Source organism: Pseudophryne corroboree, chromosome 10, assembly GCF_028390025.1.
Source record: "Pseudophryne corroboree isolate aPseCor3 chromosome 10, aPseCor3.hap2, whole genome shotgun sequence".
Taxonomy (NCBI): Eukaryota; Metazoa; Chordata; class Amphibia; order Anura; family Myobatrachidae; genus Pseudophryne; species Pseudophryne corroboree.
This window is the reverse complement of record NC_086453.1, coordinates 157,553,600-157,625,688: the sequence shown is the minus strand read 5'-3', so window position 1 is coordinate 157,625,688 and position 72,089 is coordinate 157,553,600. Positions and strand designations below refer to the sequence as shown.

Genomic DNA, 72,089 nt, shown 5'->3' with positions numbered 1-72,089 from the left:
GGGGAATGGAAAGGGAATAGCCCCTGGCGCCCTAACTCCGTTGTCTCGCCCGTGTGGTCAGAAATCCCCTGCGAGACTATGGTTGCTTGAGCCCATGGCAGCCGCGTTTGAAGGGCGGATTATGTCTGCCCAACTTCGATGCCCCCTCAGGTCTTAATGGGAGACAAAGGGAAATCCGAGACAGGGTGATAACAAGGGGCCCTCTGACTAAACAACCAGGCCAGGGGCTACAAGCTAACTGACTAAACCTGAGGTATGTGCGGTAACCCGCCAGGGAAAAGGACAACCAAAATCCACTAGTCCGTACTCCTACCCAGCACCGCTGGATACCAGAGTGGATCTGTGGGAGCGGAATCCTCCGCAAAAGCTCCGGAACACAAATAATAAAAGATAAATAATTAAGCGGCCCAAGCCGCAACACACGGCTACGCCGTGACTCACGAACACCACTGGATGTTCAAAGGTGCTCAGTCAGGACTCCAGGAACAGATGACGACTTCAGAGTACAGGACAACTGAGAACAGGAACGACCGGATACAGCAGGACTGGAAACACTTTCAGCAAACAGATTCAGCATTCAGGAAGCTCAGGAACTAGCAGGAACCAAGCTCAGAACTCAAGCAGACTGAAAACCCAGAAATATCACCAGCATCTGCGAACTGCAATCAGCCAGCATATAACAGAGAGGCCTAATTAATAATCCAGTGCAGCTGGCCTATTGCAGGACTCCAAGCTGACAAGATGCAATTAGCAGCCAGATGAGGCTGAACACATGGGAACAAGCTGCAATTGCACAGACTCACCAGCGGCAGCAGACAAGAGTAATCTAAAACAGAGCAATGGGAAATCCTGGCATGCAAGACAACTAAATAAACATAAAATAGAAATGAACCACTACCTGTGGTTCATAACAGCAAGTGATGGTGCACTTATCTCACGGCCGCAACGATAGTGCACCATCACTTGCCCCCAAACGTTAGAGGTACGGGATAATTGATATAGTGCAGACTTGCACCTTTCAAGTTTTGTTTTTCAAAGATTTCTTCTATTTTCCCTACATCAATGATCTTTATTTCCTTTATTTTGCCCACAGTAGCATCAAAATACTTGCTTAGGGTTATTACCATTCAATAAATATTCTCTTTTTTATTCATCAATATTCGTGTTGCACAATATTTTCATAAGCAGACACCACTGTAGGGGTTGAGCGCTGTTAGGCTCAGCAGCCACTTTGTTTGTTTAGTAGTAAGAGGGTAAGGACACCCGTTAACAAGCAGCACATCCCTAACAGTACAGATTCATCACCACAGTGTGCAGATTACCCCTGGTATTATGTTCATGGCTAATGGTACAGCTTCACATGAGGATGGAAGCACTCATCCGCCTGCTAGAAAACTGAAAAGAGTTAAGATGGCAAAAGTACAGCAAAGAATTGTGCGTTCCTCTAAATCACAAATCCCCAAGGAGAGTCCAATTGTGTCGGTTGCGATGCCTGACCTTCCCAACACTGGACGGGAAGAGGTGGCACCTTCCACCATTTGCACGCCCCCTGCAAGTGCTGGAAGGAGCACCCACAGTCCAGTTCCTGATAGTCAAATTGAAGATGTCACTGTTGAAGTATACCAAGATGATATGGGTGTTGCTGGCGTTGAGGAGGAAATTGACAAGGTGGATTCTGGTGAGGTGGTTTGTTTAAGTCAGGCACCCGGGGAGACACCTGTTGTCCGTGGGATGAATATGGCCATTGACATGCCTGGTCAAATGACAAAAAAAATCACCTCTTCGGTGTGGAATTATTTTAACAGAAATGCGGACAACAGGTGTCAAGCCGCGTGTTGACTTTGTCAAGCTGTAATAAGTAGGGGTAAGGATGTTAACAACCTAGGAACTTCCTCCCTTATACATCACCTGGAGCGCATTCATCAGAAGTCATTGACAAGTTCAAAAACTTTGGGTGACAGCGGAAGCAGTCCACTGACAACTAAATCCCTTCCTCTTGTACCCAAGCTCCTGCAAACCACACCACCAACTCCCTCAGTGTCAATTTCCACCTTACACAGGAACGCCAGTAGTACTGCAGGCCATGTCACTGGAAGTCTGAAGAGTCCTCTCCTAAATGGGATTCCTCCGATGGATCCTTGAGTGTAATGCCTACTGCTGCTGGCGCTGCTGTTGTTGCTGCTGGGAGTCGATCGTCATCCCAGAGGGGAAGTCGGAAGACCACTTGTACTACTTCCAGTAAGCAATTGACTGTCCAACAGTCCTTTGCGAGGAAGATGAAATATCACAGCAGTCATCCTGCTGCAAAGCGGATTACTCAGGTCTTGGCAGCTGTGTTGGTGTTAAACGTGTGTCCGGTATCCACCGTTAATTCACAAGGAATTAGAGAATTGCTTGTGGTACTGTGTCCCCGGTACCAAATACCATCTAGGTTATACTTCTCTAGGCAGGTGATACCGAGAATGTACACAGACGTCAGAAAAAGAGTCACCAGTGTCCTAAAAAATGCAGTTGTACCCAATGTCCACTTAACCACGGACATGTGGACAAGTGGAGCAGGGCAGACTCAGGACTATATGACTGTGTAAGCCCACTGGGTAGGTGTATTGCCTCCCACAGCAAGAACAGCAGCGGCGGCACCAGTAGCAGCATCTCGCAAACGCCAACTCGTTCCTAGGCAGGCTACGCTTTGTATCACCGCTTTCCATAAGAGGCCCACAGCTGACAACCTTATACGGAAACTGAGGAACATCATCGCAGAATGGCTTACCCCAATTGGACTCTCCTGGGGATTTGTGACATCGGACAACACCACCAATATTGTGCGTGCATTACATGTGGGCAAATTCCAGCATGTCCCATGTTTTGCACATACATTGAATTTGGTGGTGCAGAATTTTTTTTTAAATGACAGGGGCGTGCAAGATATGCTGTCGGTGGCCCGAAGAATTGCGGGCCACTTTCGGCATTCAGCCACCGCGTGCTGAAGACTGGAGCACCAGCAAACACTCCTGAACCTGCCCCGCCATCATCTGAAGCAAGAGGTGATAACGAGGTGGAATTCAACCCTCTATATGCTTCAGCGGATGGAGGAGCAGCAAAAGGCCATTCAAGCCTATACATCTGCCTATGATATAGGCAAAGGAGGGGGAATGCACCTGACTCAAGTGCAGTGGAGAATGATTTCAATGTTGTGCAAGGTTCTGCAACCCTTTGAACTTGTCACACGTGAAGTCAGTTCAGACACTGCCAGCCTCAGTCAGGTCATTCCCCTCATCAGGCTTTTGCAGAAGCAGCTGGAGAAATTGAAGGAGGAGCTAAAACAAAGCGATTCCGCTAGGCATGTGGGACTTGTGGATGGAGCCCTTAATTCGCTTAACCAGGATTCATGGGTGGTCAATCTGTTGAAATCAGAGCACTACATTTTGGCCACCATGCTCGATCCTAGGTTTAAAACCTACGTTGTAACTCTCTTTCCGGCAGACACAAGTCTGCACATGTTCAAAGACCTGCTGGTGAGACACTTGTCAAGTCAAGCGGAACGTGACCCGTCAACAGCTCCTCCTTCACATTCTCCCGCAACTGGGGCTGCGAGGAAAAGGCTAAGAATTCCGAGCCCACCCGCTGGCGGTGATGCAGGGCAGTGTGGAGCGAGTATTTATCTCTGCATCATGTGATGTTTGGGGCTAATTTTTTTAAGTGCCATTCTGTCTGACACTGCAGTGCCACTCCTAGATGGACCAGGTGTTTGTGCCACACACTTGGGTCGCTTAGCTTAGTCATCCAGTGACCTCGGTGCAAATTTTAGGACTAAAAATAATATTGTGAGATGTGAGGTGTTCAGAATAGACTGGAAATGAGTGTAAATTATGGTTATTGAGGTTAATAATACTATGGGATCAAAATGACCCCCAAATTCTATGATTTAAGCTGTTTTTGAGGGTTTTTTTTTTTTTAAACACCCGAATCCAAAACACACCCGAATCCAACAAAAAATTTCAGGTAGGTTTTGCCAAAACGCGTCCGAATCCAAAACACGGCCGAAACCGAATCCAAAACCAAAACACAAAACCTGAAACATTTCCAGTACACATCTCTAATTTATAGCCTTACACAATTTGGTATCATCTGCAAAAATTGACACCATGCTCTCTAGACCTTCTGTTAGGTCGTTAATGAAAATGTTGAACAATAGCGGTCCTAATACCGAGCCTTGTGGCACACCACTTAACACTTCAGTCCAATTTGAATTTTGAAAGAGATCCATTAACCACATCGCGCTGCTCTCTATTAACTAACCAATTCTTGACCCAAGTGCATATAGAGCTTCCTAGCTGTCACTGACCTAGGTTGGGGGTGTTGTGAACTCTGGGGTTCTCCCGATGGTAGGGGAGAGGAACCACAGTTGGGTCGGAACAGGGATGGCTTGATATAGGTCTTCCTCATAGAGGACTCTGACAGAAAAGCTTGGTGAAAATATTAAAGCACTTTATTGCAGGAAGAGAGCAACACAATGTCACACAACAGAGAAGAAGTGCATGAAGAAATGTCCAGGAAGTACTTGTGAGTGACGGCAAAAGACACTGGTGACTGAAGAACTTGAGTGCGGTGGTTAAAAGACACTGATGAGTTGAAGAACTTGAGAGCGGTGGTTAAGACTCTGATAATTTTAAGAACTTGAGAGCGGTGGTTAAAGACACTGATGATTTGAAGAACTTGAGAGCGGTGGTTAAAGACACTGATGATTTGAAGAACTTGAGAGCGGTGGTGAAAGACACTGATGATTTGAAGAACTTGAGAGCGGTGGTGAAAGACACTGATGCTTTGAAGAACTTGAGAGCGAGGGTTAAAGACACTGAAGACTTGTATACCTTGAGAGCGAGGGTTAAAGACATTGAGGACTTTTATAACTTGAGAGCGAGGGTTAAAGACACTGAGGACTTGTATAACTTGAGAGCGAGGGTTAAAGACACTGAGGACTTGTATAACTTGAGAGCGAGGGTTAAAGACACTGAGGACTTGTATCACTTGAGAGCGACGTTTAACCTGCAGCCAACGCTGACTCCAAGAAGCACTGGTGACTAGAACGCAGTGGAACCCAGCAGCGGCTGGGAACGCTGGAAGCTGTGCAACAACTGACACCTGGAAATGCCGGAGACACTGGGGTATGCTGCAGAGAGATCCGCCGAGGACAGAAGCACTGGCATCCACTTCAGGGGAAAAGATGATACTCAGGCGCCGAGGCACTGCCTGGCGTCTGCCTCTGAATCTCCCGCCTCCGCTGGACCGGCGGAACAGTCCGACGACGCCACCCGCTCCCTGCCCACGTGATGCCGGGTGTCATGGCAGCGCCCCTGCCACGGAGAACCACCGGGAGCCGCGCCAGCTAGGAGCCCCGTGGACCAACGAAGGCGGAGGCCGCAACACAGACCAGCAGGCACGCAGGGGTAAGCGCGGTTAACGCCGCCTATGGCGTGTGACACTAGCCCTATTTCTTGTAGCTTGTAGATAAGCCACATGTGTGGTACTGTGTCGAAAACTTTGGCAAAATCTAAAAAGATTACATTCACCTCTTTACCCTGATCGAGGTTTGCACTTACTGTTTCATAAAAACCAAGTAAGTTGGTTTGACAGGATCTGTCCTTCACGAATCCATATTGATTCCTTTTAATGATTTTATTGGCTTCAAGGAACTTCTGAATACTATCCCTTAGAATACCTTCCAGTACTTTCCCCACTATAGATGTAAGACTAACTGGTCTATTATTATTATTATTATTATACTTTATTTATATGGCGCCACAAGGGTTCCGCAGCACCCAATTACAGAATACATAAACAAATAATCAAACAGGAAAACAGCAACTTACAGTTGATGACAGTATAGGACAAGTACAGAGTAAATAAACATAGTTACATCAGCAGATGACACTGGAATAAGTATCAGGTGGCAGAAGACTGCTGGATGTGGTGCAGTTGAAGATTATTAAAGTAAGAAAGGATAAGCACATGAGGGAAGAGGGCCCTGCTCGTGAGAGCTTACTTTCTAAAGTTTTTTATAGTTTCCCGGTTCAGCTTTACTTCCCTTTTTGAATATAGGCACTACTTCCGCTATACGCCAGCCTTTGGGAACCATACTATCACAACTGAGGGCTGGTGCTGACCAGGGGGAAGCCTCAGTTGTAGGGGCTGAGGTATATGTGTACCTGGGAGGCAGTACAGGGTTCTTGGACATGCAGGGAACCTTTAGAACAAATGCCCGAAGGCGTGACCACGACAACAAGGGAAAGTTCAAAGGTTTTATTAAACACAGTTCAGAGGAATACTGATGACTTGGTACTGGTAATAGGAAACACAGTTTAGAGAAATACTTGGGATCGCTGACGGAACACCGATGGTGACTTGGAATCGATGACGGAACACCGATGGTGACTTTGGGGTCGATGGCGGAACACCGATGGTTACTGGGGATCGATGGCGGAACACAGATGGAGACTTGGGATCGATGGCGAAACACCGATGGAGACTTGGGATCGATGGCGGAACACCGATGGTTACTGGCAGGGCAGAGCACCGCTGGAAGCTAGAAGCTGGAAGCCGGTGTCGGGTAACTGCCAGTCACAGGGTGCAATGCTGAGACACTGCAGAGTCAGGCTGTACTGCAGAGAAAGTCCATGGGAGAACTGCACACTGGAATCACTGAAGACAATTGAAGCACTGACATCTTTCCACCCCAGGATATTTATACCTGCTGGGAAGCAGAGATTGGCTGGCTGATTAACCAGAGACCAGAGTGCAGCTGCTGTGTAATCAGGCTGAGAGCAGAGTGCAGCTGATAGGCTGAAAGGTAACATGTGATTAGGAAAACATGGCTTCGCCCATGTTAGCTTTTGGAGGGAAAGATTGTTTGTAACTTGAATGTGAGCTTTAACCATGAAGCTGCCAGAATCACAGTAAAGAGATTTGAGACAATGAGATGCAGCGTGCTGCACACAGACAGTGCAGATAGAATCCAGGCTTGGAACACTGGGACAGTCTCAGGAGGCATTTGGAAGGTAAATACTGATAAGGAATTACCTAGATCGTGACAGCACCCCCTCCTTTAGGAGTGGCCCCAGGACACTTCTTATAAGTTCTTTACCTGAACAAATGGAAGGATCTAGATTGAATCCTGATGAACTTGAGCTGGCTGGGACCAGAGGAGACTGTACCGGACCTATGGACGAGACCAAATTAAGTCCAGACAAACTTGAACCGGTTGAGACCGGCGGAGACTTTAGACCGAAGGATAGGACCGGATTAGATCCGAAGGTATTGGAATCGGCTGGAACCGAAGGAGGCTGATCCGGACAGACGGATGGGACCGGATTGGGTCCAGAAAAGCTTGAACCGGCTGGGACCGGAGGAGTCTTCGGATTGACGGTTGAATCATCTGGAACTGAAGGAGTCTTTGGACCTACGGATGGAACCGGATTGGGTCCAAAGATATCGGAATCGGCTGGAACCGAAGGAATCTTCAGACAGACGGATGGAACCGGATTGAGTCTAAAGACAGTTGAATCAGCTGGAACTGAAGGAGTCAGAATCCGGTTAGAACCGGAATGAGTGGTATCTGAGTGTTCAGTTAGACCATCCTGGACCTGGTCCATGCTGGATGCCAACAGGGTGGTGCTCTCTGAAGACGGCAAACAGGAGTTCATAACTGCATCTGTAGCACAAAAATTTCCATCTGGGAACTTGGCTCTGGATACTTCCCTTGGGGCTGAAACTTTGGTAACCCCTCCTGGGGTTGATGAATCAGACACCGCTCTCAGTGTTGTTTTCTCCAGCACCCCCCCTGGGGTTGAAAGATTAGAAACTCCTTTTTGAGAAGACTCACATGCCCCTACTAGAGCTTGAACATTGGATACCCCTTCTTGGGCTGTAGACACAGACGACCCTTCTTGGGCTGTAGACACAGATGCCCCTTCTTGGGCTGTAGACACAGACGCCCCTTCTTGGGCTGTAGACACAGACGCTCCTTCTTGGGCTGTAGACACAGACGCCCCTTCTTGGGCTGTAGACACAGACGCCCCTTCTTGGGCTGTAGACACAGACGCCCCTACTTGGGCTGTAGACACAGACGCCCCTTCTTGGGCTGTAGACACAGACGCCCCTTCTTGGGCTGAGTAAAGAGCGTCATCATTCCAGAAAAGTTCGGACGCTAGGATCTGGAACTGTATGAGATATTGACCGACTGTTCGTGTCCCCTGACGTAGCCGGAGGATATCAGAGGAGGCTGACGTCACATGACCTGCTTCGTCAAAGATGCGCCTGAAGGTTGCCACGAAATCTGCATATGAAGAGAGCAGGACATCTGACTGCTCCCATAGAGGTGATGCCCAATCGAGGGCGGAGCCACTGAGGAGGGAGATGATGTAAGCAACCTTGGTGCGGTCAGTTGGGAAACTGCCAGGCTGTAACTCGAAATATATCTCACACTGATTTAGGAAACCTCGACAGGCTTTTGGGGAACCATCAAACTTGGCAGGTGTCGGTAAATGGAGACAAGGAGCAGAAACAGGAATGGTGGGTGGGGATACCACCAAAGATACTGCAGTCGGCACACTGGACGCCCCTGAACCACGGAGGATTACTTGTATTCCATCCAGCCGAGAGGAGAGGTCCTGGAGACAGCGGATCACATGGCCCTGTGCAGTCTCCTGACGTTCAAGGCAGGCTGCAAGTTCTTGCATCGGCCTGGTCGCTTGGACCTGGTCTCCGGCCGGATCCATTGGGTCAGTGCTTACTGTCACAACTGAGGGCTGGTGCTGACCAGGGGGAAGCCTCAGTTGTAGGGGCTGAGGTATATGTGTACCTGGGAGGCAGTACAGGGTTCTTGGACATGCAGGGAACCTTTAGAACAAATGCCCGAAGGCGTGACCACGACAACAAGGGAAAGTTCAAAGGTTTTATTAAACACAGTTCAGAGGAATACTGATGACTTGGTACTGGTAATAGGAAACACAGTTCAGAGAAATACTTGGGATCGATGACGGAACACCGATGGTGACTTGGAATCGATGACGGAACACCGACGGTGACTTTGGGGTCGATGGCAGAACACCGATGGTTACTGGGGATCGATGGCGGAACACTGATGGAGACTTGGGATCGATGGCGGAACACCGATGGTTACTGGCAGGGCAGAGCACCGCTGGAAGCTAGAAGCTGGAAGCCGGTGTCGGGTAACTGCCAGTCACAGGGTGCAATGTTGAGACACTGCAGAGTCAGGCTGTACTGCAGAGAAAGTCCATGGGAGAACTGCACACTGGAATCACTGAAGACAATTGAAGGACTGACATCTTTCCACCCCAGGAACAGGATATTTATACCTGCTGGGAAGCAGGAATTGGCTGGCTGATTAACCAGAGACCAGAGTGCAGCTGCTGTGTAATCAGGCTGAGAGCAGAGTGCAGCTGATAGGCTGAAAGGTAACATGTGATTAGGAAAACATGGCTGCACCCATGTTAGCTTTTGGAGGGAAAGATTGTTTGTAACTTGAATGTGAGCTTTAACCATGAAGCTGCCAGAATCACAGTAAAGAGATTTGAGACAATGAGATGAAGCGTGCTGCACACAGACAATGCAGATAGAATCCAGGCTTGGAACACTGGGACAGTCTCAGGAGGCATTTGGAAGGTAAATACTGATAAGGAATTACCTAGATCGTGACACATACCTGATGTAACTGAATCCTTAAAGATCAAAAATAGCGGTTTGCAAGCTCAGATTGAAGCTCCATTAGAACCCTTGGGTGAATTCTAGAGATGAGCGCCGGAAATTTTTCGGGTTTTGTGTTTTGGTTTTGGGTTCGGTTCCGCGGCCGTGTTTTGGGTTCGACCGCGTTTTGGCAAAACCTCACCGAATTTTTTTTGTCGGATTCGGGTGTGTTTTGGATTCGGGTGTTTTTTTCAAAAAACCCTAAAAAACAGCTTAAATCATAGAATTTGGGGGTAATTTTGATCCCAAAGTATTATTAACCTCAAAAAACATAATTTACACTCATTTTCAGCCTATTCTGAACACATCACACCTCACAATATTATTTTTAGTCCTAAAATTTGCACCGAGGTCGCTGTGTGAGTAAGATAAGCGACCCTAGTGGCCGACACAAACACCGGGCCCATCTAGGAGTGGCACTGCAGTGTCACGCAGGATGGCCCTTCCAAAAAACCCTCCCCAAACAGCACATGACGCAAAGAAAAAAAGAGGCGCAATGAGGTAGCTGACTGTGTGAGTAAGATTAGCGACCCTAGTGGCCGACACAAACACCGGGCACATCTAGGAGTGGCACTGCAGTGTCACGCAGGATGTCCCTTCCAAAAAACCCTCCCCAAACAGCACATGACGCAAAGAAAAAAAGAGGCGCAATGAGGTAGCTGACTGTGTGAGTAAGATTAGCGACCCTAGTGGCCGACACAAACACCGGGCCCATCTAGGAGTGGCACTGCAGTGTCACGCAGGATGTCCCTTCCAAAAAACCCTCCCCAATCAGCACATGATGCAAAGAAAAAGAAAAGAAAAAAGAGGTGCAAGATGGAATTATCCTTGGGCCCTCCCACCCACCCTTATGTTGTATAAACAAAACAGGACATGCACACTTTAACCAACCCATCATTTCAGTGACAGGGTCTGCCACACGACTGTGACTGATATGACGGGTTGGTTTGGACCCCCCCCAAAAAAGAAGCAATTAATCTCTCCTTGCACAAACTGGCTCTACAGAGGCAAGATGTCCACCTCATCTTCACCCTCCGATATATCACCGTGTACATCCCCCTCCTCACAGATTATCAATTCGTCCCCACTGGAATCCACCATCTCAGCTCCCTGTGTACTTTGTGGAGGCAATTGCTGCTGGTCAATGTCTCCGCGGAGGAATTGATTATAATTCATTTTAATGAACATCATCTTCTCCACATTTTCTGGATGTAACCTCGTACGCCGATTGCTGACAAGGTGAGCGGCGGCACTAAACACTCTTTCGGAGTACACACTTGTGGGAGGGCAACTTAGGTAGAATAAAGCCAGTTTGTGCAAGGGCCTCCAAATTGCATCTTTTTCCTGCCAGTATAAGTACGGACTGTGTGACGTGCCTACTTGGATGCGGTCACTCATATAATCCTCCACCATTCTATCAATGTTGAGAGAATCATATGCAGTGACAGTAGACGACATGTCCGTAATCGTTGTCAGGTCCTTCAGTCCGGACCAGATGTCAGCATCAGCAGTCGCTCCAGACTGCCCTGCATCACCGCCAGCGGGTGGGCTCGGAATTCTGAGCCTTTTCCTCGCACCCCCAGTTGCGGGAGAATGTGAAGGAGGAGATGTTGACAGGTCGCGTTCCGCTTGACTTGACAATTTTGTCACCAGCAGGTCTTTCAACCCCAGCAGACCTGTGTCTGCCGGAAAGAGAGATCCAAGGTAGGCTTTAAATCTAGGATCGAGCACGGTGGCCAAAATGTAGTGCTCTGATTTCAACAGATTGACCACCCGTGAATCCTTGTTAAGCGAATTAAGGGCTGCATCCACAAGTCCCACATGCCTAGCGGAATCGCTCCGTGTTAGCTCCTTCTTCAATGCCTCCAGCTTCTTCTGCAAAAGCCTGATGAGGGGAATGACCTGACTCAGGCTGGCAGTGTCTGAACTGACTTCACGTGTGGCAAGTTCAAAGGGCATCAGAACCTTGCACAACGTTGAAATCATTCTCCACTGCACTTGAGACAGGTGCATTCCATCTCCTATATCGTGCTCAATTGTATAGGCTTGAATGGCCTTTTGCTGCTCCTCCAACCTCTGAAGCATATAGAGGGTTGAATTCCACCTCGTTACCACTTCTTGCTTCAGATGATGGCAGGGCAGGTTCAGTAGTTTTTGGTGGTGCTCCAGTCTTCTGTACGTGGTGCCTGTACGCCGAAAGTGTCCCGCAATTTTTCTGGCCACCGACAGCATCTCTTGCACGCCCCTGTCGTTTTTTAAAAAATTCTGCACCACCAAATTCAAGGTATGTGCAAAACATGGGACGTGCTGGAATTTGCCCATATTTAATGCACACACAATATTGCTGGCGTTGTCCGATGCCACAAATCCACAGGAGAGTCCAATTGGGGTAAGCCATTCCGCGATGATCTTCCTCAGTTGCCGTAAGAGGTTTTCAGCTGTGTGCGTATTCTGGAAAGCGGTGATACAAAGCGTAGCCTGCCTAGGAAAGAGTTGGCGTTTGCGAGATGCTGCTACTGGTGCCGCCGCTGCTGTTCTTGCGGCGGGAGTCCATACATCTACCCAGTGGGCTGTCACAGTCATATAGTCCTGACCCTGCCCTGCTCCACTTGTCCACATGTCCGTGGTTAAGTGGACATTGGGTACAACTGCATTTTTTAGGACACTGGTGAGTCTTTTTCTGACGTCCGTGTACATTCTCGGTATCGCCTGCCTAGAGAAGTGGAACCTAGATGGTATTTGGTAACGGGGGCACACTGCCTCAATAAATTGTCTAGTTCCCTGTGAACTAACGGCGGATACCGGACGCACGTCTAACACCAACATAGTTGTCAAGGACTCAGTTATCCGCTTTGCAGTAGGATGACTGCTGTGATATTTCATCTTCCTCGCAAAGGACTGTTGAACAGTCAATTGCTTACTGGAAGTAGTACAAGTGGGCTTACGACTTCCCCTCTGGGATGACCATCGACTCCCAGCGGCAACAACAGCAGCGCCAGCAGCAGTAGGCGTTACACGCAAGGATGCATCGGAGGAATCCCAGGCAGGAAAGGACTCGTCAGACTTGCCAGTGACATGGCCTGCAGGACTATTGGCATTCCTGGGGAAGGAGGAAATTGACACTGAGGGAGTTGGTGGGGTGGTTTGCGTGAGCTTGGTTACAAGAGGAAGGGATTTACTGGTCAGTGGACTGCTTCCGCTGTCACCCAAAGTTTTTGAACTTGTCACTGACTTATTATGAATGCGCTGCAGGTGACGTATAAGGGAGGATGTTCCGAGGTGGTTAACGTCCTTACCCCTACTTATTACAGCTTGACAAAGGGAACACACGGCTTGACACCTGTTGTCCGCATTTCTGGTGAAATACCTCCACACCGAAGAGCTGATTTTTTTGGTATTTTCACCTGGCATGTCAACGGCCATATTCCTCCCACGGACAACAGGTGTCTCCCCGGGTGCCTGACTTAAACAAACCACCTCACCATCAGAATCCTCCTGGTCAATTTCCTCCCCAGCGCCAGCAACACCCATATCCTCCTCATCCTGGTGTACTTCAACACTGACATCTTCAATCTGACTATCAGGAACTGGACTGCGGGTGCTCCTTCCAGCACTTGCAGGGGGCATGCAAATAGTGGAAGGCGCATGCTCTTCACGTCCAGTGTTGGGAAGGTCAGGCATCGCAAACGACACAATTGGACTCTCCTTGTGGATTTGGGATTTCAAAGAACGCACAGTTCTTTGCGGTGCTTTTGCCAGCTTGAGTCTTTTCAGTTTTCTAGCGAGAGGCTGAGTGCTTCCATCCTCATGTGAAGCTGAACCACTAGCCATGAACATAGGCCAGGGCCTCAGCCGTTCCTTGCCACTCCGTGTGGTAAATGGCATATTGGCAAGTTTACGCTTCTCCTCCGACAATTTTATTTTAGGTTTTGGAGTCCTTTTTTTTCTGATATTTGGTGTTTTGGATTTGACATGCTCTGTACTATGACATTGGGCATCGGCCTTGGCAGACGACGTTGCTGGCATTTCATCGTCTCGGCCATGACTAGTGGCAGCAGCTTCAGCACGAGGTGGAAGTGGATCTTGATCTTTCCCTAATTTTGGAACCTCAACTTTTTTGTTCTCCATATTTTATAGGCAGAACTAAAAGGCACCTCAGGTAAACAATGGAGATGGATGGATTGGATACTAGTATACAATTATGGACGGACTGCCACGGTTAGGTGGTATAAAAAAAACCACGGTTAGGTGGTATATATTATAATAATAATACAATTATGGATGGACGGACTGCCTGCCGACTGCCGACACAGAGGTAGCCACAGCCGTGAACTACCGCACTGTACACTGGTTGATAAAGAGATAGTAGTATACTCGTAACAATTAGGATGACACTATGACGGTATAAAGAATGAAAAAAAAACCACGGTTAGGTGGTAGGTATATAATAATAAATAATACAATTCTGGTCGGACGGACTGCCTGCCGTGTGCCGACACAGAGGTAGCCACAGCCGTGAACTACCGCACTGTACACTGGTTGATAAAGAGATAGTAGTATACTCGTAACAATTAGGATGACACTATGATGGTATAAAGAATGAAAAAAAAAACCACGGTTAGGTGGTAGGTATATAATAATAAATAATACAATTCTGGTCGGACGGACTGCCTGCCGTGTGCCGACACAGAGGTAGCCACAGCCGTGAACTACCGCACTGTACACTGGTTGATAAAGAGATAGTAGTATACTCGTAACAATTAGGATGACACTATGACGGTATAAAGAATGAAAAAAAAACCACGGTTAGGTGGTAGGTATATAATAATAAATAATACAATTCTGGTCGGACGGACTGCCTGCCGTGTGCCGACACAGAGGTAGCCACAGCCGTGAACTACCGCACTGTACACTGGTTGATAAAGAGATAGTAGTATACTCGTAACAATTAGGATGACACTATGACGGTATAAAGAATGAAAAAAAAAACCACGGTTAGGTGGTAGGTATATAATAATAAATAATACAATTCTGGTCGGACGGACTGCCTGCCGTGTGCCGACACAGAGGTAGCCACAGCCGTGAACTACCGCACTGTACACTGGTTGATAAAGAGATAGTAGTATACTCGTAACAATTAGGATGACACTATGACGGTATAAAGAATGAAAAAAAAACCACGGTTAGGTGGTAGGTATATAATAATAAATAATACAATTCTGGTCGGACGGACTGCCTGCCGTGTGCCGACACAGAGGTAGCCACAGCCGTGAACTACCGCACTGTACACTGGTTGATAAAGAGATAGTAGTATACTCGTAACAATTAGGATGACACTATGACGGTATAAAGAATGAAAAAAAAACCACGGTTAGGTGGTAGGTATATAATAATAAATAATACAATTCTGGTCGGACGGACTGCCTGCCGTGTGCCGACACAGAGGTAGCCACAGCCGTGAACTACCGCACTGTACACTGGTTGATAAAGAGATAGTAGTATACTCGTAACAATTAGGATGACACTATGACGGTATAAAGAATGAAAAAAAAACCACGGTTAGGTGGTAGGTATATAATAATAAATAATACAATTCTGGTCGGACGGACTGCCTGCCGTGTGCCGACACAGAGGTAGCCACAGCCGTGAACTACCGCACTGTACACTGGTTGATAAAGAGATAGTAGTATACTCGTAACAATTAGGATGACACTATGACGGTATAAAGAATGAAAAAAAAAACCACGGTTAGGTGGTAGGTATATAATAATAAATAATACAATTCTGGTCGGACGGACTGCCTGCCGTGTGCCGACACAGAGGTAGCCACAGCCGTGAACTACCGCACTGTACACTGGTTGATAAAGAGATAGTAGTATACTCGTAACAATTAGGATGACACTATGACGGTATAAAGAATGAAAAAAAAAACCACGGTTAGGTGGTAGGTATATAATAATAAATAATACAATTCTGGTCGGACGGACTGCCTGCCGTGTGCCGACACAGAGGTAGCCACAGCCGTGAACTACCGCACTGTACACTGGTTGATAAAGAGATAGTAGTATACTCGTAACAATTAGGATGACACTATGACGGTATAAAGAATGAAAAAAAAACCACGGTTAGGTGGTAGGTATATAATAATAAATAATACAATTCTGGTCGGACGGACTGCCTGCCGTGTGCCGACACAGAGGTAGCCACAGCCGTGAACTACCGCACTGTACACTGGTTGATAAAGAGATAGTAGTATACTCGTAACAATTAGGATGACACTATGACGGTATAAAGAATGAAAAAAAAACCACGGTTAGGTGGTAGGTATATAATAATAAATAATACAATTCTGGTCGGACGGACTGCCTGCCGTGTGCCGACACAGAGGTAGCCACAGCCGTGAACTACCGCACTGTACTGTGTCTGCTGCTAATATAGACTGGTTGATATTTAAAGAGATATTAGTAGTATACAACAATACTATACTGGTGGTCAGGCACTGGTCACCACTCCTGCAGCAAAAGTGTGCACTGTTAATTAATATAATTGTACTCCTGGCTCCTGCTAACAACCTGCAGTGCTCCCCAGTCTCCCCCACAATTAATTATAAGCTTTTAATTTATACATTGATGACTGTGCAGCACACTGGGCTGAGCTGAGTGCACACAGACTGAGTCACACTGTGTGACTGACTGTGCTGTGTATCGTTTTTTTTTTCAGGCAGAGAACGGATATAGCAGAGAGAAGTGAACGGATATATTATATTAAATAAAAGTTAACTAGCAACTGCACTGGTCACTGACTGTGGTAAACTAACTCTGTCTGCGACTCTGCACAATCTCTCTCTCTCTATCTAATCTATCTCTATTCTAATGGAGAGGACGCCAGACACGTCCTCTCCCTATCAATCTCAATGCACGAGTGAAAATGGCGGCGACGCGCGGCTCCTTATATAGAATCCGAGTCTCGCGATAGAATCCGAGCCTCGCGAGAATCCGACAGCGTCATGATGACGTTCGGGCGCGCTCGGGTTAACCGAGCAAGGCGGGAAGATCCGAGTCGCTCGGACCCGTGAAAAAAACCATGAAGTTCGGGCGGGTTCGGATTCCGAGGAACCGAACCCGCTCATCTCTAGTGAATTCCATCGGGCCCCGGTGACTTATTAATCTTTAAATGTTTTAATCGGTCACAGACTACCTCCTCACTTAAATAAGTACCTATCAGTGGGATATTCTCATTTTTGAGATTGTGTGTCAGTCCCATAATTGGGTCCTCTCTAGTAAATACTGTTGAAAAAAAATCATTAAGTATGTCCGCTGTCATTATCATTTTTGATTAAGAGTCCCAACTTGTCTTTTACAGGGCCTATACTCTCCTTCTTTATTCTCTTGCTATTAATGTATTTAAAGAATTTTTGGGATTCGCTTTGCTTTCCTTTGCTACTAGTTTTTCTGTTCTACTTTAGCCACTCATTTCTTTTTGCATATTTTGTTACAGTCCTTATAGTGCTGAAATGATTCCGCATTCCCATCAGATTTGTATTTTTTAAATGCTCGCCTTATCTTGCCCATAAGTTCCTTTATTTTTTTATTAAGCCACATCGGTTTATTATTTTTAATCCTTTTTTTGCTGCTCGTAGGAATAAATTTGAGAGTATCTTTAGCTAGTAGTGATTTTAATACATCCCATTTCTCTGTAGTATTTTTTCCTAGAAACAAACCTTCCCTATCAATATCCCTTAGAGTTTCCCTCATCATTTCAAAGTTGGCTTTACTAATGTTTAGAGTCCTAGTTGAGCCAGTATAGGACTCTTTATGAAAACTTACATTGAATGTGACCTTATTGTGGTCGCTGTTTCCTACGGGCTCCCCCACTTCAATATCTGATACCAATTCTCCATTGTTTCTTAATACCAGGTCTAAGATTGTATTGTACCTGGTGGGTTCCTCAATTAGTTAACTAAGTTAAAACTAAGTAGTTATCATTAAGTGTGTTTAAAAACTTATTACCCCTAGCAGTATCCCATGAATCGTTTTTCCAGTTTATCTCTGGATAGTTAAAATCTCCCATCATCACTATGTCTCCTACTCCTGCTGCTCTTTCAATTTGCTTCAGTAACAATTCCTCGTCAGATACATTAATACCAGGCGGCCTGTAGCATACCCCCAATACTAACTTTTTTATTCCCTTTTCGCCACATGCAATTTCTACCCATAGCGTCTCGACCGTATCTACAGTCCCCTCCTGCAAATCCTCCTTTATATGAGGTTTTAAAAATGGTTTTACATAAAGACACCCCCCTCCCTTTTTATTTAGTCTTTCTCTCCTAAACAGCGTATAGCCCTCTAGACTGAGTCATGAGATTCGTCCCACCAAGTTTCAGTAATGCCTATAATATCATACTGTTTACTTGCTGCAAGTATTTCTAGTTCACCCTATATACCAGTAAGGCTTCTAGCGTTCACATACATACAACTAAGATAAGTATTTCCCTTTGCGTTAGGGTCATCTTTCACCTTATGTAACAATGATGACCTGTAATCGTTATCGATTAGTGCTTTGGTAAAACCTCTTTTAGTACCCATGTTGATACCTTTACTGGCAGTATATGACTGTTAGGAAATTGTAGCCTGGAGATAAAATATGTAGATTCTGTGGTTGTATTTAGAACTGCCAATTGCAGAAGATACAGTTAAATATATACCTATATAGTTCTGTCCTATATATGACAGGATGGTGAAATTGTCGGACTTTATAGTAGAGGGCACATTTATCAAAGTACCGCGAATTAGGGATGGATTGGCCATTGAGTTTGTCAGGAAGATTCCCTGGAGGCCGATGCAGCAGTAGGTTCGCCTGTCTGTTGCTTAATGTTTTTTTGTCATGCAGTTCTTCCATGGCATGCAGCCGGTGGTGTCTAGTGGGGCCGGACTGCGTTAAATAACAGGTGGCCAGCGACACTATGAAGGGCCAGGCATATAATTACTCATGGGGCTGAAGGGCTGGGATAACTGAAGAGGGTGGCGGTGGATAGAGCTAAGCGGGCAGGACCATGTTTTTTAAATCAGCCGGCTGGTCTGAGGGGCCGGAGGGACCGAGGAGGGGGAGACAGGTGAAAGGGGTGTGGGGCTGCATTAATCCAAAGACAGGGAGAACAGGAGGAAGTAGTAAGCAGTGACGTGCGGTGCGGTGAGGCAGAGCCTTTCCTGTCATACTTACGTTTAAACCAGAGTTTTGACTGAATAAAATATATGAAAAATACTGATAATTTGTTTGAAATGTCTTCTTTGCATTATTCTAATAATTTTTATAGCCCAAACTCTGAAGTAAAAAGTCTAGGCAGTGCCTCACCTGTGTATCCTTTCCACACATCTCTAATCAAAACTCACCAGATTTCCAGGAGTTTATACTGCTGCACCTGTGTATAATGCCCAGATGTACCCATTGGCTCATATATTGCATGTAAATCTGGCTCTTGGGTTAGCCAGTGCCTCCTGAGCCATTTAGCTCACCGCACGTCCCTGAGTAACAGTATACTGGGCTGATCGGAGGGGTACAGCTAGAGCTGGTGGTCATGGCTGCAGCCTGCTTCTCAGTCACAGGCAGATGTCTGCCTGAGATTGTGAGTAAGAGAAAGCTCGGGGCTGGGATCATCGGCATCAGCTGTACCTTTCTCACATGCACTGATCATAAGATTCAGGTTTTAGATGGGGGCATGGGGGTTGTGTGCTCTACTCTAGGGATGGCCATCGACCACTGTTGATTCCTAATCATTGATGGATTATGGGGGTCATTCCGAGTTGATCGCTCACTGACGATTTTTGCAGTGCAGCGATCAGGGCAAAAAACGGCATTTCTGTGCATGCGTATGCCCCGCAATGCGCACGCACGATGTACGGGTACAATGGCCCTCATTCTGAGTTGATCGCTCGCTAGCTGCTGTTAGCAGCAGTGCAAACGCTAAGCCACCGTCCTCTGGGAGTGTATCTTAGCTTAGCAGAAGTGCGAGCGAAAGGTTAGCAGAATAGTGCTAAAAAAAATTCAAGCAGTTTCAGAGTAGCTTCAAACCTACTCCTTCCTTGCGTTAACTTCAGTTTGTTTAGTTCCTGCTTTGATGTTACAAACATGCCCTGTGTTCGGCCAGCCACTCCCCCGTTTCCTCCGGCACGCCTGCGTTTTTACCTGACATGCCTGCGTTTTTACCTGACATGCCTGCGTTTTTTAGCACACTCCTGGAAAACGCTCAGTTACCACCCAGAAACACCCACTTCCTGTCAATCACTCACCAATCAGCAGAGCGACTGAAAAGCGACGCTCGACCTTGTGTAAAACTGCATAGTTTTTTGTGAAAGTACGTTGCACGTGCGCACTGCGGCCCGTACGCATGCGCAGAAATGCCGATTTTTAGCTTGATCGCTAAACTGCAAACAACGGCAGCTAGCGATCAACTCGGAATGTCCCCCCATGAATGATGTGATTTTGCACAGGCTCTAGCAAAGGATTATGTCGCACTGACGGCCGCAGAGTGATTGACATGAAGTGGGTGTCAACTGACCGTTTTCAGGGAGTGTTTGGAAAAACGCAGGCATGCCAGGGAAAACACAGGCGTGGTTGTGCGAACGCTGTGCGGGTGTGTGGTGTCAAATCCGGATACAAATAGGCTGAAGTGATCTCAAGCACTGAGTAAGTTCTGAGCTACTCTGAAACTGCACAAACTGTTTTTGCAGAGCGCAGCTGCACAAGCGTTTGCACTTCTGATAAGCTAAAATACACTCCCCAGTGGGCAGCGACATAGCATTTGCACGGCTGCTAAAAACTGCTAGCGAGCGATCAACTCGGAATGACCCCCTATGTCCGATGTCGAATGCTTTTGCCGTTGATGGGAGAGAGCCAGATGGTTTCCCTCCATCAATGGCACAGCATAAACTAATATTTTTTTTTTTAAAGGTGACGGGACTCAGAGCATAGCTCCGCACTCGACACCCACAAAGCCCCGCCCCTGCACTGTGATTGGTTCGCGGGTCACTGACTTAACAGCTATGTTCATCAAAGGATGAAACCATTGATGGTCTTCCATAGCATAGTTGGTGACCATCGATGGCCACTCACAGTTTTGATGGCGAACACACCGATGGCCGTCCCTACCTCTCTCTGTACTAGCTCAGCTGCCTCTCCTTATGCTTCTGTACTGTGTACAACATGTTACCCCGCCCCCAGGTCTCCTACAGCTCCTCCCTTCTCCATCTCCTTCCACAGGCTGGGCTACACATAGCTGTGCTGTGCCTCTGCTCCTAGACTCCCCATGGTTCTAACCCCTCCCACCCACTACCATCATGTGTGCCTCTGCCACCTATATCAGCTGCTTGTGTCTCTACCATCCCTCCACGTGTGTCTCTGCCATTGCCCCCTCTCTGCCTCTGCCCACTTTCCTATTTATACTTTTGCCAAATTCTCTATCTATGCCTCTGATATTTTCCCCCGTGTGTACCTCTGCCCCCTTTGCCACCTGTACCCCTGCCACTATCTGCAGAGGGACACTCTGCTTCCCCTCCATGTGTGTCACTCATGGCTGGTTGCGCAGACTAGAAGAATTAACACTGCGTACAGTGCCACATAATTAATCTAAACGATGGCAGGTAAGCACAATTTTTCATTTTAAATCATTTAATATTTCTATTTTAAGTGTGAATATGTTTATGTACACATATTACAATTTACCATACACCTAACATGCACAACTCATGCTCCAGCTCCCACTGCGCTTTAGGTGTGAAGTGCAGGTGTGCACCCCAGCGACAGGAATGAAGTGGACCAGTAACAACAGGGGGGTGGAGTAAGTAAGGTGGGATGTGAGAAAATGGGGACAGAAGGAGTGGAGCACTGAGGTGACCCACAGATGCTGGGTCCATTTATTTACTAATTATATACATATATTAGAGATGTGCGGCGGGCACTTTTCGTGTTTTGGTTTTGGTTCTGGTTCCATGCTCGTATTTTGGATCTGGATTGGTTTTGCCTGTAACCATACCTGAACCTATCTGGTAATAGAACTTCAGAGAATTAGTCACACATGTTTCCAAACACATGTTTAGCTGCTGAGCTACTTCACGGCTTCTCCGATATCAGCAGTCCTAACACTACATAATAGCAGTGCCCACATAGGGCCATGGAATTTGTCACAGTAGGCCTCATGATAAAGGCTATTACTAAAACACATCCAGACAGAGAGCTAACTTACCTGGGACCCACCCCCAGGATCTCCCATTGGCAGTACAAGGAACAGCATGCCTTCCAAATTCTGCTCCCATTCAATGCCTCTCACACACAAGCAGACAAACAAAGGTAGTTGCTCTGTGATTCCTGGAGATAATTATGTATCAGGTGCTGGAAAGGGGGAGGGGTCACAGACAAACAACAGACAGGGGGGGGGCAAATCCCCACCCCTAAATTTCCCTTCAGCACACTAAAAATTACCTGTAACCATACCTGAACCTATCTGGTAATAGAAATTCAGAGAATTAGTCACACATGTTTGCAAACACATGTTCAGCTGCTGTACCACTTCACGGCTTCTCCGATATTAGCAGTACTAACACTACATAATAGCAGTGCCCACATAGGTCCATGTCATTTGTCACAGTAGGCCTCATGATAAAGGCTATTACTAAAACACATCCAGACAGAGAGCTAACTTACACGGGAGCCATCCCCAGGATCTCCCATTGGCACTACAAGAAACAGCATGCCTTCCAAATACTGCTCCCATTCAATGCCTCTCGCACACAAGCAGATAAACAATGGTAGTTGCTTAGTCATTCCTGGAGATAATTATGTATCAGGTGCTGGAAAGGGAGAAGGGTCACAGACAAACAACAGACAGAGAGGGGGTGTGCGCAAATCTCCACCCCTAAATTTCCCTTCAGCACTCTAAAAATTACCTGTAACCGTACCTGAACCTATCTGGTAATAGAAATTCAGAGAATTAGTCACACATGTTTGCAAACACATGTTTAGCTGCTGAGCCACTTCATGGCTTCTCCGATATCAGCAGTCCTAACACTACATAATAGCAGTGCCCACATAGGGCCATGTAATTTGTCACAGTAGGCCTCATGTTAAAGGGTATTACTAAAACACATCCAGACAGAGTGCTAACTTACCCAGGAGCCACCCCCAAGATCTGCCATTAGTACTACAAGGAACAGCATGCCTTCCAAATATTGCTCCCATTCAATGCCTCTCGCACACAAGCAGACAAACAATGGTAGTTGCTTAGTCATTCCTGGAGATAATTATGAATCAGGTGCTGGAAAGGGGGAGGGGTCACAGACAAACAACAGACAGAGGGGGGGTCTAAATCCCCACCCCTAAATTTCCCTTCAGAGGGCTGGATTTATCACTGGATTTATACAGCAGTAATGCTGGATTTATACGGCAGTACCGCTGGACATATACGGCAGTATCACTGGACATATACGGCAGTATCACTGGACTGGATTTATACACCAATACCACCGGATTTATACGGCAGTACCGCTGGACATATACAGCAGTATCACTGGACATATACAGCAGTTTCACCTGACTGGATTTATACGCCAGTACCACTGAACATATATGCCAGTACCATTGGACATATACGGCAGTATCACTGGACTGGATTTATACGCCAGTACCACTGGACTTATATGCCAATACCACTTTAATTAAATTGATAGTATCACTGGAATTATACGGCAGTAAGATTGGACATATACGGCAGTATCATTGGACTGGATTTATACTACAGTACCACTGAATTTATATGGCAGTACCACTGAACATATACTGCAGTACCACTGGATTTATACGGCAGTACCACTGGACATATACGGCAGTATCACTGGAGTGGATTTACACAGCAGTACCACTTGATTTTTATGGCATGACCACTGGACATATACGGCAGTATGACTGGAATTATATGGCAGTACCACTGGACATACCTTATATGGCAGTATGACTGGACTGGATTTGTATGCCAGTACCGCTGGAATTATATGGCAGTACCACTGGAATTATACGGCAGTATCACTGGACATATACAGCAGTATCACCTGACTGGATTTATACGCCAGTACCACTGAACATATATGCCAGTACCATTGGACATATACGGCAGTATCACTGGACTGGATTTATACGCCAGTACCACTGGACTTATATGCCAATACCACTTTAATTAAATTGATAGTATCACTGGAATTATACGGCAGTACCATTGGACATATACGGCAGTATCATTGGACTGGATTTATACTACAGTACCACTGAATTTATATGGCAGTACCACTGAACATATACTGCAGTATCACTGGATTTATACGGCAGTACCACTGGACATATACGGCAGTATCACTGGAGTGGATTTATACAGCAGTACCACTTGATTTTTATGGCATGACCACTGGACATATATGGCAGTATGACTGGAATTATATGGCAGTACCACTGGACATACCTTATATGGCAGTATGACTGGACAGGATTTGTATGCCAGTACCGCTGGAATTATACGGCAGTACCACTGGAATTATACAGCAATATCACTGGACATATACAGCAGTATCACCTGACTGGATTTATACGCCAGTACCACTGAACATATATGCCAGTACCATTGGACATATACGGCAGTATCACTGGACTGGATTTATACGCCAGTACCACTGGACTTATATGCCAATACCACTTTAATTAAATTGATAGTATCACTGGAATTATACGGCAGTACCATTGGACATATACGGCAGTATCATTGGACTGGATTTATACTACAGTACCACTGAATTTATATGGCAGTACCACTGAACATATACTGCAGTATCACTGGATTTATACGGCAGTACCACTGGACATATACGGCAGTATCACTGGAGTGGATTTATACAGCAGTACCACTTGATTTTTATGGCATGACCACTGGACATATACGGCAGTATGACTGGAATTATATGGCAGTACCACTGGACATACCTTATATGGCAGTATGACTGGACTGGATTTGTATGCCAGTACCGCTGGAATTATACGGCAGTACCACTGGAATTATACGGCAGTATCACTGGAATTATACGGCAGTGCCACTGGACATATAAGTTAGTATCACTGGACTAGATTTATACGCCAGTACCACTGGAATTATATGGCAGTACCACTGGACATACCTTATATGGCAGTATGACTGGACTGGATTTGTATGCCAGTACCGCTGGAATTATACGGCAGTACCACTGGAATTATACGGCAGTATCACTGTAATTATACGGCAGTACCACTGTACATATACGGCAGTATCACTGGACTAGATTTATACGCCAGTACCACTGGAATTATAAGGCAGTACCACTGGACATATACAGCAGCACAGTGACACCACCACTTTACTGATTCAGGACCACACAGCACCACTGCAATGGACTGGACTTACAGTATACAGCAGCACTGGACATATGGCAGCAGAGGACACCACCACTGTGACTGGACTGATGCAGCACAATACACCACCACTGAACTGATGCAGCTGAACTGATTCTAGCGGTGTTTGGATTCCATATACAGCAGCACTGGACATATGTCAGCAGAGGACACCACCACTGTGACTGGACTGATGCAGCACAAGACACCACCACTGGACTGATGCAGCACAACAAAGGACCACTGGACTGGACTTATACAGCAGCACTAGACATATGCAACAGAGGACACCAGTACTGTGACTGGACTGATGCAGCACAAGACACTACCACTGAAGTGATGCAGGACATTAAGGGCGGAGACACATCCTCACGCTACATTCTCCAATGCCGGAGTGAAAATGGTGGCGACGCGCGGCTCCTTTTATGGAATCCAAACCCCGCAAGAATCCGACAGCGGGATTATGACGTTTTGCCTCGTTTTGGTTTCCGAGTCAGGCAGGAAAACCCGAGCCTGACTCAGATCCATGCTCGGGTAGTGAAGTTCGGGGGAGTTCAGTTTTCAGGGAACCAAATACACTCATCTCTAACATATATATAAATTTATATATATATATATATATATATATATATCCTAGTAAACACAAAGAGAGAGGGGGTGCTCCATAGTGCATAAAAGTTTTATTACAAAGCAATATATAAAAATGCAATTCCGGTCTGAAAGAGCTCATACCAGAAAGAACACACTGTGGGCTGGTTACCAAATGACATAATATGTTACCTTCCAGGCAAAACTCGTCCCACTAACCAGCATCTCTCCAGGAGCAGACTGTATCACTCACAAGCCGCTGAATAGTTATCAGCACCACTCTGTCCAGCCGTATGTGGAAGCGGCTAACAAAGTAGAATTTAGATCAAGAATTGCTTCAAGAGACAATAGTCTTTAAATACATTTTTCCAGAATAGAATCCCATTATGAACCATCTGAAAGATATGTTCAGCCATTTAACCAATATTGCAATTTTGCACAGAAAAATGATGGTTGGCAAAAACAGAGAAAAAAATCGGTTTAGGCCCCAAAGGGAGAAACAGCAGAGAGGTTTTGTACATGATAAGCGTTTTGAAAGTCTCAGGTCTGTAGATGATGATTATAATGTTTTTTTTAGACCCAAGCAGGGCCGTGCCGCCCTTCAGAGAGCAGTGGGGACAAGTACGAACACTTGTAAGTCTAAAAAGAAGGTGGAACGAAGGAGAAGAAAAAGAGCTACCAAAAAGACAGTCAAAAATTAGGAACTTTTAGAGAATAAAGATCACATAGTTATATTCAACCTTTCCAAAAGAAGTTTAGACCCCATTGAAATCAAAGTATTAAAGAAAGGGTTGTCTCTTGCACCTTCTAGAACTATGAATAAATTTGATGCCTATATATATCTTAACCTTTTTGTTAGGAAATTAACGTTAAAACGTAATTTCCTTAGAAAATCGGATGCACCTCTTAGAAATTGGGAAGAGAATAATATTAATAAGTCAGTATCAGGACTTAAATTGAAATCTACTTTTTATCCTGTAAAGTCAAAGGGAACCTATATAGAGATGTTTGATAAATTAGTGAAACAAGATATAGATAAGCTTAAACTCACTAACAGTGGGAGGAGAAAAAATGTGTCTAAGAAAGAATATGATGTGTTAGAAAATGTATCAGCAGATAACAGCATAGTAATAAAAACGCAGATAAAGGCAGAGGAATAGTAGTGATGGATCATGACAATTATGTTAATGAAGCACATCGCCTTTTGTCAGATGCCAAATGTTATGCGAAAATTAAAACAGATCCAACTGTAAAATTCCTCAATGAGTTTAAGGATCTACTTGATAGAGGTTTAAGAACTAAAGCAATTATGACAGAGGAATATAAATATCTCTATAAAATACTTCACCTAATGTAGCGACATTTTATCAATTGCCTAAAATCCATAAGGATTTAGAACTGCCACCCGGCCGACCCATTGTAGTTGGCATTGGGTCTTTAACTTCTAGATTGTCAGAGTAAGTAGATGTGTTTATCAAGAAATATGTTCCTAATTTACCGTCTTATATAAAGGATTCTACCCATGCATGACTGATTCTGAGTGAGATTGTGTGGTGTGAAGAGTACAACTGGGGTACGATTGATGTACAATCATTGTACACCACAATCCCACACGAAAAAAGTGTTGAGTCAATTAGATTTACGTTGAATCAAGATCCTAATATTGATCTTAATTTAATAAATTTCATATGTGACTGTTTAAATTTTGTTTTACAGCATAATTATTTTGAATTTTTGGGGGAGTGGTTCCTCCAAATATGGGGGACCGCGATGGGCACAATTTGTGTTTCAGAAAATGTAGGTAATGGAAAGACCAATTTTCTGAAGGTTTGTGGTTGTTTTCCTTGTGGTAAATGCAAGATATGCCCTTTAGTGGAGAAAGGTTCGGTTATAAACATTTTGGGTACACATATCGATAAACCTTGTACCATTAATAGTTTTATAAACTATAATTCAACATTTGTTGTATATTTGATAACATGTCCCTGCAAAAAATATTATGTAGGAAAAACCAAACGTGCTTTGAAGATTAGAGCATTAGAACATTGCCATAATATTAAGAATAGTGTTCTTACACATAGCATTCCAAGGCATTTTAAAGCCTTTCATAATATGTCTCCAGTGGATTAAAGATCAAAGGGATAGAACTGGTAGCTCTGAATAAAAGAGGTGGAGATAGAGAAAAACAGCTACTTAAATGGGAAACATATTGGATTCTAATACTGAATACCTTGGTTCCAGCAGGGTTAAATGAAGGTTACGAAATAACACCCTTTATAACAGATTGACACTTTCTCAGTTGTTTTAACATCGTGTAATATGATTTAGTTAAACCCCTTTTATGATTTCTTATATATTGATATGTTTGTTTGTAATATCTTTGTTTTATTATCCTATGCTTTATTTAGTATGCTCCGAAAAACGATTTCCTATGTGCTTTTAATAACGGGTTGCAAAATATCTACTATGTAGTTAGTATCTATATTTATTATGTCTTGGAATATATTTATAGTATAGAGCCATTTCAGCAGGCTAATTATCACACATGTGAGATAGGTGTGGTTACCTGCCATTTGTCTTTTGTTTTGTGACAGGGGTCTGTTTTAAATATTTCACTGATATTGTGATAATATGTTTTATATGTTCTATTAATATTTTATGTAAAACAAGTATTTTTTTTAGATTGAAGAATTGTACAGGTTGAGTATCCCATATTCAAATATTCCGAAATACGGAATATTCCGAAATACAGACTTTTTTGAGTGAGAGTGAGATAGTGAAACCTTTGTTTTCTGATGGCTCAATGTACACAAACTTTGTTTAATACACATAGTTATTAAAAATATTGTATTAAATGACCCTCAGGCTGTGTGTATAAGGTGTATGTGAAACATAAATGAATTGTGTGAATGTACACACACTTTGTTTAATGCACAAAGTTATAAAAAATATTGGCTAAAATTACCTTTATGCTGTGTGTATAAGGTGTAAATGTAACATAAATGCATTCTGTGCTTAGACTTAGATCCCATCACCATGATATCTCATTATGGTATCTAATTATTCCAAAATACGGAAAAATCCGATATCCAAAATACCTCTGGTCCCAAGCGTTTTGGATAAGGGATACTCGACCTGTATTATGAAATGCACATATGTGAATGTTTTGCTATGCAACGTTTGATTATAAGTGCATTGTGATGTATGCCACTAATTGCCTCATGTAGCAGACTAATTATCACACCTGAGAAAGGGGTCTGTTTGGAATTAACATGCTCATTGGTGACAGTGGGATTTAAAAGTATGGTATGGTGCTGACTAAGCTACGCCCTCTGACAAAGTCCTTTGTGACGAAAAAAGGTAAGGGCTGAGCTCAGCGACGTGCCTCTGTTTCTGACTCTGGCTTTCTCTGACCACCCCAACGTGATCCAGGTATAGCCGCTTCCACATACGGCTGGACCAACTGGAACTGATAACTATTCAGCGGCTTGTGAGTGATACAGTCTGCTCCCGGAGAGACGCTGGATCGTGGGACAAGTTTTGCCTGGATGGTAACATATTATGTCTTGTGGTAACCAGCCCACAGTGTGTTTTTTCTGGTACGAGTTCTTTTGGATCGGAATTGCATTTTTATATATTGCTTTGTAATAAAACTTTTATCCCCTCTCTCTTTGTGTTTACTAGGATTTTACACCCAAGGACCCTGGGTTTTTGGAGCTGAGAAAAGGGGAGCAGCGTCCTTATATTTGTGGACATATATGCTAATTGACTTCAGGTTACCTGTTGTCTGCGCTGGACTTGAGACTCATACAAGTATACTGGCCACATCACTATTTCTTATCTTTATATATATATATATATATATATATATATTCCTTAGGTGCACCAATATACTCAGGATATGTTTTAAAATTATCCTCTATGGACCTAATGTCCCTTTTCTTACAACACCAATGTCGATATATTTTATATTTTTTAAAATTGATTCAGATATACATATAAAACATTTACATAAAACCCAAACAGCATAATACAATGAATAATATCAACAAGACCTGTCTATTAATACAGATGCTGGATGTTCATGCACTTTGCCCTTACGGGAGTGTGTTCACAAAAAAAGAGATCCACTGTATATTTTCAGGTCATTTAAATCAACCAACGCATTTCGTCCTTTAGGTTGGACTTCTTCAGGGCTATATAGCAATGTTAGGATGTATTTGAGAGTAAATCTACACAATGACATTCATAGTGGTCGTGGATTTTGATAGGAAACTCAATGATCCGTTTTGATGTCTTATCTCTAAACATAAATTATAGGTGAATTACTCCATAGTCAGAAATCGCTGTAGGCTTGATCTCCACTCAGACGTTTCTAGTACTAGGGAATAGTCAGTTTCCATCCACCGATATAGTAATGTTGTCTTGTAGACACTGTGTCAGAATCTGTCTTTCTAGCATTTGCTATATATATATTTGAAGTTATTTACAGGTGCGCCTACAGTGAAGGTAATTCCAATTCAAAGACAACTGTCCTTAGTATAACCAGTTTATTAATATAACTAGTACCATAAAAGTACCTCTTACTACAAGCCGATTCCTTAGTATAAACAATTTCTTAATACAACCAGAATAATCTTTCATTGAATTTATTTAGAACATGTCTTAAAATCAATAAAACGTTAAAATTATGAACGTTTCCCATCCATACAGTACATTAACACATTGCTTTCTTCAGTTTACAGTATGCCTTTTTAAGGCTAAAGGTTAACTTCAGATTTAGCAACTTGCATATCAACCAACACGTTTCGTCAATATTCACTTCATCAGGGGTGTCTTTAAAGAGAACAAAATATAAAAGTTAAAATCATCTCAGTTGTCATGAGGTTTTCACAACACCGTCTCAATTTAGCCATTTTTACTCCATTGACAATAAAAAACATTTTCAATGGTGACTTCTTTTTTCTTAATACATGTCTTAACATAGATTTATCTGGTTCATGTATTACTAAGGATTTAGCTGACATAAACGTCTCTCAAAATGTGGGTTTATATATATATATATATATGTGTGTATATATATATATATATATATCCAGTCATAGACTCGGCACTCCCAGAAAGCAGCAATTACTTGGTCCGGTGCCCTCACACCTGCACGGCAGCAGTATACATAGAGATTCCACAGTGCGGCACTCGAGACACAATCACAGCGACACGAGGATAGATATCAACATTTCAAACCTTTATCAGTTTGTCTTCAGGATACACAAAAGTACAAAAGAAGTGACTTACCTATATACCCGCCACCAGACTTGTGTAAAACCCGCTCACCGGAGCCGAATGCAGCTTCCAGGTATCGGCGCCCGCCAATGTTGTCATCACATCTCCGTGCAACTGTTGCCATGGCACCATAAACAGTATATGAAAATACAACTAGCAGTAAATATACAAAATAGCACCACTAGAACTAATGATTCAGATATTAATTCAAAAGTTAATTAAATTAACTCATTATAACCTGAGGTAGCATATCAATTCAGCTAGTTAAAGCAAGATAACGGCAACATTTCATTGAGACCCCTAGGGGCTATTACATTTAGTTTATTAATCCAAAAAGACTCTTTTCTGAGAAGCAGTTTTCCCCTATCACCCCCTCTGCGTAATGGTGGTACATGATCAATCATGCAGTATTTTAAACTGGCAAGACTATGTTTTGCATCCGCAAAATGTCTCGCCACAGGTTGTTCCCTGCTGCCACCTGCTAAAGCTGCCTTGATCACCGAACGGTGTAGGGTCATATGTTCCTTGAATTTTCTGATCGTTTTGCCCAGATATGAGAGCATACAAGGGCAGATCAGCTGGTATACCACATATGTGCTATCGCATGTTAGACGATTTCTTATTAAGAATTATTTTCTGGAATGTAGGTGAAAGAATGAATCCCCTGACAGCATAAAGCCACACGTAGTACATGGGCATTTAAAACAACCTTTTCTACCCTGAGGTAAAAAGCTTTTTGATGGCATAGAACTTGAGCTAGGTAGATCAGTTTTAACCAAGATATCTTTAAGATTAATACCACGGGATAACATGGCATCAAGGAACAATCCGAAACCCCTATATCACGATCACTCTTCACAATCGGCCATAGTTTTTTGGAGGTACTGTTAATGGTAGGAGATGTTACATTATATTTATTAACCCACACCACCTTTTTGGACTTAGTAGTATTATATTTCTTTTTCAAAAGATCATTTCTATTCAACGATAGTACTTTTCTTTTAGTCTCCATAAGTAATTTACGTTTATACCCCCGCACTATAAATTTTTCAGTTAGTTGGTCCATTTGTATTAGTGCCAACTCTGGATCAGAATTGATTTGGTAAATTCGAACCATTTGAGAATACGGTAACCCTATTTTCAGAGATTTGGGATGACAACTATCAAAATGGAGAATAGAATAGAAAATGGTTATGTGCTTGTACTATTGGCTGTAATACAGAGTCAACAAAACTAGCAGTAGGTTGCAGCAGGGATCCACAGGCAGAGATGTCTAGTTCCCTTGTAAAATTTACCTTTAACATGAGTCAGACTTCAGTTAACTTTCTTGATGTATGTATTGGAGTGATAGATAGGAAGATTACTACTACGGTTTTTGTCAAAGACACTGACCGGAATTCTATTCTCCATTTTGATAGTTGTCATCCCTAATCTCTGAAAATGGGGTTACCATATTCTCAAATGGTTCAAATTTACCGAATCAATTCTGATCCAGAGTTGGCACTAATACAAATAGACCAACTAATTGAAAAATGTATAGTGCGGGGATATAAACGTAAATTACTGATGGAGACTAAAAGAAAAGTACTATCGTTGAATAGAAATGATCTTTTGAAAAAGAAATATACTACTAAGTCCAATAAGGTGGTGTGGGTTAATAAATATAATGTAACATCTCCTACCATTAACAGTACCTCCAAAAACTATGGCCGATTGTGAAGAGTGATCGTGATATAGGGGTTTCGGATTGTTCCTTGATGCCATGTTATCCTGTGGTAATAATCTTAAAGATATCTTGGTTAAAACTGATCTACCTAGCTCAAGTTCTATGCCTTCAAAAAGTATTTTACCTCACGGTAGAAAAGGTTGTTTTAAATGCCTATGTACTACGTGTGGCTTTATGCTGTCAGGGGATTCATTCTTTCACCCACATTCCGGAAAAAAAATCTTAATTATGACAAGCTGTGGGCTTGTCTCTTCCAAGTGCTGCTTGGATTTCTAAGTGTGAGTTTTAAACAGCAAAAAGGTGAGTTAGAATACAGAAAAAGGTGAGTATTATAATACACAATCAGGAACACACATTTGCAGTACCATTAAACTTCTGGTTAGGCTGCAAGGGGCTGACCTTGTGAGTGAGTGAGAGGGTCTCTTACTTGGAGTAGCAGAGGGGCTGTGATTGTGCGTGTGTGAGGGGCATTTTTTTTTTCTTTTTTTTTCCTTTTTTTTTTTTTTATTAGCAGGAGCTGGAAGCCGAGTGAAAAGGAGGTGCAGTGAGCTGGAACAACTGCAACTGCTAAGTGGACTGCTTAGTGGAGTATAGGTGCCGCAGGAGAGAGTACTACGGCTGCATAAAAGTGAAGGACCAATAACCGCACAAAGATAGAAAAGTATAAGCCAGCTTATTTATTGTATAAGTGAGATTGCTTGTCTTCTACTTTTTATTTTTGCTGCTTTTTCTTTGAGAGTAACAGGGAGTTAGACCTTACAAACAATATGGGAGGGGCTGTGATTGGGGACCTCACTCAGTGCATGTCGTGCAAAATGTATGCACACCTGGAGCTACTGGCTCAGTGTGATTACATCTGCACGAGGTGTGTGCGAACTGTTGCCCTGGAAGCCCAGGTAACTGATCTAGAGCAAACCGTTACGCGACTGAGGGAGATTCACAATCTCGAGCGTAGTTTAGACAGAACGGTAGAGGAGTTGCCGGAGGGGTCACTGGTAGAAGAGGATGATGATCAGGTAGCCAGTTGGGTCACAGTTAGAAGGAAGAAAAAGAGGGGGAGGCACATCATCTCCGAACAATCAAACCCGAACAAATTTGCCCGATTGGACGAGGAATCGGAGGATGATAGTGAAGAAATGACGGAGCCGGAGGAGACTGCTCCCTCTAGCATCCAGAGGTGCGGTCCCACTGGCGCGGTTGGGGTACCTAGTCAGATGGTGGTGGTAGGGGATTCTATCATCAGGAAGGCAGATAGGGCAATCTGCTACCGGGACCGTGATCGCCGTACAGTCTGTTGTCTCCCGGGTGCTCGGGTACGGCACATCGCGGACCGGGTAGATAGATTGTTGGGAGGGGCTGGCAAAGACCCGGCGGTCTTGGTGCACGTTGGCACCAATGACAAAGTTAGCGGAAGGTGGGATGTCCTTAAGAAAGACTATAGGGACTTAGGAAAGAAACTGAAGGCAAGGACATCTAAGGTAATATTCTCGGAATTATTACCCGTGCCACGCGCTAGTCCAGGGAGGCAGAGGGAGATTAGGGAGGTAAATGTGTGGCTTAGGGATTGGTGCAATAAAGAGGGGTTTGTGTTCCTGGTACACTGGGCGGACTTCTCAGTCAGGCGCCATCTCTTTTGTCGTGACGGATTGCACCTGACTGAGGAGGGGGCAGCGGTGCTGGGGGGAAGGATGGTTAGAAGGTTGGAGGAGATTTTAAACTAGGAGCCTGTGGGGAGGGTTTAGCTAGAAACTACGGGTCATGCAGTGAGAATAGTGGGGATGGCGTTAGTAAACGAAATGGGGGAGAAGTTGGGGGGAGGGTAAGAGCAGGCGGTAAGGTTACTAACATGGGTACTAAAAGGGATTTTACCAAAGCACTAACCAATGACGATTACAGGTCATCCTTGCTACATAAGGTGAAAGATGTCCCTAACGCAAGGGAAAATACTTATCTTAGTTGTATGTATGTAAACGCCAGAAGCATTACTGGTAAAAAGGGTGAACTAGAAATATCTTGCAGAAAGCAAACAGTATGATATTATAGGCATTACTGAAACTTGGTGGGATGAATCTCATGATTGGACAGTTAATCTAGAGGGCTATACACTGTTTAGGAGAGACAGACTGAATAAAAAGGGTGGAGGGGTGTGTCTTTACGTAAAGCCGTTTTTAAAACCTAATATATGGGAAGATATTCAGGAGGGGACTGTAGACACTGTCGAGACATTATGGGTAGAAATTGCATGCAGGGGAAAAAGGAATAAAAAAGTTAGTATTGGGTGTATGCTATAGGCCGCCTGGTATCAACGCATCTGATGATGAATTGTTACTAAAGTAAATTGAAAGAGCAGCAGGAGTAGGAGACATAGTAGTGATGGGAGATTTTAACTATCCAGAGATAAACTGGAAAAACGATTCATGTGATACTGCTAGCGGCAATATGTTTTTAAACACACTTAATGATAACTACTTAGTCCAACTAATTGATGAACCAACTAGGTACAATGCAATCTTAGACCTGGTATTAACAAACAATGGGGACTTGGTATCAAGTATTATAGTAGGGGAACCCATAGGAAACAGCGACCACATTCAATATCAGTTTCTATAAACAGCCCTATACTGGCTCAACTAGGACTTTAAACTTTAGCAAAGCAAATTTTGAAAAGATGAGGGTATTTTTCAGGAATATTGAATGGGAAGGTTTGTTTTTAGGAAAAAATACTACGGAGAAATGGGAGGTACTAAAATTCCTGCTAGCTAAAAATACACTCAAATGTTCCTATGAGTAGCAAAAAAAGGAATAAAAATCATAAACCGATGTGGCTTAACAAAAAGATTAAGGAACTTATGGGCAAGAAAAGGCGAGCATTTAAAAAATACAAATCTGACGGGGAAGCAGAGTCATTTCAGCACTATAAGGAATGTAACAAAATTTGCAAAAAGGAAATAAGAGCGGCTAAAGTAGCAACTGAAAAACTAGTAGCAAAGGAAAGCAAAGCGAATCCCAAAAAATTCTTTAAATACATTAATAGCAAGAGATTAAAGAAGGAGAGTATAGGCCCTTTAAAAGACAAGTTGGGAGTCATAAGCAAAAATGATAATGACATAGCGGACACACTAAATTAGTTTTTTTCAACAGTATTCACTAGAGAGGACCCAATTCAGGGACTGACACACAATCTCAATAATGAGAATATCCCACTGATAGGTACTTATTTAAGCGAGGAAGTAGTCTGTGACCGATTAAAACATTTAAAGATTAATAAATCACCAGGGCCCGATGGTATTCCAAGGGTTCTAATGGAGCTTCACTCTGAACTGGCAAAACCGCTATCTTTGATCTTTAAGGATTCAGTTATATCAGGTATGTGTTATGCACACCAGTGCCTGCAGGAATGTACTGGTGTTTGAACTGTTATGCAAAACAAATGGACTCACAGACAAACTGGGGAATATGACATAACGTACACAGAAGGTGATAGGGTAACAAAATACACACACAGTGAACAGAGAAGCCCAGAGGCTAAGGAACTGGGTATCTCCCTTGTATTAGAACTGCTCAGATGTAAAAAGCAAGATGTTGTGTTTTAATACGTAGAGAACCCGAAATGCTGTTGCTAAGGGCAACAGCAAAACCCTAAAGGGTTACCAACGGGTGTGGCAGTAAACTCCTTGGTCAGAGATGGAATGATAGACACAAGGAGAGCCTCCACAATCCTGATTCTCACTTGCAGTGCACAGGTTTAAGCTTACTGCCACTAAACTGACCCCTGACACCTAGCACAGTGAGACAGGATTAGACAGGCAAGTGTTAGAATACAGCCGCAAACTTGCTAAGTTCACAGAGTAATAACAGAACCCAAGCAAGCTAAACGACTGACTCCAGTCTTACTGCTAGGTCTGGATTGGCAGAGTGTAATACCAAATCCCCAGGCCTATTTGCAGTAAGCAACAAACAAATACAAAGCTACACAGTACTGGCTAACTTTCATGAACTGACTAACCAACAGAGATTCAGCAGCATCTGCTTACCCTGAAAAGAGGCCTTATAAAGCAGGTGCTGTCCACGCCCCACTCAGACCTCACAGACTGTGAGCACAAAAACCAGCACCGGATCCCCTGCCGTGCACAGAGCCTATAACCACTGCACAGCAAAAGACCCGAACCGGAGTATCAGCTGCGCTCAGGTTACTCCACTAGCACTTGTCTCCCGGTTGCCATGACGACGTGGCAGCACAGGGCAGGAGACCCTAACAGTACCCCCCCTCTGACGAGGGGTCAAAGAACCCCTACCACCGGGTTTATCGGGGAACTGCGAGAAGAAAGAGCGTATCAGTCTGGGGGCATGAAGATCACAACTGCGCACCCACGACCGCTCCTCCGGGCCATACCCCTTCCAGTGCACCAAAAATGACAGCCGACCCCGAACCACCTTGGAGTCAAGAATCCTTTCAACAACAAACTCCCTCTGGCCACGTATCAGAAGAGGGGAAGGTCTTCCACTGGAAGAAGGATTACTAATCGCCCGTTTTAAAAGGGAACAATGAAATGTTTTATTGATACCCAAAGAACGGGGCAGATCTAACTGAAATGCCACCGGATTGATAACCCTGGTGATCTTATAAGGGCCGATGAACCGGGGCCCTAACTTATGAGATGGCTGTCTCAACTTCAAATTCTTGGTAGACAACCAGACGAAGTCTCCTAATTTGAAGCTGCAGGGTCTTTTCCGCTTATCAAAAACCCTTTTGGTCACTAATGACACAGACACAAGGGCTTTCTTCACTTTCCGCCAAATACCTCTAAGGACCGAAACCACAGAGGAACCACCAGGCGTGGAGTCCAGGGGGGTCAAAAGAATTGGCCTTAGGATGATGCCCATACACACAAAGGAAGGGAGAGATCCCTGTAGCAGAGTGAGCCGCGTTGTTATAGGCAAATTCCGCCATGGACAGATGAGCAACCCAGTCAGTCTGACACTTGGAGACATAACACCTGAGGAACTGCTCCAAGGACTGGTTCACCCTTTCAGTCTGCCCATTAGACTGCGGATGGTAGCCTGACGACAAGCTGACAGAAATCTGGAGATCGGAACAAAATGCCCTCCAGAATTTGGCCACAAACTGGGATCCGCGGTCAGAGACCACATCAAGTGGCAACCCGTGGAGACGCACAACATGCAGCATAAATAATTCAGACAGGCGTCTGGCTGATGGCAGCCCAACCAGTGGAACGAAGTGCGCCATCTTCGAAAACCTGTCAACGACAACCCAGATGGCTGTCATCCCCGAGGATTTGGGCAAGTCCACCACAAAATCCATTGAAATGTGGGTCCATGGCTTAGATGGGATAGAGAGTGGATGTAATGGGCCAACAGGAACCCCTCTAGGAGTCTTATTTCGGGCACAGATGTCACATGCCCGAACCCACTGATCCACATCCTTAGCCACCGAGGGCCACCACACCGCCCTAGATAGCAACTCCCGAGTTCTGGCAATACCCGGGTGACCTGCCGACTTCTTGGCATGGAATTCCAGGAACACTCGCTGTCTTAACCTAGGAGGCACAAACAAAAGACCTACCGGAAGGTCTGGAGGAGCCTGCTCCTGTGCTCTAAGGACTAATGATAAGAGGTCCTGGGTAATGCCCACTTTAATACATGATGGGGAAACAATGGGCAACGGCTCCTCGGTGGTCTCCTGGATTGGAGCAAAACTCCGCGAGAGCGCATCAGCCTTGATGTTTTTTGACCCAGGGCGATATGTTATCAAAAAAATTAAAGCGAGCAAAAAACAAAGCCCATCGTGCCTGCCTGGCATTGAGACGCTTCGCTGACTCTAAATATGCCAGATTCTTATGGTCAGTGAGAATTGAGACCACAAACTTAGCCCCCTCAAGCCAGTGTCTCCACTCCTCGAGTGCATCCTTAATAGCCAACAATTCCCGGTTACCCACGTCATAATTCATCTCGGCAGGCGAAAATTTACGGGAAAAGTAAGCACAGGGATGAAGGCGATTATCAGACACTCCCATCTGAGAAAGCACTGCCCCAATACCCATCTCAGAGGCATCCACCTCCACCACAAAAGGACGCTCTGGATCTGGGTGTCGCAGCACCTTGGCCGAAACAAATGCCCTTTTGAGACGGGCAAAAGCCGCTTTAGCCTCACAAGACCAGTGAGCAACATCCGCCCCTTTCTTAGTGAGTGCCACCAAGGGCGCCACTATAGACGAAAATCCAGCGATAAATCGTCTATAAAAATTCGCAAAGCCCAGGAAACGCTGAAGCGCCTTCAAACTAGTGGGCTGCACCCAATCCAGGACTGCCTGTACCTTGGAACCCTCCATTTGGAAACCTTCTGGGGAGATAATATATCCTAGAAATGCGATTTGCTGAACTTCAAATTCGCACTTCTCCAGCTTCGCCCCAAGCCGGTGGTCTCTGAGTTTCTGGAGGACTAAGCGTACATGCTTCCGATGTTCCTCCAGGGAATGGGAGAAGATTAGGATGTCATCTAAGTATACAACTAAGAATCTATCCAAATATTCCCTGAGCACATCATTCATGAAATCCTGGAAGACTGCCGGGGCATTACAGAGCCCAAAAGGCATCACCAAATATTCATAATGCCCTGAGTGGGTATTAAAGGCAGTCTTCCATTCATCCCCCTCTCTTATTCGGATTAGATTGTACGCACCGCGTAGGTCAATCTTAGAAAAAATGGTGGCAGTACGAAGCTGGTCAAACAAGACCGAAATGAGAGGCAGTGGGTATGAGTTTTTAATCGTGATACGGTTCAATTCCCTGAAGTCGATGCAGGGTCGCAACGAACCGTCCTTTTTACCCACGAAGAAGAACCCCGACCCAACTGGAGACTGTGAAGGTCTGATAAATCCCTTAGCCAAGTTCTCCTGAATGTACTCTGCCATAGCCTGAGTCTCAGGACGTGACAGGGAGTACAACCTGCTCTTGGGAAGCTTAGCATTTGGCAACAAATCAATGGCACAGTCATAGGGGCGATGGGGAGGTAGTACCTCTGCAACTTTTTTGGAGAACACGTCCGCAAAATCTGCATAACACCCTGGCAATCCTGGCAAACTTAGCTGCGAGAGCCTGACTGGAAGGCTCAAGCAACTCCTGAAACAATCAGTACCCCAACTAAGAATCTCCCCAGAGACCCAGTCAAATTGAGGATTGTGGGCCCTTAACCAGGGTAACCCCAACACCAATGGGGCAAAAGTACAGACAGTCACATAAAAGGACAACTCCTCAGAGTGTGTGGCTCCAATAAACAAAGAAATCTGGCTAGTGCAAGAGGTAATTTTACCTTGGGATAATGGTTCCCCGTTTAACCCACAAATCTCAATTTCCGATGCCAAGGGTACTAAGGGAACAGAGTGTTTTAGGGCGAATTGGCGGTCCATAAAAACCCCGTCGGCCCCACTGTCCACAAAGGCCTCAGTCTTGACAGTTTGACCGAGGATCTTCAAGGTCACCGGAATGATAAAAGTCTTCTTGGGAAATTCTGACTTCTGGCCTGACAGGATATTTCCCATCACCCTCAGGCCCTGAAGTTTTCCGGCTTTTCTGGGCATGATACTACCACATGACCTTTATTCCCACAGTACAAACACAACCCCTGCTGTCTCCTCCGCGTCTTCTCACGCGAGGAGAGGCGGGTAGCCCCAATCTGCATAGGCTCCTCAGAAAATTCCTCAGAGTCTGAGGTTCCCTTGGGAAGGAAGGAAATCTCAGTCTCCCTTTCAAGCCTACGCTCTCTCAGCCGTCTATCCACCCGGATGGATAACTGCATGAGCTGATCCAAGCTATTAGGCAAGGGATAGTGTACCAGTTGGTCCTTTATCTGGTTAGAAAGACCTCTTCGGTACTGGTGTCTCAGGGCTGGGTCATTCCACTGGGTATCATGGGCCAACCTCCGAAACTCCGTACAGTAAACCTCAACTGGCCTTCGCCCTTGCTTAAGGATCGAAATCTGAGCCTCGGCTGAGGCCGTCTTGTCAGGGTCATCATACAACATGCCCAGTGCCGTAAAAAAAGCATCAACACTTTTAAGCGACGGACAGTCAGGCTGCAACCCATATGCCCAGACCTGTGGGTCTCCTTGTAGCAAGGAAATCACTATGCCCACCCGCTGAATCTCCGACCCAGAAGACTGAGGCCTAAGCCGGAAGTATAGCTTGCAGCTCTCCTTGAAACAAAAGAACTGCGAGCGATTTCCAGAAAAACGATCCGGGAGATTTACTTTCGGCTCCTTAACCCCTGCAGGTGCTGCTGCTGCGGGAGCTCCGCCAGCAGCCTGGGAGGTGTGCATTTTAATGGACAAATCATTAAATTGCCGAGTCAGGACCTGCACCTGATCGACCACCTGTTGCAACGTATTTTGAGGGGTATGCTCCATATTCCCACAAAATTTCAACAGGAGTATTAGGCTGCTGAATATGTTATGCACACCAGTGCCTGCAGGAATGTACTGGTGTTTGAACTGTTATGCAAAACAAATGGACTCACAGACAAACTGGGGAATATGACATAACGTACACAGAAGGTGATAGGGTAACAAAATACACACACAGTGAACAGAGAAGCCCAGAGGCTAAGGAACTGGGTATCTCCCTTGTATTAGAACTGCTCAGATGTAAAAAGCAAGATGTTGTGTTTTAATACGTAGAGAACCCGAAATGCTGTTGCTAAGGGCAACAGCAAAACCCTAAAGGGTTACCAACGGGTGTGGCAGTAAACTCCTTGGTCAGAGATGGAATGATAGACACAAGGAGAGCCTCCACAATCCTGATTCTCACTTGCAGTGCACAGGTTTAAGCTTACTGCCACTAAACTGACCCCTGACACCTAGCACAGTGAGACAGGATTAGACAGGCAAGTGTTAGAATACAGCCGCAAACTTGCTAAGTTCACAGAGTAATAACAGAACCCCAGCAAGCTAAACGACTGACTCCAGTCTTACTGCTAGGTCTGGATTGGCAGAGTGTAATACCAAATCCACAGGCCTATTTGCAGTAAGCAACAAACAAATACAAAGCTACACAGTACTGGCTAACTTTCATGAACTGACTAACCAACAGAGATTCAGCAGCATCTGCTTACCCTGAAAAGAGGCCTTATAAAGCAGGTGCTGTCCACGCCCCACTCAGACCTCACAGACTGTGAGCACAAAAACCAGCACCGGATCCCCTGCCGTGCACAGAGCCTATAACCACTGCACAGCAAAAGACCCGAACCGGAGTATCAGCTGCGCTCAGGTTACTCCACTAGCACTTGTCTCCCGGTTGCCATGACGACGTGGCAGCACAGGGCAGGAGACCCTAACAGTATGGTTCCCAAAGACTGGCGTATAGCGGAAGTAGTGCCTATATTCAAAAAGGGAAGTAAAGCTGAACCAGGTAATTATAGACCAGTTAGTCTTACATCTATAGTGGGGAAAGTATTGGAAGGTATTCTAAGAGATAGTATTCAGAAGTTCCTTGAAACCAATAAGGTCATTAAAAGGAATCAACATGGGTTTATGAAGGACAGATCCTGTCAAACCAACTTACTTGGCTTTTATGAAACAGTAAGCGCAAACCTAGATCAGGGTAAAGACGTGGATGTAATCTTTTTAGACTTTGCCAAAGCGTTCGATACTGTACCACACATGAGACTTATCTACAAGCTACAAGAATCAGGGCTAGGAAGCACAATATGCACTTGGGTCAAAAACTGGTTAGATAATAGGAAGCAGCGCGTTGTGGTTAATGGATCTTTTTCAACTTGGACTGAAGTGCTAAGTGGTGTGCCGCAAGGCTCAGTATTAGGACCGCTATTGTTCAATATTTTTATTAACGACCTAACAGAAGGTCTAGAGAGCATGGTGTCAATTTTTGCAGATGATACCAAATTGTATAAGGCTATAAATACAGAGTAGGATGCCGAGTCTCTTCAGAACGACTTAGTTAAATTAGAAGCATGGGCAGCCAAATGGAGAATGCGCTTCAACACAGACAAGTGTAAGGTAATGCACTGTGGTAACAAAAACAAAAATTACACCTACCTACTAAATGGGGTAAAATTAGGGGATTCTGTACTGGAAAAGGACTTAGGTGTCCTCATAGATAGCAAGCTAAGCAGTAGTACCCAAAGTAGGACTGCAGCAAAGAAGGCTAATAAGATATTAGCATGCATAAAACGGGGTATTGATGCTAGGGACGAGAGTATTATACTCCCGTTATATAAATCACTAGTGAGGCCACACCTTGAATACTGCGTATAATTCTGGGCACCGTACTACAAAAAGGATATCCTGGAGCTTGAAAAGGTACAGAGGAGGGCGACCAAACTAATTAAGGGCATGGAGACGATGGAATATAAGGAAAGGCTTGAAAGACTAGGCATGTTTACATTGGAAAAGCGGAGACTAAGAGGGGATATGATCAACATCTACAAATATATAAGGGGACAATACACAGAGCTTGCGCGGGACCTGTTTTTGGTTAGATCAACACAGAGGACTCGTGGACACTCGCTCAGGTTAGAGGAGAGGAGATTCCGCACAATACGGCGTAAAGGCTTTTTCACGGTAAGGACAATACGTGTTTGGAATTCCCTGCCTGAGGGAGTTGTAATGGCGGAATCTGTCAACACCTTTAAGAATGGGTTAGATAAATTCCTAATGGATAAGGATATCCAGGGGTATGGTGCATAGTCATGCATTATAGTTACTATAAATAGGGATAAAATGCAACGGCTGACAGCAGCATCAGTCAGAAATTTTAGTCAAATCATCATGCATAGGAGACCACAAATAGGTTGAACTCGATGGACAAATGTCTTTTTTCAACCTCAGATACTATGTTACATTGTCTAACATGCGATAGCACATATGTGGTATACCAGCTGATCTGCCCTTGTGGGCTCTCATATCAGGGCAAAACGATCAGAAAATTCAAGGAACGTATGACCCTACACCATTCGGTGATCAGGGCGGCTTTAGCAGGTGGCAGCAGGGAACAACCTGTGGCGAGACATTTTGCGGAGGCAAAACATAGTCTTGCCAGTTTAAAATACTACATGATTGATCATGTACCACCATTACGCATAGGGGGTGATCGGGGTAAAATGCTTCTCAGAAAAGAGTCCCTTTGGATTAATAAACTGGATGTAATAGCCCTAGGGGTCTCAATGAAATGTTGCTGTTATCGTACTTTAACTAGCTGGATTGATATTCTACCTCAGGTAATAATGGGTAAATTTAATTAATTTTTGAATTAATATCTGAATCATTAGTTCTAATGGTGCTATTTTGTATATTTAGTACTGCTAGTTGTATTTTCATATACCGCTTTTTTGTATATTTTCTAAGATTTGGTCTAATTATGTATTTTATACTTAATCTTGGTGCTTTAAAACAATTGAATATGCTTAAATTGCATTGTAAATATATCTAAAAAGTGTCTATATGCTTGCTCATGTCCATAGTCCATTACTATGTTTCACTGTGGTGATTATGGTGCCATGGCAACAGTTGTACGTAGGTGTGATGACGTCATTGGCGGGCGCCAATTCCCGGAAGCTGCATTTGGCACCGGTGAGCAGGCTTTACATGTGTCTGGTGGCGGGTATATAGGTAAGTCACTTCTTTTGTACTTTTGTGTATCCTGAAGACAAACTGATAAAGGTTTGAAATGTTGATATCTATCCTCGTGTCGCTGTGATTGTGTCTCGAGTGCCGCACTGTGGAATCTCTCTCTATATATATATAAACGTCCATAAGCCAGCACTCCCTTTAAGATTCCATCATGCTCAGGTGCACACTTCAATGCATACACAAATTCCAAGATAGAGAATGGCACTCGGAGACAGCAAAGATTCAAATCAGTGTGTATTTGGTCAAGTACTTTCGGGCACACAGACCCGTCCTCTGGACCACACAGCAGTACAAATAACAGCAACAAGTGAACAATTACACTTACCCATCTTAAATCCCCACCACACTGCTTAGTCAAACTGTCAGGTATTGCCGGGCATCGGGACCCGCCGGGCGGAAGTCACATCGGCTGACGCATATCCGGCAGCACACTTCCTGTGTTGCCCTGGTGATCGCCTGCATGCGTTCCAACCAGGTGCCTGTGCGTTTCAGCTTGATCCAGCCCTACAAATAGCGGTCCCAGGTCGCCTGTGCTGCCCCTTCTAACGATGACCTAAACAATATATACAGACACAACACATAAGTAATGACATATAAACAAATTAGTTCCACTGTATTAATATAACCATTAATTATATTATACATTAGTAAAGCAATGCCAGAATAAACAGAAAAAAATCAGTACATTAAATGGAGCATATTAATTCAATGTGTTCCAATTAATTTTCTCATTGAGACCTGCTGGTCTGCAGGTCCCCAGTCGCACTATCCACCTTGATTCCTTAATAAGTAGAGACTTAGCTCTATCCCCGTCCCTGAGAGAAAGGGGTACATGATCTATCATAAAATATCTAATAGATTCCTGTGGATGTTTATGTTTTGACACTAAATGTCAACCTCAATGCTGATCTGTGAGCATTCATGCATTCCTTGAATTCACGTGTGACCTGTCCCACATAGTACAAACCACAGGGACAGACCACGATGTATACCACGTGTGTTGTATTACACGTGGGGACATACCTGATATCAAAACATTTATCCAGATGAGGATGTCTAAACTTCCTACACGGCACAATGAATTTACAAGTGGTGCAGTCATTGCAGCTATAGCACCCCAGTGGTTTTCTATACACATTTGCCAGTACTGGTTCATTACGTCCAGAAATATCAGAATATACCAGCCTATCTCTCAAGTTGGTGCCCCGTCTGAAGGCAGCTACCGGTCTTAATGACTTAAACATACAGTAGGTAATTCATTATCAGTGCACACAATCGGGAATAAGGCCTTAGACGCTCTTTTAATAATCGGACTTGCAGTAGTAAAATTGCTACTCCATGGGAGAATATTACCAACCTCCCTTTGCGTGGACATAAGCAGTTGCTCCCTGGGCATTCTAAGTACCTTCTCCTTCTAAATCAGTAGGAAATTTAAATCATAGCCCCTACTATAAAATGTATCTATGATTTTATCCAACTCCTGTGGTACATTGGATGGAACACTAGTAATACGTGCCACTCTTATCATCTGGGAGAGCGTTAGCCCTCTCTTTAATCCCTCTGGATGGTGGCTACTGGACATTAACAGTGTGTTCCTATCCGTTGGTTTGCAATACACCCATGTTTCCAATCTGCGATCCAACACTGAGATATGCACATCTAAGAAATTAGCCTTAAGTGTACTACATATGAAGGTAAATTTGATGGGTGAATCCAAAGAGTTGATATGTCTAATCATACTCTCAAATGCTAAAGTGCCTCCTGACCACAACATAAATACATCGTCGATGTATCTCTTAAACAGTAATATATTACCCATTCTCTCAGGAACGTCAAAGAACATCTTGGTTTCTTGTTCGAACATGTAAACATTCGCATATCTGGGAGCCACTGGAGACCCCATGGCACAACCCTGCTTCTGCAAGTAAAACATGCTATCGAACAAAAAATAGTTGCGCTTTAAGGTCAATTACAAAAAAAATAGGAACAAATCATGATCGAACATCGACATGGGTACATTGTGTTCAATAAATTGTTTCATCGCCTGCATCCCCCCTCATGCATTATAAACTGCAAATGTCTAAACAACACAAAAGCGTTCCCCCCGGCACTGGCCCATACCCTTTCAATATATTCAAAAATGTCAAAGTGTCCTTCAAGAAAGACTCCTGTCTACCTAAGCAGGGTTGGAGTATACAGTCCAACAACTGGGAGATAGGGGAAAACAATGAGTCCCGGGCAGAAATTATAGGCCTACCACGCGGCCTTTCACAGTTCTTATGTAACTTGGGTAATGTAGACAATACCGGTACTTTTGGATATGGTGTATGCAGAGCCTCCGAGCATTTCTAAATGATCTTCTTGCTGTCCAGTGCTGCTTTCACAATATCTGTCAGTTCCTTTTGATACTGATTAGTAGGATCACACTGCAATCGCAAATACACATTATTGTCTGGCAATTGGGACACAATCTAGGAGTGATAGTCACCAAAATTTTGGATGACTATCGCTCCACCCTTATCCGCAGGGCATATAATGATGTCATCATAGGACTCCAGTTGTTTTAGGGCCCGTCTCTCACTCCTTGTTAGGTTGCAGCGAATCTTATATGGTGTACTAGTGTAGCACACATATACACGCAATAGAGATGTATGCCTTATTGCATGTGTGGAGGTCTGAGAGGCATGCATGGGGAATGTGGGGTGTCTTTAAGCATGTACTGTAGATGGAGCTGGAGGTATGTAGTGAGGTCTGAATTAGAGATATGTGCCTGGACATTTTTTTGGTTTTGTTTTTGTTTTGTTTTTTGTTTTTTTATCTGAAGAAATGTTATTAAAGAAGGTTTTCAATACAGAACATATGTAACACATTAGATACAAACAAAGACAATATCATAGTAGTAGTAAGTCTGTAAACTGAAATACAGAATAACAGTATTAGAAAGCATATATAAGGAACAAAAGTTAAGAGAACATAGAAGAAAGAAAGAGAGAAAAAAGAAAATGGGGGAGATGATGCCAGGCAATATTTCAGTTAAAATTCAGAGAGCTCATGTATATGTAAAACATAAACTACAGTAAACAGCGGACAGATAATTAGAAAAGTGTAAAAGGCTCATGTAAATGATCTATCCTGTAACGCTCAGTACCTCCAGGGCCATGGAAAAAAGGGCTCGCCCCGAGTGTCTCAAATATTCACAGAAACAGAAAAATAAAACATTCACATAATACCAAGTCAGGGTGTTTTGGGGAGCAATAAAGGAGGAATAATAGTCAGACCAAGAGGGGATTGTGGGGCTAAGGAATATTTAAAACTCATAGTTTCCATTTTGAACTTGCGCTAAATCGAAGCTATAATTTTGGGCAAATGCGGTGGATTTGTTATTTTCCAATATTGAGCAAGGGCATCTCTAGTGGCTATAAGAACGTGTCCTATAATGTAAGTGTGTTCAGAGGGTACAGAGGGAGGGAAATAATGTAAAAAAAAAATCTCAGGGCGAGGAGGAAGGAGCACCTTTGTAACCTTTTCAATCAGACCAAAAACGTCCGTCCAAAGCGGCCTAATAATCGGGCATGACCAAAATATATGTATTAAGGTACCGTCTAACCCACATTGTCTCCAACAGAATTTAGAGGAATCAGGCTAGATCCTACGAAGCTTATCTGGTGTGTGACAGAGGCCATGTATTAGCTTAAACATCATTTCAGAGTGGTTAATGCATCTAGACATTTTAAAAATATAAAAAAAAAATCTTATTCTGTTCATGATCCATCAGAGGAATATTAAATTCTGTCTCCCAACGCACTTGGATATGAAGTTTCAAATCATCGTGCGGAGAGAGGAGAGTTATATACCACTGGGATATACCGCCTTTGTGACTCATGGAGGAAAACTTAGTTAATATACAGTATATGGAGGGGGAGAAGGAGAAGAGAAAGGATCAGGTATGGTTGTCATTATCCAATGTTGAATGCGTAGATACTTATAAAAGTCCTTTGACGGCATCGAGTGTTGGGATTGTAGCTGTTGAAAAGTTTTAAACCTTGAATTATCATATAGGTCCTTGATCAGTCGAATGCCAAGCTCCCGCCAGTTCTGTAAAGCAAAATCCAGAAGCAGTTTTGAAACCGCAAAAAGGGATAAATGTGAAGAGGGCAGAGGGCATTCACCCAGAGTAGCGACCAATCTGTCTCAGACTGTAAGAGAATTAGCTACACTCCTCATAATTTTAGCAGAGGGGGGTCTATGTGAAGGTTTGACCCAGATCAGATCTGGTAGAGGAAAGTCAGAGCACATATGACTTTCAATATCTACCCAGGGTTTCATAGAATCTGCCTGAAGCCAGTCCTTCAACTGATCAAGGAGACACACATGTTGATAAAGTTCAAGGTTAGGGAAAGCAAGACCACCGCTACCTTTGGATCTAAACATGCGGGTTCTAGCTATCCTGGGTTTTTACCCTTCTAAATGAAAGTTGACATGACAGAGTAAAATTTGTTAAGTAGAGTAAGCGAGACTAAATAAGGTATGGCTATAAACAAATAAAGAATTTTAGGAAGGAGCATCATTTTAATCGAAGAAAGTCTTCCCAACCAGGAAATTTCATAATTTGTCCACTGTTTAGTGAGAGCTTTGAACTGGTCTAAGAGAGGGAGGTAGTTACAATCAACTGCGGAATGAGAACTGGAGGGGATCCTAATCCCTAAATATTGAAGAGAAGAGTCTTGTAAAGCATAATTATATTTAGATTGTAGGGATTGGAGGGGAACAATATCAATATCGAAGGCTAGTACCCCTGTCTTGGCCGCGTTCAATTTGTAGTAGGAGACTTCGGAATAAACTTGAATATCATGAATAGCTGGGAGAGAGGACTCAGGCTTAGTTACAAACAATAGGACGTCATCTGCAAACAAGCAAATCTTATGATGCATAGGGCCTATGTGAACTCCACTGACTAGGGGAGAAGACCTAATTTTTTCTGCCAGAGGTTCTATCACTAGGACAAAAATTAATGGCGAAAGTGGACATCCCTGGCGAGTGCCGTTGGTGATAGGGAAAAGATCGGACAAAAACCCATTACTAAACACACGCGCTGTGGGCTGTGTGTGTAAACGGAGAAAATTTTGTAAGACTAGACCCGAGAACCCAAACCTGGCAAGAACTTCGGACATATATAGCCAATGAATCCTGTCAAAAGCGTTCTCCGTGTCAAGAGAAAGCCGTAGCAGGGGCTCTCGAAGCGCGGAGTGAGCTTCTAGAAGAGAGAAGACTCTCCTAGCATTATCTGGAGCTTGACGACCTATAGTGAAACCCACCTGGTCCTGATTTATTAAAGTGGGAATCAGCGGGTTCAATCTATTTGCAATCAGTTTGGCATACAGTTTAATATCTGTGTTTAAAAGTGCTATGGGTCTATATTTTTTGCAGAGAGACGGGTTCTTGCCAGGTTTGAGAATTGTGATCATCTGCGCCTCTAACATTTCTCCAGGAAAAGGATTTGTGGAGGCATCATGGGGGGTAATTCCAAGTTGATCGCAGCAGGATTTTTGATAGTAATTTGGCAATTGGGCATGTGCAGAGAGAGTTAGATTTGGGTGGGTTATTTTATTTCTGTGCAGGGTAAATACTGGCTGCTTTATTTTTACACTGGAATTTAGATTGCAGATTGAACTCACCACACCCAAATCTAACTCTCTCTGCAAATGTTATATCTGCCCCCCTGCAGTGCACATGGTTTTGCCAAACTGCTAAAAAATTTCCTGCTGCGATCAACTTGGAATTACCCCAATTGTACAGATTAAGAAGAAGTGGGGAGAGCGAATCTTGAAAAGTAATATAAAAGAGATTGATAAACCCATCTGGGCCGGGGGCTTTGTCCCTTTTGAGGGCTTTCAGAGATGCACGAATTTCATCCTCAGTCCAGGGAGTACAAAGCGCGGAGGCGTCATCGGGGGAGATGGAAGGTAAATTAATGGAATCTAGGAAGGACCGTATAAGGTTGAGGGGGTTGAGAGGGTCATGTTTAAGGTTATATAACTTCCTATAGTATGAGGCAAATTGGTTTGCAATAGCCTTAGGGTTCAGGGACAGCGATCCATATGGGTTAGTCAAGTTTTTAATTCTATTAATAATATTTTTCCCTCTAAGTTTCCACGCCAATAGTTTACCAGCTCTGTTACCCAGTGTGTAATATTTTTGGTTTAAGGTAGAGATTGCACTTTGGACGTGTGAAAGGTACAGACTATTAAGTTTCCTCCTTGCTTCAGTCAGGGACGCAAGTATGGAATCATCCGTGGGGTATTGTTTATGTTTATTTTCTAAAGTCATCACCACCAACTCATAAGCTAATTGGACTTCCCGGTCACGGCGCGCTATACGAGCCGTAGCATGGATAGCGGCTCCTCTCATGACTGCCTTAAGGGCACACCAGTGATTGGAAATAGAGGTATCGGCAAGATTATTGCTTTCCAGATATGATGACAGGGCCTCTCGTAGTATAGAGGCTCTGTCCTAATCTCTCAAAATATAGTCCCTCAACCTCCAAGGGCGAGGAGGGGAATTAGTCGGTTTGTATGACCAGGACCAAATTAAAGGTGCATGGTCGGACCACGAGAACGACAATATTTTAACGGAAGTAATTGATTGCAATGTCCATTTATCTGTAAGGAGTAAATTGATCCTAGAATAGGATCTGTGTACTGCCGAATAAAACATGTAGTCTCTGGCACCAATATTCATAACTCTCCAAGCGTCGTATAGATCAAATTCTGTCAGTAAGTGTGAAAAAGAGGAGGCTAAAGATTTGGCTGCATTGGCTGCATCAAGTTTCAAAGATTTGTCTAAATGAGGTTCAGGAGCCAAATTAAAATCACCCATAAGAAAAGTCCAGGGTTGATTGGAATTAGGGGCATAGAGGGAGAACAAAGTAACATATCTAGTTTGCAACTTCCCCACTAGAATCAGAAACCTACCATTGCAGTCTATCCACCTGCTCTTCAATTGAAAAGGACACGATTTATGGAATACAGTAGTATAGCGACTCCATTTCTTTTAAACGGTCCACAAGAGATACTGTATTTTGAACTGGGTAATTGGTAATATTGGAAAACTGTGGGGGAGAGTGCAATGGAAAGTGTGATTCCTGTATAGCCACCACATCCGCCTTTTGGTCAGCAAAGTATTTCAAAGCCAAACACCTCTTACGGGGTGAGTTGATCCCTTTGACATTAAGACTTAAAAACGTGGCCATGGGGGGAGGTATGACAGAGTGGTACAGAGCACAGCAGAAAACATCAGTAGCAATTGTGTCAAAGTACAATAAACATCTACATAGCTCTTCAAAATAAAAGGATCAGAAAGGAACATCAAAAAAGGAAATGAAACAAAAAGCAAAACAGGGGAAAAAAAGAAATAGCATCCATATAGGAGCTAGAGACACTGTCACACGAGTACCGTGATGGGCAGATACGGGTGGGCGGCGTGTTGGCCAAAAATACTCACCACCACTTCCAAACCAGAGCATGGCTAGCAGCTAGTAATTACAGAAAAAAAAGTAAGGTCATCCTAAAATGAAGGGAAGGGGACAGTAGCTATGCAATAAAAATAAGAAGCAATAACGATTCTATCTCGGCATAAACGTAGCGAGAACATTGGGTATATAGAGTAAATAACAAAGCCTATAAGGCAATAACCATTCAAACACAGGTAAACTTAGAGAAAGAAAAAGCTAAATAATAGCTATCCTATGAGCATTACAGAGCAAGCTTCAACCCGGTACCAATGTCCACTCTGGGGCGATTCGTTTCGGTGATGTAGCGGGGGGAGTGGGTTGCATATCAAGAGGGATGTCCCATTTTTTCAGGATTGTAGGCCCATCTTCAGGGGTGTTAATAATAGTAGTAATACCATTACGCAGTACTATCAGCTTAGTAGGGAATCCCCATTTATATTGGACCATAGCTTTCCTTAAGGCTGACGTAATAGCGTTAAATGAATGTCTTTTGGCTAGAGTTGCTGGGGACAGATCCGGGAAAAGTTGAAGAGAATTTAGGCAGGTCGCCGTAGGCAAGGAAGGCATTGCTGCACGCAAGATCTTCTCTTTAATGTGGAAGACATGGACTCTGAGAAGGGTATAACGTGAGGCTTGAGCAGGTGTTTGTCTCGATTTCAGAAGTCTATGGATCCTGTCGATCAAAAGATCAGATAGGGAAGCATCCGGCAACAGTTTTTGAAAGAGATCGGTGGCATATTCATATAGGTCAGCATTAAAGACAGCATCAGGGATGCCTCTTATTTTAATATTGTTTCTACGTGAACGATCCTCTAAATCCATAGTTTTCTTGCGGATGTAGGTGACTTCCTCCAGGAAAGAGTCGTGTGCGGTGATTAGATCATTGTGCGATGCGACCAGCTCCTCCATCTTCATCTGCTCAATATGGTCCTTCCTGTTACCAATTTCAGAGATGTCAGAGCGAAGAGTTTGGATGTTTGATTTAAGCTCGGCCAAAATATCAGACTTGAATGAGGCTAACATGGAGTGGATAGAACGTAGCGTAACTGGGCCATCCAGTGAATCCATATCAACTTGTGTGACCTTAGCTTGAGTCTGGCCAGACGAGGGAAGGGAGGAGCGGGGTTTATTACCAGAGGAGGAGGGTCCAAAGAAATTTACTTGCGCAGCAGATTTAGACCCCTTCGTTTTTTTCGGAGGCATGTCGATATGACCAAGGGAGGATTAGTAGATTATATAGATGAGTGAAGGATGACCGTAACAAATGATTACTCAGGCAGGAAGCGACGGTGAGGTAGACATGGTGTTAGAAGGACACATCCTCACAGTGAAGCTGCATCATAGGCACTGCACTTATCAGTAATGGCCACAAGGCGGTGCCATCCAAGAAGTCCAGATAGTATGTATAAGAACAAAGTGGGGGTGCAAGTATTATGACCAGCTCCACACCTCAAAACTCCCAGCTCGGACCAGCCAGCAGCCAGGGTCTGCAGTGTGAAGGCTTATGGATATCTGGGGAGACACCGTGGAGTGTGAGATCTGTAAGCTGACAAGCTGACAAGGGCTGCTGCCCCCTACCTTAATGGAGTACAGGAGATGCGGGTGTGTCACAAATCACTGGCATCAGACGCCCGTGCCGCCCTCCGGTAAATCAGGGCCTCCTGCAGTATGGTCCTGTAGCTTGTAAGAGCGCTCTTCCAGCACTGGAAGGCCGGAGCGTGAGGGGTGTATATGGCCGCCGTCCGGAGCGGAGAGGGTCCAGCCATCACTGCAGCATCTGAGCAGTCAGGGCCGGGTGACCACAAGGCTGCCAGTCAGTAGGTGGGAGCACTAGGTTGCATCAGAAGAGGCAGCGGTGGGGAGCCGTCGCCACAATTAGAGAAACAGGAGCCCCCGGTCAGCGTCTCTGGAGGCCCGTCCCCGGAGGACTCCAAACTCGAGGCCGCGGCTTCTGGAACTAGGGTAGGCCGCAATCCGCAGGACCTCCAGGAGTACTCCCCCATTCCGCGGACCGTACCTGGCAGCAGCTGTGAGGATCAGCCAGGTGAGGGGAAGCAGGAGACAGGGGTGTAGCTGCCCAGAAGCAGGGATTTGGGGAAGAAAAAAAGAAGTTTGAGCAGGAGCTCTGGAACAGCACTTCTACTTCCCTCAGCAGTCAGGCCACGCCCCTTGTTTTTTTTTTCTTTCATGTTTTGGATTTGGATTGGTTTCACAAAAACTGCCCTTGTGTGTTTTGGCTTTGGTTTTGATTCTAATTTTTTTTAAATCATAAAAACAGCTAGAAACAGAGAATTTGGGCCTGTTTTGTTCCTAACTTCCTACAGTATTATTAGCCTCAATAACATTCATTTCCACTAATTTCCAGTCTATTTTGAACACCTCACAGCTCACAATATGTGGGGTTATTCTGACCCGATCACACGCTGCAGTTAATGGCAGTGGTGCAATCGGGTCAGAACTGCGCATGCATCGGCGCCGCAGTGCGCTGGCACAAAACAGCGGCGTTAGGCTGCCATTTCATGGGCATGGTCCGGCCAATGCAGGCGTGGCCGGACCATGTGGGGGCGGACTGCAGCGGCTGCGTGATGTATCCCATTTAAATACAGTATTGCTTTGTTGACTTTACATACCCTGTACCCTGTACGCCATTGGTCATCGGCCTTAGCTGATGATGTTGACGGAATTGCATTGTTGTCATGACTAGTGGTAGCAGCTTCAGTACTAGTAGTAGGAAGTGGTTCCTGATCTTTCAATTGTTTGTCCTCCATAATAATTCCACACTGAGGTTGACTTCACCAACAGCGTCATACAAATGAGTCAGAAATGTATATAATAATTACACACTGCATTTGACTTCACCGACAGCGTCGCACGATACGTGTATAAGTAGGAAATAACGTCGCACGATACGTGTATAAGTAGGAAATAATATGCTGCGGTCTGACCAGCAGTCTCACAGTACTTATGAAAATAAAATAAAAATTGTATAGTACACTGGGGTAAAGCACAAACAAAATATATATATATATATATATATATATATATATATATTATATATATATATATATATATATATATATATATATAAAATAAGAATTTACTCACCGGTAATTCTATTTCTCGTAGTCCGTAGTGGATGCTGGGTACTCCGTAAGGACCATGGGGAATAGCGGGCTCCGCAGGAGACTGGGCACTCTAAAAGAAAGATTAGGTACTATCTGGTGTGCACTGGCTCCTCCCTCTATGCCCCTCCTCCAGACCTCAGTTAGGGAAACTGTGCCCGGAAGAGCTGACATTACTAGGAAAGGATTTGGAATCCAGGGTAAGACTCATACCAGCCACACCAATCACACCGTACAACTTGTGATAACTATACCCAGTTAACAGTATGAAACAACAAATGAGCCTCAGTAACAGATGGCTCATAACAAAAACCCTTTAGTTAAGCAATAACTATATACATGTATTGCAGAGTGTCCGCACGTGGGACGGGCTCCCAGCATCCACTACGGACTACGAGAAATAGAATTATCGGTGAGTAAATTCTTATTTTCTCTGACGTCCTAGTGGATGCTGGGTACTCCGTAAGGACCATGGGGATTATACCAAAGCTCCCAAATGGGCGGGAGAGTGCGGATGACTCTGCAGCACCGAATGAGCAAACTCAAGGTCCTCCTCAGCCAGGGTATCAAACTTGTAAAACTTTGCAAAAGTGTTTGAACCCGACCAAGTAGCAGCTCGGCAAAGTTGTAAAGCCGAGACCCCTCGGGCAGCCGCCCACGAAGAGCCCCCTTCCTCGTGGAATGGGCTTTTTCAGATTTAGGATGCGGCAGTCCAGCCGCAGAATGTGCAAGTTGAATCGTGCTACAGATCCAGCGAGCAATAGTCTGCTTTGAAGCAGGAGCACCCAGCTTGTTGGGTGCATGCAGGATAAATAGCGAGTCAGTTTTCCTGACTCTAGCCATCCTGGAAACATAGATTTTCAGGGCCCTGACTACGTCCAGCAACTTGGAATCCTCCAAGTCCCGAGTAGCCGCAGGCACCACAATAGGTTGGTTCAAATGAAACGCTGATACCACCTTAGGAAGAAATTGGGGACGAGTCCTCAATTTCGCCCTATCCATATGGAAAATCAGATAAGGGCGTTTACATGACAAAGCCGCCAATTCTGACACACGCCTGGCCGAAGCCAAGACCAACAGCATGACCACTTTCCACGTGAGATATTTTAGCTCCACGGTTTTAAGTGGCTCAAACCAATGCGACTTTAGGAAATCCAACACCACGTTGAGATCCCAAGGTGCCACAGGAGGCACAAAAGGGGGCTGAATATGCAGCACTCCTTTAACAAATGTCTGAACTTCAGACAGTGAAGCCAGTTCTTTTTGAAAGAAAATCGACAGAGCCGAAATCTGGACCTTAATGGAACACAATTTGAGGCCCATAGTCACCCCTGACTGTAGGAAGTGCAGAAATCGACCCAGCTGAAATTCCTCCGTTGGGGCCTTCCTGGCCTGACACCAAGCAACATATTTCCGCCATATGCGGTGATAATGTTTTGCGGTCACATCCTTCCTAGCTTTAATCAGCGTAGGAATGACTTCCTCCGGAATGCCCTTTTCCTTTAGGATCCGGTGTTCAACCGCCATGCCGTCAAACGCAGCCACGGTAAGTCTTGGAACCGACAGGGCCCCTGCTGCAGCAGGTCCTGTCTGAGCGGCAGAGGCCATGGGTCCTCTGAAATAATTTCTTGAAGTTCTGGGTACCAAGCTCTTCTTGGCCAATCCGGAACAATGAGTATAGTTCTTACTCCTCTCCTTATTATCCTCAGTACCTTGGGTATGAGAGGAAGAGGAGGGAACACATAAACCGACTGGTACACCCACGGTGTCACTAGAGCGTCCACAGCTATCGCCTGAGGGTCCCTTGACCTGGCGCAATATCTTTTTTGCTGAGGAAGTCTGCTTCCCAGTTGTCCACTCCCAGAATGAACACTGCTGACAGTGCTATCACGTGATTTTCCGCCCATCGAAGAATCCTTGTGGCTTCTGCCATTGCCACCCTGCTTCTTGTGCCGCCCTGGCGGTTTACATGGGCGACCGCTGTGATGTTGTCTGACTGAATCAGAACCGGTTGGTTTTGAAGCAGGGGTTCTGCTTGACTCAGGGCTTTGTAAATGGCCCTTAGTTCCAGAATATTTATGTGTAGGGAAGTTTCCTGACTCGACCATTGTCCTTGGAAGTATCTTCCCTGGGTGACTGCCCCCCAACCTCGGAGGCTTGCATCCGTGGTCACCAGGACCCAGTCCTGTATGCCGAATCTGCGGCCTTCGAGAAGGTGCACACTCTGCAGCCACCACAGCAGAGACACCCTGGCCCTCGGGGACAGGGCGATCAATCGATGCATCTGAAGATGCGATCCGGACCACTTGTCTAACAGATCCCACTGAAAGGTCCTCGCATGGAACCTGCCGAAGGGAATTGCTTCGTAAGAAGCTACCATCTTTCCCAGGACTCGCGTGCAGTGATGCAACGAAACCTGCTTTGGTTTCAGGAGGTCCCTGACCAGAGATGATAATACCTGGGCCTTCTCCTCCGGGAGAAACACTTTCTTCTGTTCTGTGTCCAGAATCATGCCCAAGAACAGCAGACGCATCGCAGGAATCAGCTGTGACTTAGGGATATTTAGAATCCAGCCGTGCTGAAGTAGCACATCCTGAGATAGTGCTACGCTGACTAGCAACTGCTCTTTGGACCTCGCCTTTATAAGGAGATCGTCCAAGTACGGGATAATTATAACTCCCTTCCCACGAAGGAGTATCATAATTTCGTCCATTACCTTGGTAAACACCCGCGGTGCCGTGGACAGACCAAACGGCAACGTCTGGAATTGGTAATGGCAGTCCTGTACCACAAACCTGAGGTACTCCTGGTGAGGTGGGTAAATGGGGACATGCAGGTATGCATCCTTGATGTCCAGCGACACCATAAAATCCCCCTCTTCCAGGCTTGCAATAACCGCCCTGAGCGATTCCATCTTGAACTTGAACTTCCTTATATAAGTGTTCAAAGCTTTCAAATTTAGAATGGGTCTCACCGAACCGTCTGGTTTCGGTACCACAAACATTGTGGAATAGTAACCCCGTCCCTGTTGAAGGAGGGGTACTTTGATTATCACCTGCTGAAGGTACAGCTTGTGAATAGTCGCCATTTCTCTGGGAGCAGCTGGCAAGGCTGATTTGAGGTAACGTCGAGGGGGAGTAGCCTCGAGCTCCAGCTTGTATCCCTGAGATACCACTTGCAGAACCCAGGGATCCACCTGTGAGCGAACCCACTGGTCGCTGAAGTTCCGGAGACGCGCCCCCACCGCACCTGGCTCCGTCTGTGGAGCCCCAGCGTCATGCGGTGGACTTAGTAGAAGCAGGGGAGGATTTTTGTTCCTGGGAACTGGCTGTCTGGTGCAGATTTTTCCCTCTCCCCCTGCCTCTGGGCAGAAAGGAAGCGCCTTTGATCCGCTTGCCTTTCTGAGGCCGAAAGGACTGTACCTGATAGTATGGTGCTTTCTTAGGTTGTGAGGGAGCCTGAGGTAAAAAAGTCGATTTCCCAGCTGTTGCTGTGGATACGAGGTCCGAGAGATCATCCCCAAACAATTCCTCACCCTTATAAGGCAAAACCTCCATGTGCCTTTTAGAATCAGCATCACCTGTCCACTGCCGGGTCCATAATACCCTCCTGGCAGAAATGGACATTGCATTAATTCTAGATGCCAGCCGGCAAATATCCCTCTGTGCCTCCCTCATATATAAGACGACGTCTTTAATATGCTCTATGGTTAGCAAAATAGTATCCCTGTCGAGGGTATCAATATTATCTGACAGGGTATCAGACCACGCTGCAGCAGCACTACATATCCATGCTGAAGCAATTGCAGGTCTCAGTATAGTACCTGAGTGTGTATATACAGACTTCAGGATAGCCTCCTGCTTTCTATCAGCAGGCTCCTTTAAGGTGGCCGTATCCTGAGACGGCAGTGCCACCTTTTTTGACAAGCGTGTGAGCGCCTTATCCACCCTAGGGGATGTCTCCCAACGTGACCTGTCCTCTGGCGGGAAAGGGTACGCCATCAGTAACTTTTTAGAAATTACCAGTTTCTTATCGGGGGAACCCCACGCTTCTTCACACACTTCATTCAACTCATCTGATGGGGGAAAGACACTGGCTGCTTTTTCTCCCCAAACATAATACCCTTTTTAGTGGTACCTGGGTTAATGTCAGAAATGTGTAACACATTTTTCATTGCCGTAATCATGCAACGGATGCCCCTTGTGGATTGTGTATATGTCTAATCCTCGTCGACACTGGAGTCAGACTCTGTGTCGACATCTGTGTCTGCCATCTGAGGTAGCGGGCGTTTGTGAGCCCCTGATGGTCTTTGAGACGCCTGGGCAGGTACGGGCTGAGAAGCCGGCTGTTCCACGGCTGTTACGTCATCCAGCCTTTTATGTAAGGAGTTGACACTGTCGGTTAATACCTTCCACATATCCACCCACTCTGGTGTCGGCCCCGCAGGGGGTGACATCACACTTATCGGCACCTGCTCCGCCTCCACGTAAGCCTCCTCATCAAACATGTCGACACAGCCGTACCGACACACCGCACACACACAGGGAATGCTCTGATCGAGGACAGGACCCCACAAAGTCCTTTGGGGAGACAGAGAGAGAGTATGCCAGTACACACCACAGCGCTATTTAATCAGGGATTTACACTAACACAAAGTGATTTATCCCTATAGCTACTTTACATATACAGTTTGCACCTAAATTTAGTGCCCCCCCTCTCTTTTTTACCCTTTGAGCCTGGAAACTGCAGGGGAGAGCCTGGGGAGCTGTCTTCCAGCGGAGCTGTGAAGAGGAAATGGCGCCAGTGTGCTGAGGGAGATAGCCCCACCCCTTTCTCGGCGGACTTCTCCCGCTCTTATATTTATATTATGGCAGGGGATTTTTGCACATATATAGTTTTTTAGACTATATTATGTGCTGTTTGCCAATGTAAGGTACTCTAATTGCAGCCCAGGGCGCCCCCCCCCCCCCCAGCGCCCTGCACCCATCAGTGACCGGAGTATGTGGTGTGCATAGGGAGCAATGGCGCACAGCTGCAGTGCTGTGCGCTACCTTAATGAAGACCGAAGTCTTCAGCCGCCGAATTTCAGGAAGTTCTTCTTGCTTCTGGCTCTGAAAGGGGGACGGCGGCGCGGCTCCGGGACCAGACGACCGAGGCTGGGCCTGTGTTCGATCCCTCTGGAGCTAATGGTGTCCAGTAGCCTAAGAAGCCCAAGCTAGCTGCAAGCAGGTAGGTTCGCTTCTCTCCCCTTAGTCCCTCGTAGCAGTGAGTCTGTTGCCAGCAGATCTCACTGAAAATAAAAAACCTAACAAATACTTTCTTTACTAGAAGCTCAGGAGAGCCCCTAGTGTGCAACCAGCTCGGGCCGGGCACAGATTCTAACTGAGGTCTGGAGGAGGGGCATAGAGGGAGGAGCCAGTGCAACCAGATAGTACCTAATCTTTCTTTTAGAGTGCCCAGTCTCCTGCGGAGCCCGCTATTCCCCATGGTCCTTACGGAGTACCCAGCATCCACTAGGACGTCAGAGAAATATATATTATAATTTTAGGCAGAGCCCCTGGATGGATGGACAGATTACTCCTTTCAGATACATCAGAAAGAGCAGCCCAGGACTTATACAGCAGACAGGCACCCCTGGACTGATATAGCAGACTTAGCAGCACCCCTGGACTGATACAGCAGATGTAGCAGCAACCCAGGACTGATATGGCAGACAGGGCACCCCTGGACTGATATGGCAGACAGTGCACCCCAGGACTTATACAACAGACACAGTGCCCCTGGATTGTACCAGAAGACTTAGCAGCTCCCCTGGACTGATATGGCAGACATGGAACCCCTGGACTGATATGGCAGACATGACACCCCAGGACTTATACAGCAGACAGGGTACCCATGGACTGATATGGCAGACATGGCACCCCAGGACTTTAACAGCAGACAGGATACCTGTGGACTTATATAGCAGACTTAGTAGCACCCCTGGAATGATATGGCAGACAGGGCACCACTGGACTGATATGGCAGACAGGGCACCCCTGGACTGATATAGCAGACAGGGCACCCCTGGACTGATATGGCAGACAGGGCACCCCAGGACTTATACAGAAGACAGGACACCCCTGGACTAATATGGTAGACAGGGCATCCATGGACTTATAAAGCAGACAGGGTACCCCAAGACTGATATGGCAGACAGGGCACCCCAGGACTTTAACAGCAGACAGGATACCTGTGGACTTATATAGCAGACTTAGTAGCACCCCTGGAATGATATGGCAGACAGGGCACCACTGGACTGACACAGCAGACAGGGTACCCCTGAACTGATATGGCAGACAGGGCACCCCTGGACTGATATAGCAGACAGGGCACCCCTGGACTTAAAAAGCAGACAGGGTACCCCTGGACTGATATGGCAGACAGGCAGGGCCGTCTTTTCGTATGGGCTCACTGGGCTCTTGCCCAGGGGCCCCATAAGTATAATGGACCTATGCTGATAGCTGAGGGTCCCCTCTTTCCAGGGGTGCCAGATTTTTGAAAATCGGCCCTGGGGAACCGGAGATATCTGACATTAAAGCAGGGGTCCCCATCCAAGCCTGTTAATTGCTCTTCCCAGCCTGATATCTTGGGTTTTGTCTGACTTAGATTTTTTATGAGGGTATAATCCTAAAGCTGTGACTCTCCCCTTTTGTTGGAAACTGGCAGCTTGTCTCTACTATGGTCCCTGCTCCAGCTCCACACGCCTAATATGCAGTTTTAGATTTTCGTTGGTGAATTGCTCTGGCTTCTGAACTCTGATCCCCAAGTCCCCAGACCCTCCTGGAAGGTGGAACTCTATTTTTTTTTTATCCCATTCAAAGCTAAGAAATATATTTTCAGGAACTTGAGATCTCTGCAGTCAAGTAAGCTGCGCTCCCACTGGAAAATGATAAATATTAAGCCCACTCCACTATCCACCCATCCCTTATGTATTAAACACCCTGGAAGTCATGTACCATGGCTTCTTCATTCAACCCAATGCCCCCTTCTACAGTTTAGCCCCATCTGTGCAGTAAAGGAGTAATTAGCAGAAATTACTGCTCCAGGTCCTACATGCTGAGTGGAAGATAGAACACCCCCTACTGCCCGCGGGACATCAAAGTTGCCGCTGATAGCACCCCCCCCACCCCCCACCCCTACCACTGGAGGATGAGTAGGGGGCCCAGTGCATTGCTGTGCACAGGGGCCTACACTGCTGTTAAGACTGCCCTGCAGACAGGGCACCCCAGGACTTATACAGAAGACAGGACACCCCTGGACTAATATGGTATACAGGGCATCCATGGACTTATAAAGCAGACAGGGTACCCCAAGACTGATATGGCAGACAGGGCACCCCTGGACTTATACAGAAGACAGGACACCCCTGGACTAATATGGTAGACAGGGCATCCATGGACTTATAAAGCAGACAGGGTATCCCAAGACTGATATGGCAGACAGGGCACCCCTGGACTGATATGGCAGACAGGGCACCCTAAGAACTATCAAAATATCAAGCCTGCCAAATAATTGACAGACTAATTGGGCACTGGCTGCTCTGGTAAGGTGGACTCTGTTCGTTGTAAATAAAGCTTACAACCAGCTGCCGCTATACATTAGGGATCACTCTATCCCTTACTGAAAGAATACAAACACCAAATCAATGTACAGCGCTGCTGATTGAAGCTCTCAACACTGGTTATAAATTAAAAAACCACATACATTTATTATAACAATACACCACAAACAATACACACAGCCGGTGTAGTCTAATCACAGTTTAAATTTAAAAATATGCATATATAATGTGAAATACACCCTGACATACTACTTAAAATTATGTTCACTTCTCAGATCACTTGATATAAATGTTGTGCCAAGCCGAAACACTATATTCAGAAGATTATAGTAGGTGTCCTCATTTAGACAGTTCTTGCCACAACAACTATAATGGAATTGTCTCGTTTTCCAAAATAACCAATCTCACTTTAAATTGCAGGATAATATGACCATCCGGTCTCAATTTCATTTAGCGGATGATGGTATGACCGCAGCAATATTACTTTAATGGTCAGATTCAAGCCACTATGGACTCATTACAGGCAAAGTTCGGCTGATATAAAGAGAATTTCCTAGAGACAAGCTGTATTGACTGTATTGTATGGGTTCCAATTAACACGAAAAATTGCTGGTCTCATATAAACATAGCACTGATACAGTGTGGTAGAAATAAATGTATGTGTATGCACATTTGAAATAAATACAAGAAAATATATAAAGGGAAAAACACATCCAGCTTTGTTTTTAAATCTTTATTCACATATCATTTATTTTCTGTCACCTTTAATTTCTTTTTTCTTAGAATTTTAATATTTTGCTCTATCTTTAATAAAGGACAATTAAGTCCCATAAAAATGCAAAAAAATCTCAAATATCAATTTAGGTCATTTGGCATTGAAGCCTTTCTTTAATATTACTGTTGTGGATATACATTTTTGACAATAACAACTATATAAAAACTAGTGATGAGCGGGTTCGGTTCCTCGGAAACCGAACCCCCCCGAACTTCACCCATTTTACACGGGTCCGAGGCATACTCGGATTCTCCTGTATGCTCGGTTAACCCGAGCGCGCCCGAACGTCATCATCCCGCTGTCGGATTCTCGCGAGATTCGGATTCTATATAAGGAACTGCGCGTCGCCGCCATTTTCACTCGTGCATTGGAAATGTTAGGAAGAGGATGTGGCTGGCGTCCTCTCCGTTTATTAATGTTGCTGCAAATATTTGTGCTTAGTGCTTAATTGTGGGGACTGGGGAGCAGCTGTATTATATAGGAGGAGTACAGTGCAGAGTTTTGCTGATCAGTGACCACCAGTTTTATCCGTTCTCTGCCTGAAAAACGCTCCATATCTGTGCTCAGTGTGCTGCATATATCTGTTAGGATTCTGTTCAGTATGTATCTGGTATCAGCTGATTCATATGTGTTCTGTTGCTTTGGCTCTGTGTACATGCAGCTCAGCAGGTGCACAGGGTTTGTAATTAGAGTTAACACTCCCAGCCTGGCCTTGTTCATTGGTTAGTGTGGCTGTTAAAGGCCAGCTAGCTGAGTTCTCCAACGTCGGTGATATTATACAACTTTCCTGCCTGAACGACCGGCTTGCCTGGTCTGGGGCAGGGGCCTTTTGGGGTCTTCCCCTTGCGGGGAGCCCCTGGCTTTGAGTGGTGATCGCACACCAGTGCACACTTCTGCATTAGTACCTTGGGTACATCTTCCCTGATTGGAAATGTCTGGCGTAAAGAATACTATTCGTTTGGAGTTGGAAAAGGATTCATCGCAGAATGATCTGAAATTTGTCTTCCATGAGATACTGGAGAAGCTAGGGAAAGTGACTCTGAGTGACCTTTATTGTATTCAAGACTTCCCTAAACAAGGTATTTATGACGTGACATTTCATTCAAATGGCTTCTGCCTCAATGTGTATGAGGTTTTGAGGGGCAAGGAACATGAGCCTGCAATGAGGTTGATGAGAATGAAACCTCTTTTTGCCCTTGAAGAAATTTCAATTACTGTTCATGTTTATAACCCATACACAGAGGTGAGCTTGTTAAAAGCCTTCCTACTGCAATCCTGTTCTAATGTGCGGGGTGGAGTAAAACAAAAAAATGCCCTGGGAATTTTCAATGGCAAAATACGGTTCTGGGTGAGACTAAAACCTGACCCAGATAATGTGGGTGGTACTAAGCATCCCCCTGCTAGTTTCTGCATTGGTGGTAATAGGGGATTCTTGTACTATTTTGGACAGCCAAGCTTCTGCAGACTGTGCTTTATGTATGGACACACTAAGGAGGAATGTTCCACAGGCAAAGTTTGTAGGAATTGCAAGCAAAAAGATCATGAGGCTGGCAATTGCCCAATGGCAAAAAGCTGTGATATCTGTGGAGAGGTAGGACACAGTGTCCGAAACTGTCCTGCTGCTAAAGTCAGTATGCGAAGGCAAATGTTTAAAGAGCTTGATGCTGAGATGAGAGCAAAAAACTTTGCAGATCGTGGGGTTAATATACAACAGTCTGTGCCTGGTGGGAATTCCACTAGTGAAGAGCAGGCTAGGTCTGGACCCAGTGCTAATAACGAGGAACAGCTTGTTCGGTCTGATGAGCCTGCATGTGTGGCTGCAGATGAGGGACAGCAAGAGGAGTTTGCTGATGTAATGGAGGATGTGGTGGAAGCATCAAGTGACTGTGTGGAGAGTCCAGCTCTTAGTCTGGTAATAGATGACTGTCAGAGTCCTGTACCATCGGTGGACTCTACTAGAGTGGAGGAGTTCAGCAGTGGGCCTGAGGAGTCTGGCTCAGTGGCTAGGAAAGCTGAACGACAGGTGCGCAGAGCTAAGAAGCCACGGATGGAGAATACAACAGGACATAATACTGAAGGTATAGAAGATGTGTCCTCTGCTGAGGAGGATGGCAATAGATCACAAGAGGCATCGGCTTATTTTTTAGATGGGGGAAATGTTATCCCAAATGTAAAGAAGTGTGCCTCTTACAAGGGGCCGCAAGGTATAGGGTGAGGAGGACTGCAAAGCTGTTGAGGAAGAACTGCTTTAGATCTCAGCTAAAGAGATGGTGGTCAAAAATAGCTATTTTTTGTGCTGTACCTTGGGCTGCTTAATTAGTTCCCTGATGTTTTTTAGGGTGAACTTCTGTTTACGTGCTGTGATGCTAACAGTGCATAGTGGATGTCTAATGTTTTTGTTTTACAAAGTTTATTATTATTTTTTTTGTTGTCTGTTTGTTTTATTTTGTTTCAAATGTTTAATTTAAAAATATTCTCGCTGAATGTGAGATTAATCACAAGTAAAGCCAGAAGATCGGCAGTATTAGAATATGTGGCAGCAAGAAATGCTGATATTATTTGTTTGCAGGAATGTGGATTGTCTCATATACCGAAAAAAGAGGAATGGGGCTATGGGGAGGCTATATGGTCTGGTTCTAGCTGTAACAAGAATGCAGGGGTGGGTATTTTGTTTAAAAATAAAGAAATTAATATAGAAAGTTATTTGGTGATAGAAGAGGGGAGAGCTATCTCTGTAAGTGCTAAATATAGAGGCTGGAGATTTAGGGTGTTTTGTGTTTATGCTCCAGCAGAGAAGAAAGAGAGGAAATGTTTTTTTTGAAAAATTAAAGTTTTTTTTGTCTGGAAGAATTCCTACATTGCTTGTAGGTGATATGAATTGTATTCTAGAGAAGGAAGGTAGGAGTGGGAGAGGGGAGGTAGTTGTTGATATTACTGGGAAAATCCTGAAGGATATTATTCTGGATTTTGGTTTTGTTGATATTGCAGAGACAAGTATGGGTAAGCCTGTCCCAAATACCTTTTTTGCGGACAGAGGAGGGGTAATGTCTCGTATAGACTATTTACTTTGTTCTAAAGATGTGATGTTTGGAGAGTTTGTACAGGAGAAAGTGCCTTTTACAGATCATGTTTCTTTATGTTGCAATGTTTGTTGTGAGTCTAGTACAATATATGGGAAAGGATTGTGGAGACTAAATGTTAAGCTTTTAGAAGATGAGGTGTTATTCAAAGATTTCTGTAAGAAATATAGTTTCTGGCAAAGTAGGAAAAATGAGTTTGTCAATATATTGGAATGGTGGGACTGGGTTAAGGAAAGGGTTAAGAAGTTCTATCAGAGAGCAGGATATAGGAAAGCTGTGAGAGAGAGGAATAAGTATCAGCTGTGGAATAGCAGGCTTAGTTTTCTTTATAAATTAAGAGAGGAAGGTGTGGATGTGAATGATGATATTATTAAAACAAGATCTGAGGTTAGTAAATGTTTGAATAATAGAGGTAAAGAAATTATTTTTAGGTCTAGGGTGGAGGTATTAGAGGAAAATGAAAGATGTACAAGGTTTTTTTTCAAAAAAAGCTTGAAAAATAAGCATGTGATAAAGTATGTGTTAGATAAAGATGGAGAGGAAGTGAGTGGTGAAAGAATGATGGATGTGATTACAGAATTTTATGAAAAGTTGTATGATAGGAAGGAAGTAGATAGTGATATGGAAGAAGAAGTATTGTGTGGTTTGTCTGAGAGAGTGTATGAGGGAAATTTGCCGGTTTTGATGGATAAGGTAACAGGTGATGAAGTGGAAAGAGCTGTGGTTAGTGCTAAAAGGAATAAAACTCCAGGTATGGATGGGTTGCCGATTGAGTTTTATAGTTGTTTTTGGGATGTCATAGGGAAGGATGTGTGTGATTTGTGTGCTTTTATGTTTGGAAATGCAAGATTATGTGATAGTATGAAAGAAGGTATTGTGGTGTTAGTGCATAAAAAAGGTGATAGGGGCTTGTTAGAAAATTGGAGACCTATTACGCTTTTAAATTCAGATTATAAAATTCTGGCAAAAATATTGGCAAATAGGATGCGGGATGTGGTGGATCAGGTGGTGGGTGATGATCAAGTGTGTGGTGTGCCTGGTAGAAGGATAACAGATAATTTGATTTTGCTGAGAGATGTGTTGGGTGACTGCAGAGAAAGGAAGAGAGTATGTATGTTATTAGCTTTAGATTTTGAAAAAGCGTATGACCGCGTGTCTCACAATTTTATGTTTAAAGTATTGGTACGTATGGGGTTCCCGGTGGAATTTGTAAGATGTGTGAGAGGGTTATATGATTCTGTTGTGAGTAAGTTTTTGGTGAATGGGAATATAAGTAAGAATGTAGTGATTAGGTCTGGAGTACGACAAGGATGTCCGTTGTCAGCTATTTTGTTTATTTGTGTTATTGAACCATTATTGCAGATGATTAGGAGAGATAAAGTTGTAGGGGGGGTGTTGGTACCAGGTAGTGGAGGTAGGATGGTGAAAGTATTGGGGTATATGGATGATGTTGCGGTTGTGAGTAAGAGTGTTGCAGAATTGAGAAGAGTTAAATTACTGGTTAGTTTCTTTTGCAGTGCTTCTGCATTTAAAGTTAATTGGTGTAAAACAAAATTGAAGTGCTTTGAGGATGAAAGTTACAGAGTGGAAGGGATTATGAGCGTGAGTGAAGGGATTAAAGTATTAGGTGTGGTGTTTGAGGATGATTTGAAAGGGAGAGTGAGTTGGGAAGAATGTAGTAAGAGGGTACAGAAGAAGGTGGATTTTTGGAAGATGAGACAGATGACAGTGTTTGGGAAAGTGTTGGTGATTAAAAGTGTGGTGTTACCTATTTTATTGTTTCTGGCATGTGTTTTTCCTCCGTCTGTGCTGGAGATCAAGAAAATAAACAGAGTTCTTTTCATGTTTGTTTGGGGTGGGAAGATGGAACGTTTGAAACGTGAAGTGTTGATAAAGGCAAGAGAGAAGGGTGGGTTGGATTTCCCTGATATTGAAATCTTTTTGTATGTTAATTATATTCGTGTTATAGTAGAGTTAATGGGGAAGGGGAGTAAAACTGCCTGTATGGTGAGATATATGGCTGGGTGGACTTGGTATGGTTTAGCGTGGATCAAAAGGGACCTGAAGGTACCTGTGGCGTTTAGAAGTCCGTGGTGGTACAATGTAATTGAAGTTTTCATTAAAAAGAAAGATATTTTGAATATTTCTTTAAGTGGGTTTAAAGACAGAAAGAAGGTTATGAAAGTTATAAAAGATAGAGAGATAGTTTGTAATATCAATTATATGCGCTCAAGTGAAGCTGTGATTATATGGAAGAGGCTATGTTCGTATGGCATGTCAAATACAAAAAAGGAGATTGTATGGTTGTGTATGCATGAGGGGTTGCCAGTGAGAGTGTTTATGAAAAAAAGAGACTTGGTAGCTTCAGATGTCTGTCCAAGAGACAATTGTTATAATACTGAAACAGTGATGCATGTAATGTGGAATTGCGGTTTTGCAAATGATGTATGGAAGTGTTTGGGTGGCTTGTGTAGAGAGATTACTGGTGTTAGGTATATTGGATGGAAGGTGGCATTATTTGGTATGGGAGCATGTGATAGAGGAAAAGAGAGACTTCTGTGTTTGATCATGAGCTGTGTGATGGAAGTTTTGTGGAATGCAAGGAATCTGTGTGTGTTTAGGAGTGAGTGCTGGTCTGTGAATGAGTGTGTTAGAATGGTATTGGGTAAGTTATATGTCTATTATCTGAGAGATAGGAAAGGAAGAAAAGAGCTTGATGCTGAGGGAGTTTGGAAAGTTAAAAAATGGAGACATGTGGTTAGATATGTTAACGAAGATTGATAGCCTAATAGTGTGGGTATGTGTTAAGTTGTTGATAAAAACACAATTTATTAACATAAAACCAATGACAAACTGATTAAAAAACACAACACTACACAGAGCATATAACTGAGGTATTATACCTTATAATTCACACATAAAGTGTATTATTAAGTGAAAGGGACACTGAAATGCAGGAGAACCCGTCTCTGTAAGATAGGGTTAATCTCTCACATTAATTCCATATCAGACAGTTTAAATGAAAAGGAAGTCCTGTAAACTGATGTAATAAGCGTTTGTGACCATAAAGGTATCCGGATTTAAATAATGTTTCCTTGGAGCAAAATAAACCAACCGATTATTGTTACTCACTGAGACGTAATGATCTCTTGCTGCACGGGATAAATGGTTAAGGAACCGCTTGTTATCACCCTGTGCATGGGTGAGACATCCGTCAGCGGTATATTCAGATGAAAGCCATTTCTTTCTGTGCAGCACCAGTTGCCTGTATCAGACCACCATACAGATCCTCCAGCTTGCTAAGCGACGCCCGGCCGGGCAGGAGGTAACAATGTTCCAAATGCAAGGAGAGTTAGAGTGGAATGATTGAATCACAGGCTGGATCATTCACCGGTGACTTGTAACGGACGGCTGAAAGTGATGGATGTCGTGCTCCGTGGGACACTTAATGGTCAAGTGTGGCCCTTTCTTCTGTACCCTCAACGCGTTTCTCCGCACCTAAGGCGGCTTCTTCAAGAGGCAGAGTGTTCTTCTCTGAGCACTATTGTGGTTGTTTTATACCTTGTCCCATTAAAATCATTAGAAACAGGTGAGTGTGAAGGCTCAACAGGTGCTCTGAAATCAAAGCCTTCATACACAGATAACGTGTCACAGAGTTTTTAATTAGACATAATTAATTCAAAAAATATATTTTAAAATAAATCCTATGACTATCAGTTTGTCATAAATAAAAACAACATAAATAAAAATATAAATATATTTCTGTTATGCGGATAGAATCACTATGATCCCATGAGGCTGCAGCCATATTAAAAGATCTTTCAGCAGCTGCAGCATTTATCCATTAATAGTCTCCCACTCCTGAGTGGGGAAAAGGAATATACAAGCATATATACACATATGGTAATTTAAGTGCTATATGTTGTTAATAGCATATTATAGTAGACAATAAGTTTATTAGATCTTAATTTTATTCTTTATTTATAAATGTTTATACTAAAAAAGCCTATCATAAATCATGTGAAATACCATGTGTAAGAAAATATCTACACAACACATCTCTTCATATTGCTATCTTTATAAGCTCAAATCTTAGTATTATAACATGGGACAATGTGAATTAAAGACACTTAACACATATAAACATATAGAGAAAGAGATATATATATTGTTAGTTTTATAGTTTTACAGTTTTAGAGGATAGTATCTTCATCATATCAACATCTAAGCTATTGTAATTACTCCTGTAATCTATTATCTAAAAGTAGGACTGGCTGCATGGGTCAGCGGCCAGACTAGTGTGCAGAAAAAATCTGGCGCGTCACTAGCAGTATAGCGGCAGCGCCAGGTCTGCTCGCAGTCATGGTCTCAGACCCCGCAGATCCTCTCCATCAGTATAGTAGATAACAATAAATAGATGAACAATATAATAAGTACAAACAACAACAAAATAAGAGAGAAAGGAATAGGGACCAATCTTCATGTATAATTCTATACTTCAAAGGAGAAGATGAGATAAACTGAAACAGCTAAATATAGCTAAATGAATTCAAGATCTATGGTGGTCTGATACAGGCAACTGGTGCTGCACAGAAAGAAATGGCTTTCATCTGAATATACCGCTGACGGATGTCTCACCCATGCACAGGGTGATAACAAGCGGTTCCTTAACCATTTATCCCGTGCAGCAAGAGATCATTACGTCTCAGTGAGTAACAATAATCGGTTGGTTTATTTTGCTCCAAGGAAACATTATTTAAATCCGGATACCTTTATGGTCACAAACGCTTATTACATCAGTTTACAGGACTTCCTTTTCATTTAAACTGTCTGATATGGAATTAATGTGAGAGATTAACCCTATCTTACAGAGACGGGTTCTCCTGCATTTCAGTGTCCCTTTCACTTAATAATACACTTTATGTGTGAATTATAAGGTATAATACCTCAGTTATATGCTCTGTGTAGTGTTGTGTTTTTTAATCAGTTTGTCATTGGTTTTATGTTAATAAATTGTGTTTTTATCAACATCATTGGTATTGTGCGCCTACTTGGTGATTTTGTTTTAGTTGTTTTACTTTCAGGAGGCCGGCTACCTCCTTACCAAGTGGCTGCCATTATCAGTGCTATATTTGCACGACCCTGTTCAGCGCCTAAAAACCTTTTTTTTGTTTGTATTTCCAATTGCCACAGGTTTGGGCAGCAGTACAGTGGTGTGTTTCAAATATGAATGTTGGTTGTTATGCGGATAGAATACATCGTAGACATGAAATACTAAAGAAATACACGCTGGAGAATGTTACTAGGAAAAGAGATGATTCTGTTTATGATGGGTTTTTTCAGGATTCTAGCAGACTCGAGGAACTATTAAAAGCAGAATGCAGACATTGGTGGGATAAGACTTCCCTTACTAAATATATTGAAAACAATAAAATTCCTCGTGGTCTGCGGATCTTTAAGAGCCTCTCATTTCAGGATAATCCAGAACTTAGAACACAGTGGGAAAATGTTTTAGATAAATG

At 44.2% G+C, this 72,089-nt stretch overlaps 1 long non-coding RNA gene across 1 annotated transcript; it reads right to left on the bottom strand.

Moving 5' to 3' along the window:
- Nucleotides 1-30,584: 30,584 nt before the first annotated feature.
- LOC134965113 (uncharacterized) lies at nt 30,585-46,389 on the bottom strand. Its single transcript, XR_010188324.1, has 3 exons — nt 46,293-46,389; nt 44,803-45,030; nt 30,585-30,642 (listed from the first exon to the last, which is right to left on the bottom strand). It is a non-coding gene; the product is annotated as an uncharacterized LOC134965113 (long non-coding RNA).
- Nucleotides 46,390-72,089: the final 25,700 nt, after the last annotated feature.